Raw genomic sequence first — 72,089 nt, 5'->3', positions numbered from 1 at the left:
TATGCAGTGTACAAGGTATTTATGTTCTACTGGGATTTATTGCTCTGCAATGTGATAAGATCTTGAAGTTCATTTCAGTATTCAATTCAATTCAATTCAAATTCAGTAAGAATTTGAATTTTCTAATTTTGAATGTAAGATAAGGAGAGAGGCTGAATAGCTTTCCATCCATCCAAATACTTTTTTCTGAGTTGCTTATATTTAAAAGAAGCAATAGATAAATTTCTTTGTGCTTCCTCCAGTCTTTACATAGCCCCAGTTCATGAAAGTATCTTAGTGACTCAGAAAAAGCTAAGCTGAAGAAATAGAATCCAAATCTCATCAGGCAACATCTCAGTATCCAAGAGAAAGATCCTCCCACCTGCAGCTGGAGGAAGAGGAGTGAGTGAAGGGCAAGAATGTGTCTTTGGTTGTTCTCTGTTCTCTCTGGAGTTCAAATTTAGCAGGCTGCTGTTCCAGTATGAGATATGACAATGACGGGCATTATTCCATACATGATCTAAATGAAGAAAAGACATCATAATAAATCATAGTAACTGCATATAACACTTGTGCCCTGTGGTTTGAGTGGTTGCTTTGAACTCCCTGAATGTGTATTATTCTGATCCTGTAAATGTAACTTTTGGGGAGAAAATACTGCAAGGCATTTACAGCTGCAAGGCATTTACATTTATATTTGTTTACTGGATCCTCTATTTAGCATTCCTGCTTATATATATACAACTTAACCTTCTCTCAGTTACCTAAATGTTAGCTAAGTATTTTTGTGTATCCATATTTTGGTAAGATTGCTTAAGCATGGTGTGAAAAAAAAAAGAGCTATAAGAAAGCATAATTAACCATTTTATGTTCACATCAATGACCGCATGAAAACTTTTTATTAAATCCAGGGGGGAGGATTTAGGATGTTCCAGATCAAAACTTTATAGGTCACTGAGCTACCCTTTCTGATGAAAGCAAACATTGAGGGATTTGACTTCCAGTAAACTGTTTTTAGGGAAATGATTTCCTCTGGAGTCATGATTCATAAATCATCTTCAAGGCAAATCAGCGTGACTTGTCTGTGATGGCAGTTTCAGCATCATAAACCATACATCATTCTAAAACAAATGGCAGCTTGCAATGCTGTTGTTAATGCAGGACTAATACTAGATTTTTTTCTCAGATAATGAATTTTCAGCTTATTCAAACTTACGGCATCAGATTGCAGCAAATCCTTGTTATTATGTTTCACTTGCCCAAGTCAACAGTGTTTTTAAAAATCTTTTAAAATGTCAATTTATGCACTGGAATAAGAGATGATTCACTACCTGTCACAGAAGGTCACTGGATATATTTGGATCCATTAATAAATTCACAGGTTGCAAATGAGTGGAGTGAGCCACCACTGTAACAGAAGGACCTGACCCAAGTCTTTGCCTTGTCTCTGGGCCAAACTCATAAAGTTCACTCTGATTCACATAGAATGCACAAGGATGGAAAAGATAAGTTAGTCACTCTGTCTGTAAAACAATCCACAAGGATGTGTCGTCGTCGCGTTCCAGGTCTGGCAGAAACCTGCCAAGAAAGCATGAATAACACCTGACTTCAGTCTGTAAAGTGTATCATGAATTTCAGAAGCACAGCAGATTTTAAAACCCTCTGAGGACCACTGTGTGCATCTCTTTGCTTTCTAAGTTTTAAGCCTTGGCTAAAAGGTTCAAAGATAATAGCAGTTCCAATCTTTAGCAAGGAATAGAGACCACTTATGCCTCTCCCTGCTATTACTTGATTGCGTAGTTGCCAARTTCCGTTTCCTCTGTGATTTCTAATCAGTTTACCTAGTGGAGATACTTGCACTGAAGGGAACTGCTTTTCAGCCTGGCATTGTCTGGGCAGTACAAGATGTCTCAGAGATTGCATTAGTATTTTTTAATCATCAACCCTCTTGGTGCTTTCTACAGTATTTCTAAGGGTTGAAGAATAGAGGTAATCTGGAGACAACAGAAGCTGCAGAACCTTATAAGGCTTTCACAGCTAAAAGCCTTATCAGTTCCCCTCAAGGAGGAAATTGTCATAGATAAAACTCTTGTTGGGGAAAGTTAAAGACAAATTTTTGGTAGTCTACATTTGCATTTTAGTTTATATCAGAAGTACATTTTTGAAGCAAATCTCCAGATTCCTCTCACTTAACCACTGAGAACCCTCTAGTTCATATCTCAAAGTAGACTTAAAATACAGAAGCTAAACTTCTTTCAGATGAAATTAAATTGAGTGATGAGCTCCATGAGTGCAGAAAATGTACTTTAGCTAGTAAAGGATGGTCAGTCCACATATCTAGACTATTGCTAGCCTGATGTGAAGTCCCTGGTATACAAACAGTTTGGACTTGGGTCCTTTAAAGGCCTGGTCCTAAAGGCTACACAGTCTTCTAACATAGACCCAGAGGAAGAGTATGCATATTCCTCACAGCCAGAAGCAATGAATGCAAGTGAGCTCTGTACTGCCTCTATCCATGAACCGTAAGGAAAGTGTTGCCAGAAGGAGCTTCATCCGCAGAAGTTGCCTTACCAAGTCGCTAGGATGATGCTTAAGAAACACAACTACAGAAATACTACTTTTAGGAGTTATGAGACTCTCCTACATGGAGGAAGAGATTTTATTACTGAAAGAGCTCCTTTTCAAACARACTCTGTTCAAGATTTCTAAAGACTCCCATTTCAGCCTGGCCCCRGGTCTGTCGGTTCCTGCCCTGCGATGCCATAGCAGTGCCAGGCTCCAGCCCTTCCTCTGGCCCYGCCTCCTGGATGGATCCTGGACCCAAGCTGCAGCCAGGTCTCCAGCTCTGCCTCTGGTCCTGTCTCTTCTCATTCATGGAGGGGCCTAGGCCCTGGTTCATGGCTGCTGTGCCTGGGGCTGCCGATGGGCCCCGCTAGCAGCCCCAGCTCTGCCCACCATGCTGAGCTTTGTGGGGCTGTGCCCCATGGGTAAGAGCCAGTGCTGGGTCACCTCCGGCTCCTAGCTTGTCTTCCCTTTGGGAGCAGCTGGCCCTCACTGCTCCCTGACACCCACAGGACAGAACAGAAAACATCATCAGTTTATGTATCTATTTATTCTTTTCATATAAATTTTTGCTTTTCTGTTTTTAGTTACTGTAYAGGAATAGGTTGACAAAGCAAGGCCTTAATAGAGGTGTAATTCGATCTGAGAAGGACTTGATATACTGAATGGAGCACAAAAACACAAAAGAGGACTTATATTTCAAATTTTAAAATAATGGTTTTTTTTCCTTTTGAAACAGAAAATTCACAATTCAGTGTAATCAGAAATAGATCCKCAGCTTTGGAGTTGTGTATTATTTGGAAGGAATCGTGCTCCAGAGCTCAGGAGTCTGGGAGACAGAGTCCATCAGGGAACCACCTCATTGTGCCAGGCAAGCCAACTGGCAAAAAACTTTGGCAAATTTCCAGCTAAAAGCTATCTATCAAGAAGAATTTATTAGGTCTATACTTCAGTTTCAACAGAACTTCAACAAAAAAAAAGTATTTCTGAGAAAAAATTTACATTTCACAAAATCAAGATGTATTGTCAAAACAATATCCATCTGGTCCATATCTTAAATCAACTCTTTTTTTTTTCCTACTGTTTACCACAAAGAGAAGAGGCCAGCATCACTGTAAAACCATCATCTAACAATAAAGCACAGTTTTTGGATCCGAATTGGAAAGAAGAGAGACTGAGTTAGATGCCAAAGAGGAATGAGCTAATTGGTTGAGGGACAAATAAAGGAAGAAAACAGAGAAAGGAGGATAATKCTAACATTCAAAACATCATGAACTAAGCTTGAACGGAAGATGTTAAATGCATTTTTCTGGTTTATATTAAATTACTACATTATGAAGCCTATAAAACTTGACTTTTCTGCCCCTGAAGTCACAGATACTCATCTGTTTAAACATCTGGAAAGCTGTTTTCAAAAAGCTTAAACAGAATCCAGATGAAGGCATACAACTTGAGATGAATATATTTGGAATAACGATTCATCTCACTACTCGCAATACATCTTCCTCTGATCATGAATGGCAAATCAAATTTGCTTCTTCAAAGATAATTTCTCATGGCTGGATGTAGATTATAAAATCATGATCTTTAGTTCATGCCATGCTTGACACTACAGTGAGAATATCACTAGAATATATTATTAAATATCTACCTTACTACTGCATTGAATTTAGTGTTATTAGCAATGACAAATTCAATAAAAGACAAACTGAAAATTTGCAAAACATCAAACACTTTAGCTTCAAAGAGAATGAGACAACATGGTCCTTGTTGCTGCTAATCATCATTTGGCCTTGTCAGTCTTAAATGGCAATCTGCCACTGGCAATATTTGGCATAGAAAAAYGCACCACACATTTGCATGCAAGTCTGACTGTGTATATGCATATATCAGCATGCAGGCATGTGCCCCATCCCTCCATCCCAACACAGACACACACACATACATACACAGCAAATCTGAAGAGGTCTGAGGAAATCRTAAATAGAGAAAATAGCATTTTATCTTTCTTCTCAGGAAAAAAAGAAAGAGAGTAAATCTCAACAGACTCTCTCACGATATTTTGCTTTTGCTGTGAAAATCTAYCAGAAAATGAGGGGAATTATACTTTCATATACCTCTCATTTGCCTTTATCTCAGAACATGCTTTGAAACTTGGACAAATTCATCCTCAGATTTCTCCTCTTTAGGCAGGTACTATCAGTTTCTTTCTCTCAAACTTATCCTGTTAATCATTACATTGCTATTAGGATTATGCTAGTCCTAACCATCGCCTCTAAGAGTGGCTTTTCCTTTGAACCAAGATATATCCATTTTTAGTTTGGTTTTCTGAGGAAAAGAGACATACGTGATCTTGTGTATGTGTTTGTACCTATATATTTGCGTTCCTTTATATGTCTGTCTTTGAAAGTATTAGAAGTCAGAGGCCCTGTTCTACCAAACTTGATATAAAGGTAAAAGCTTAAAGATAGTCACTTTTGACATGATGAGGAGGTTCAGGGGAGAAGTCAGGTAGAGGACACATCTCCCATTTGTGTCTCCACTGCAGTGTTCTCATCTTATTAGACATCAAAAGATCCTCATGAATTCATAAGAAATAGGAATAGGAAATCATGATTCTGCTCCCATCAGCRATGCTTCTGTCAGTAGCAGAACAGAATGAATTTTATTCTCAACAGAGCAGGGGCCGAGARAATTTAGCATCGAGTTCATAACAAAAGGGATGTGAGAGGTTRTATTCTTTCTCTTCGTTGTAATAAAACCTTTGTTTGCATTTGCCAATCTGTGCAACAGGAGCCTCTTGTGTCACAGAACATGTATTCTGCAAAACACGAGGGCCCTRCAATAAAATTCAAGTCCAGATTGCTGCAGAGTAGTGAAGGGTTTGCTTTGTGAAGGCATAGAAGACAAAACAAAGCAGCTAGAAGATTTACAAGTGAGGGCACTGCTGATGCCTTTGAGAGTTCATGTTTCCTGGCTACCTGTTAGTACTAGTTAAACAATGCAATAAACATAGCTGTGAGTAATATATTTGACAAAATAGCAATAAAATTATATTTTGTGTTGTATTGCAGCTTGATTTTGTACACAGACAAGGTCAAGGTCAGCTGGATACAGAAAGGTCAGAGGCAGATGGAGAAATATGAGACCTATTTCATTCTCTGTACCTGAGTCTATAATGACAGTTTGTAAGAAATGCTATGACTGGCTTTATATCATGTGTCAACTTCCCTGTCTGCTCAGTCTTTACCAGTGGCAAAATCTTATTGTTCAGACTGACATACAACTRAACTTGACTTTAAAGTGTTAGGGCACTGTGTTTGAGGGCAGTTCCAGCCAATTTAAGTCAGTGAGTTGCAGTATCCCTAATTCCCTCAACCCTGTTGTTTCCCCCACCCTTACACGGGCATTTATGAAACCAAGCCACCAGATTAGAGAACAGATCTGTCTAGGAACTCAGGCTATATTTATTTGTGTATGTTTTGTTGAGTCAAACCAGCTATACAGTCAGTTTTCTACACAGCTCCCCAAGCACAAGCGGCACAGGAGGGAGAAGCAGGATCTACATGACTAGGGGAAGATGGGTCTCCAGCATCCCTATTATAGCTGGTTTAAACCATAGTGGCAGCACAYCCTGAGAGCATGTTCTAGTATAGCAAAACTGAACAGAAGAAAAGAATTTAGCACACAAGCGCAATATTCAGGTACAAAAGAAAGTATGCTAAATAATGTTCATGTCCACTGACGATGCTTGGAGAATAGTTGTTTTCCATCACAGACTTCTTTGAAGTTCTGAAACTCCTTTGCATCATTCACATCAGCCATGCTTTTGGTTGTATTACTGAGGTCTTTCCCTAAAAAGACTGCACATGCAATAGACATGCTTGTTATTTTGTGCTTTCTTTGCATGGTCAAAAAGTCTGGAAAAGAGAAAAGAGTGGTGCTCTTCGAGAGCCAGTCACACTCAGAATCTCAGTAAATTTTTTTTCTTATGTTTAAATAAAATTTCTTGTATTTTAGCTTGTGCTCATTGCCTTTTGTCCCATCACTGAGCACCACTGAGAAGAGTCTGTTCTGTCCTCTTTATATGCCCACGCATTAGGTATTTATAAACTAATAAATATGTCCCCCTGAGCCTTTTTTTCTCCAGGCTAAACAGTCCCAGCTTCCTCAGCCTCTCCTATTAYGAGAGATGCTCTAATCTTTTAATCTTCCTGATGCTTTACTGGAGTCACTCCAGTATGTCCCTCTCTCTCTTGTACTGGAACATCCAGAACTAGACCCACAACTCCAGAAGTGGCCTCACCAGTGCTGAGTAGAGGGGAAGGATCATCTCCCTCTACCTCCCAGCAATGCTCTGCCTAATTCTGTGCACTATTGGCCTTCTTAGCCACAAGGGCATGGTCAAGTTGTCTATCAAGAACACARATCCTTTTCTGCCAACCTGCTTTCCAGATGGTTGGCCACCAGCATACACTGGTGCATGGGGTTACTCCTCCTCAGGTGCAAAATTTTGCATTTCCCTTCAAGACATTAACACATAAAAGAATATTAGACATGAAAGTCACTCATAAAGCTGCATCATATACCTCAGAGTCATAGATACTTGAGAAGGTACAAGCTGTCTGACTGTATGGATAGAGTTTTCTGACTRTAAATAAGCATGGAGTTAAGTCTCTTTATGTGTCAGGACTTAGTTGGCAAGCGYAAAGAATTGGCAGACTCTGCAAATATTGTCTCTCCTCTTGTCTTGCATAAAGGGAACAAACTTTGGGACTATAAAAGGGAAGGAACTATGAGTTTCTAAGTAATACCAGGAAGGAGAAGAAATCAGAAGAAAGTGGTAMAGAAAGTGGTAAAATATTGTCTGTCCAGACTGTAAACAAAGTCAAAGTTCTATTGCTACCTTAATGTAAACTTGAAGTGGGAAAAAATAAGAAAAATGTGTTTTGTGCCCCAGTTTAATTCCACAGAGAAAAAATGTAAGAATATTTGATTTTAAAAAAAAAAAAAAAAAAACAGATTCTATTGATTGAGAATTTCAGTTTCCAAAGCGTCCCTTTTAATAGAGCTAAATGAAAGGATGAAATAATTTTCCTATTTCATTTTCCTGAGGGAAAATGCAGAAGCAGAGCCAAACACCTATTCACTGAGATGGTACATGCTCTCAGCTCTCTCTAAAATGAGCTTCTTACTACATAGCATCCTAATTGTTTTACACAAAATACCAGAGAGGGAAGCTTAATGCACCTTTCTGTCCATATGGGAAGGCACAGATGGGACATCAGAAGAATATGATATACAAGAATTCATGTATTTTTGTCAGAAAAAGGATATGATCTCTCACTCTTTGTGGCTAAGATCTGCAGATAGTTGTATTCTCCGGAGGAGGATTTTAATTTCATCTCTGTTTGCATTTGTGGTGCCTGATACAGAAATGATATACCCACAGCTCAACTCCATAAAGAYGTGTGGTACATAAAGACAATAGATAAGAGAAGATAGATGGGATAAAACACCTTGAAGGCTTTTCACCTTCATGTTGATGCTTGGTGCAGGCACAGGAAGCGCCTGAGACTCTAGTTGCTGAGCAACCATCATCCTCTCAGGCAGCTGGCATAAAAGAAATCAGCTGATGCCAAACAGACCTTCAYCTCCCTTTTTACAGTAAAAATTCAAGTGAGATACCCAGAAGAGGTTAAAAGTCACTGAGCTTAWTCAGTCTTTTAAAGTGCCAAGCATAGAACATTTTTTACCATTCTGTAAAGGGCCCCCATGATGATAAAAAAAAAAAAGGATATTGCTTCGGAATGCGAAAGGGGAAAGAGGAATGAGTCATCGCAGCATCCCGAGGTAATATCCAGTCACAGGCCAGTGACACTGGGAAATGCTTCCTGCCTCTCTGCTCAGCTCTGCAGAAGCTTGCGGTGGAAAAGAAACTAGGATAACTTTGTACATCAAGTTTCTGGTTATGTCCTGGGAGTCCAAGTCTGAGGTTTCCTGAGCAGTCTGTTACCTAGCTCTTTCCATATGATGGACCTATCTAAAGGCAGAATAACTATTTCTCAGTAAGGTAGAGGTTATGGCACCTGCTTTCCTGGGACTTTGTGCCCTGTTCTTGGATGAGCTAACATTTATTGAAAATGTGAATTTTGGTTAAAGCTTTTCCTGCAGTTAATTCCTACTTCCTTGTCTCCTGCAGATCCTCTAGTGTCTTTAATATAGTTCCTCTCTGGCCTCAACCTTTCCTTCAGTGGAGAACTACTCCAGTTCAGTTTCTTCTTAGCTTTCTATTTCATGATATGTATAGCAAATGAATATCTTGCAGACCTTTACGTATCTGTCAAATTTAATTAAAATTGGCCACAGGAATTACAAATCTCTTTTTTTTTTTTTTGGAGGGGGGGGAGGATGTGGGAGAGTAAGAGCAGCTGACAAATAAGCATTTGTTGCATAGAATCTGGATAAAAACTTTTTAAAAATACACAGTGCTCTCAGGAACTCTGAAGTATTACAGTGTTACATAAGCAAGATGACAGAATCAACTAATTTCTGATATTTTAAATGACATAAGGAAAAAGTTTTACTTCAATTTCCATAAGAAAATATCATTTCATTTATCTGACGCCTGAAACTTTGGAGTGAAACCATAATGGCAGGTTCATTTTTTCCCTTTCTTAACCCAAATTATAGAAAACCACCATTGTCAGAACCTTTATCCTTCTAATTTTATGGCCTGACTAGCAGTCAAAACTGTAAATTGCAGTCTAGGTGGGAAAAAAAATGTAGACTGTGCATTTTCTGATGCATGTGTTAAGCATTTTAATCTCTGCAGTACACTGTTCTCACTCATGTTATTTACCATTAAACAGGAGTTGGTAATGTTATTTGTTGACAGCAATAGTTATCACTATTTGACAGTCATTATCCTGCAGGAAAGCTCCTCAGACCTTTTTTGGACCCTTTCCCTGTGATTATGCTGTACKAAGGACCCTTTCCCTGTGATTATGCTGTACTAAATTCTTTTCTAGTACAGCAGCTGCTTTATCATTTCAGTCAGGAGTTACCACAGAGGCCCAATTTCCCATTAAGAGTTATTGGTTAGGAAGCAAAAGAGAAGCAGCAGCTCAAATGGGAAAAATATGATAGTCTCTATGCAGGCTGGTAATTTCTCTTAACAGTGTTTCAACTTTGGCTGCATTGCTTTCAAGGTGTACCAACAAAATGTTTTTGGGCATGGGTGGAGAAGGAAAGAAAGACATGACTCCTGACATCTGCAAAATTCATCACCCGAGTGGTAGGGTGAAGACATTAGAAATGCTTTATTGGGATGATGGAGAAGGAGGGAATAAGATGATCTAAGAATCTGTGAGTCAGGCTACCCTTTCAGTAGGATTTTATAGCCCTTAGAGTATCACATTATACTGCCAAAATACTGTGAGAATTTCTAATCCATGGCAATGCATCTTTTCATTCCAAATCAATGTCACAATATTGAGGCTTTTGCTCATCAGAAAGTTCAGAAAAACTCTGATTCAGAAATAGCTAAATATTTTGTTATGAGTCAGTTTGACATTAAATTGGATTATCTGCCATCCCACATGGTCTCTCAGGAGCTGTAGCATCACCAGCTCATAATCTACTTCTTCATAAGCAGTGCTCAGTGTCAGAACTTCATCTATCACAATGCACTGATGAATCTTCACATACTTCAATCAAATGGCTACTCTATGGTATCATGAGACTTATAGTCCAGCTGGGGAACATAGATTATAGCAGACTAGAGGCAGGAAGTACCTAATCTACAGATGTGATGAGACTCCTCAGTCACAGAAGGAGATTCAGGTTAATCCTGAAGTGAAGCTAGCATTTCTAGCAAGCTAGCAAGTTTGGAAAAAGAAGTATTTACATATTTCTTCCTAAGGGAAAGAAAAAAAAAAAAGAAATAAAAAATGCCTTTACAGAAAATTTCTATCATTTAGAAGTTGATCTTCTCTATCAAAAACACACAAAACTAAAATTTCCTGTCCAGCTCTTGGTGTAACACAAGTTGATTATTTTACAATATGCAGGAAAATGGGTGATAGTTATGAAGTATCAGAGAACTTTATTCCCTTTGATTCTGGCAGGAATTTTCTACAGTCTCTATTTGAGGCTCTGCTTCAGAAGGGTAATACAAAGACAAGGTTAATAGCTGGAGAAATTGAAAAAAGTCAGAAAGCAAGATGTAAAGCAGCRTGGCTGAAGTATTTTGATATTTGGTAACTCTGGGTAACTGGAATTACCAATTTCATGTTGAATTATTGATTGACTTAAAGCAGTCTATCTCAGCCATTTTATTTGAGCTACATTGAATCATATCAAGCAAAGAATTTTATGCATCAAAGCACAATAAAATTGAGCGTATGTTGAGAATCAAGGGTCACTGAGGTGTTGATTTACACTTTGTCCCTCTTTAGAAAAAAAAAAGGCTAGGAAAGATAATCTTCTAACCAGTCCAACATGAAAATGAAAATTGTGCATGAGAGGTCTTATGCTCTTTGATATATTTCTTATGTATTTTCTTTTTCAATAGAGTTCACTCTCAAAATCAAGATGACTCCTGGAAAACTTTCACCAGAATCACGGAATGGTTGAGGTTGGAAGGGACCTCTAGAGATCATCTAGTCCAACCCCCCTGCTCAGCAGGGTCACCTAGAGCATGGTAGACAGGKTTGCATCCAGGCGGGCCTTGAAGATCTCCAGAGAAGGAGACTCCACAACCTCTCTGGGCAACCTGGTCCAGTGCTCCGTCACTCTCACAGGGAAGAAATTCCCCCTCATATTCAGGTGGAACTTCCTCTAGTTCAGTTTGTACTTGTTGCCTCTTGTCCTGTCACTTGGCATCACTGAAAGAGTCTGGCCCCATCCCCTTGACACCATCCCTTAAGGTATTTGTAGACACTGATAAGATCCCGCCTCAGCCTTCTCTTCCTCAGGCTAATGAGGCCCTGCTCTCGCAGCCGTTCCTCATAAGAGAGATGCTCCAGTTCCCTAATGATCTTGGTAGCCCTATGCTGGACTCTCTCCAGTAGCTCCATGTCTCTCTTGTACTGGGGGAGCCCACAACTGGACACAAGACTCGAGATGAGGCCTCCCCAGGGCTGAGTAGAGGGGCAGGATCACCTTCCTTGACCTGCTGGCAACACTCYTCCTAATGCACCCCAGGAGACCATTGGCCTTCCTTGCCACAAGGGCACATTGCTGGCTCATGGTCAACTCATCATCCACCAGCACTCCCAGGTCCTTCTCTGCACAGCTGCTCTCCAGAAGGTCAACCCACAGCTTGTACTGGTGCTGAGGGTTATTTCTCCCTGGGTGCAGGACTCTGCACTTGCCCTTGTTGAACCTCATGAGGTTCCTCTCTGCCCAACTCTCCAGCCTGGCCAGATCTCTCTGAATGGCAGCACAGCCCTCAGGTGTATCAACCACTCCTCCCAGTTTGGGATCATCAGCAAACTTGCTGAGGAGGCACTCTGGCCCTTTCTSCAGGTCACTGATGAATAAGTTGAACAAGACTGGCCCCAGTACTGACCCCGGGGGACACTGCTAGCTACAGGTCTCCARCTGGACTCCACGCCACTGATCACAATTCTCTGAGCTCTGCCTTTCAGCCAGTTCTCAATCCACCTCACTGTCCTGAACCCACACTTCCTGAGCTTACCTGTGAGGATGTTATGGGAAACAGTGTGGAAAGCCTTGCTGAAGTCAAGGTACACAACGGCCACTGCTCTGTCCTCATCTAMCCAGCCAGTCATTCCATCAGAGAAGGCTATCAGGTTAGTTAAGCATGATTTCCCCTTGGTGAATCCATGCTGACTACTCCTGACCACCTTCTTTTCCTCCACATGCTTAGAGATGACATCCAGGATGAGCTGTTCCATCACCTCTCCAGGGATGGAGAATTCATCAATGTTCTGATTACAAAAAGGTATACTTAATAGAATAATTTTCTTGCTTTTTTTTTTGTTTGTTTGTGGTTTGGAAAATATGTGGAAGACAGAACATGAAAGGGTTGTGTCTCTTTTGYGACAGTACATTCTCTTCTAAAGAATTTCATCCTCTCCTGTATCATGTTTCCAAACTGATGCAAAAACGTAGTTTAGCATTTCTTAATTATCACCTTTGCCTCTGCTGTTGAAAGGCTGGAACAAGATACAGCTAATAAGGAATTAAAGGATAAGAATACAACTGAATTAAAGAATAAGAGTATAATTAACACCAGTTGGTATGGTTTAAAGGAAAATAGGTCTCGTCAAACACACAAATTTTCATTTTGTCTGAGATTATAGGTTCAGTTGATAAAGGTAATGGCACAGGTATAGCAGAATTTTGGTAAGTATTGACTAGTAAAATTCTRTTTAAAAATTAAGAACCCGTGTGATCAATGAGTTAAGAACCTACCAAGTGTTAGACCCCAGAAAGTCTTCATTAGCGGAGTCATCACTTAATGTTTCCATGAGAACACCATAAAAATGAGCTTCCTGACCCTCAAAATTAAGATGTAAAAATGTTCTCATTCTGAATCAGAAAGTATTACAAAAGTAGAGAGAACTTCCCAATAGAGAGGACTTTCTCCTTCTCACCTAATGAATATTTAACCAGATATATAAAGCAAAGCAAAGGTATTTAAACCCATCAAAGAATAACCAAAGTATGGTAACAGATTTCACTTTGGATGTAGGCAATCTAAATTTAAGTCTAGTCCTTAGGCTGAATGAAGAAAAACAGTGAACTTGGACTTTCAAAATTCCTAAGAAATAGAATTTTCATTATTCTAGAAGAGAATACTGTTGTCTTTACTTTTCACTAGACCATTCCTGAATTTGAGAAATCTCTCCTGGTAAAATTCTCATCCCATTGGTTTTTTTCCATAGAAAAGTAATGTTGAACATAAAATGTTTACTTTTAACTTGTTTACATCCTCTAAAAGAAAGCCCCAGTTATTTTAACACAACTAATACTCAAAATTTTTGAAGAATTTTGTTTTGAGATATCAGAATTATCTACTGGAAAATTTTTGAATAAAAAGTTTTTTCCAACCTCTAGTAGATTTTTTATATGAGCTTCGTATTGATATCTTTATCTGTCCATGGCATGATGTTTATAAATAGCAACAACACATCATCATATTTTTCCAAGCTGACAATACCACTTGTYATTATTGCTGAGATGATGTTACAGCTGGCTGAACCACCTGAAAAATCTAACTGGTCACTGCACTTAYGGTACAGTCTTAAATATGTCAGTAGAATTGCTGGCAGCAAAGACTGTGCACTGAGAATCTATAGATCTGCTAGACACACACGTCTGTTTATAATAAAGCTCTGCATTTTCAGTTAGTGTACACAGCTACTTATTTATCCTCCAGCTACCTGCAGTTTGGGATCGAACTTGGATTTGCTTGCTACATCCCCTRTATGATAACCCAAAGGCTAGTCCTTTTTCTTCCTAAATTTTGTTGTTCTTTCCAGTCCAGTAGCCTACAAGGCTTATTTTCTCTGTTATTCTTTCTTGGTCTTATTTTCTGTCTTCCTTTAGCCTGATACACTTGTTCTACTTTAATAGAGTCCCTGAAAAATTCAATAGGAGACATCTTTATAGAGATAAAACTGTTCCTCTCATAAATCTCCCTAGTAAGCTGGATTTACACTCCGCAAAAGATTCAGCCTTTGATTAGGGATTTCTTTCTCCAAAATGGTATGAGAATGGAAAACTTAACTATGTAAGTTCTCAGAAGGTTTTTTTGATCTGCAGTYTTTGTTTGGAGTCATAGAAATTCATCAGATTACTCTCTCCTGTGTTCAGACACTGTTTCTATCAATAGGATCCCATTTATTTGTTTTCTTTTCCTTCCATCAAAATAGTTAAAAGGTACATTTCTACATTTTTTTAATCTATATTTCTCATGAGGAGCTCTGTATGCAGACCGATCTCTTGCATCCATTTCTTTCATTCACAGGTCTTTGGTGGTTCACCCTGAAACTGTTTGATTTGCTTCTCAGGACTGTAGCATTCATTTGTTAATCACAGTCATTTCCTCGATGTGAGTCTCACCAAACTAACTATTGCTACTGTGTTTCTTGCATCATATGTTTAGCAATATATAAGAAGATTCCTTTTTTTTTTTTCTTGTGGCTCACTGTCTATTTATTAGGACTTAGGCCCTACAGCTGTAGCCAGTAATCTAGCCCCAGGCTGGCTTCTTAGTCTCCCTTTCAACAGCTTGCTTCTACTAGCTGGCTTATTTCTTTCTCTAAGAACATTCCCGGCTAGTACTTTTTCATTCATGCAAAGTTTACCACAGGGTAAAAGCAAAGAATAAATAAATTGGAAAATTTTTTTCAAACAGTTTTCAAGGTTTTCTCAGTATTGAGCACTGCTGGCAACTTTTACTGGCTTTGGTTCCCCCTATGGACCAATAATTTAGTAATCCCCTACATAACTGGTACATGATCTTCCTTCTGCAGTAGCAATTGAATAACAGCTGAAAGGGAAAATTTCTGTTGAGCCTTCCTAGGAATGCTACAAACCTRCCTGGAACTGTGAATCACTGTGGTAAGACATCCATAAAATTTATGAATGTGAAAGCCTACCAAAAAAAACTAATCAGTCTCTCATTGCCAATTACTGGAATTACATCTTCTTTTACTCTCTCTGCATTTGGGGCACACATATTATGGAATAAATGACTGATCTCATAAAACAATGCTACATTGTGGAACTAGAAGAAGACATGAGAGTACAAGGATTTCTGATTATAGCAAACACTTTTGAGATAGCTATGCGCCAGTTATTTATTGTATGAGTGTTTGAAACTGCCAGCACTTTTGAAAGTTCACTATTTGTAGTATTAACTAATAATTTTAAAACACTTCAAGGCACTACAGATAAGTGMAAAGCCTCTTCACTACTTTCTCAGTCCCTGTCTCAAACTGACAAAACAGAACATATCTCAGATTCTTGAAGAACATAAATAGTAAGCATACATGATTATTAGTATAAAAATCTAACAATACCACAGTGGAGTGAGAAACTCCACTGGGCACCTAAAAAATACCTAGGAAKAGTGTTATTTTTTTTTTTTTTTTTGCAAAAGTAGGATCTAAACTAAGCTGAGCAAGTTGTGCTCACAGTTAGAAGGAATGTGAAGATACTGTTGGCAAAAGATGCTTCAAGGAACGAAACATGCAGTCAAACTTGCAAATCACTGCTTTAGCACGTCACCATCCCTTCTCAAGCTGATAATACCCATTTGGGTGTACAGTTCCAAGATATGCACATTTCTTGTAAAATATACATCTTTAAATCACTTACCAAACAAACAGTAATGTAGAAAGTCAGTGCCTCAGCTGGCATGACCTCCTTCTCTAAGAAGCTGGTTTCAAACTAGTGTCTGGAAGCCCTGAAACTCCTTCATGTCCAGAAGCTGCAAAATATTGTGCTTCTTTTCCATCCTTCAACTTTATACGCTTTTTTTGTTTAAAGGTAGGGAGAGCTGAGCTGGTAAAACCTTGCCCTACCTCTTTTCTTCTGACTCTGTTCTCTCTTGTTTTGCTGGACAATGATTTTTTTTGTTCTATAAGTGAAACCACAATGACCACCAAACTCATTAGCATTATCAACAGAAATAAAGCTAGAGATACAGGCTTTAGAAAACAATCAAGATGTATATTTGTTCTGTTTCTTTTAACTTTGTTTTTTACCATAAAATTGTCACTTCATATGTCTTTCCTTAAAGATATTGCTTTTCGCCTCTAGCAACCTACAAATCACAAACACAGATTGCTAATGATAATTGTCTTCCTTTCTTCCTCTCAGAAATAAACTTTTTAYGTCTGATATCCTCTCTCCAAGAGAAATGGCCTTTTAACAGCCATTTAATCTCATAATTCCAAGATAGTCTTGAAATGACTGATTCTCCATTTTGTTGATTTTGCTTTTTCTGTCTTTTAGGATATCAGAAAGCTTATTGTAGGCAGCAGGACTCGCATGAGCACAGCAGCTTCAGATGGCACAAACTGCGTTTAAGTCCTCGAGCCGAGCATTTCCTGTTCCCTGCTGCTAGGTCTTCACAGCTGAGTGGCTAATAGGAAGCGCTGTGCAATAAGACTGAAATGGAATTCAGGTTGCCAGAACCTGCATCATTATCTTTACAAACTTGAAATCTCAAGGAGGCTCTTTCTTCTGCCAGAAATGAGATGTATTATATTGATATACAATAGCTAGCACCCTTCATCTCTACAGTTAGTGTCAGTAATCTTTATTAGACTGTTCTCCTTTCCAGGTTTCTCAGGGCAAATTAGCAAGGAGTAGTGTGCGATATCAGTATTGCTTGACTGCCTTCTGTTTATCTTAATTAACTCATTAAAGGCCAGTACCCTTCCCACCACCTAATTCTGTGTGCAGCATGATGAACTCAGAACTCTCAAGTCTTGTTATCAARCAGACATTTTGCATGCATTCATTCAGCAATGTAAAATGTAAATGTAGTGCAAGTAAACTAGGAGTAAGACTATTTGTTTAGCGAATTTGTGCTCCTGATTTGTGCGATTCAGATTATGAATTCAGCCACATTTTTGGTTATYAAATCATCCCTAGTACAACTCATTTTCTGCAAAGGCTCTCAGCAAACTAGTTTCACTTTTAAACAGGATTTAAAGGATATTAGACTCACTCTAGCTGTTAGACTCTGATCTGGATGGACTTTACAGCTCAGGAAGCTTCCAACACTAGTGGGTGATAGAAGGCAGGAAGAAGGAACAGTTTCTGAAAATTTTTTATTCATAGCCCACCACATAAAGGAAACAGGACCCCCAGCTGTCTAGTCCTTTGGTTTGGCCCGTATTTCCATTCTTACTGCGAGCTATGTCTCCACTTGGGTTTTGTTTCAGCTCCTCAAAGCTTTCAAAATACRAACAATGATAAAGATATCCTGGTATAAAAAAGTTTAGTCAGGTTACTGACTATTATACGTATTAGCTAGGAAGGGTTAAGAAAGAAGGAAGGGGCAAATCTTGATAGAAGAGCGACATGTCTATTAGCTGGAAGTGGTTACAGAGTAGGTGATTGAATTTGTTCTTAATAGAAAGCAGATGACTTTGCTGGTGAAACAGAAGAAAGTAAACATAAGATGTTCAATTAATGACAATTAAGACTTTTCACATAAACTGGACAATCCTAGTTTTTTGCAAATATTTAACCTGCAAAGCCATACTTAACACATTATTCTTTGAAGTATCTGTGACCTTATTTCATTTACTAATAGATGTGGTAGTAGTCATTTTTAATATTTTAGAAAGCTGTATTATACTGATGACATTTTTGAATTCTAGGAGTTCAGTTTTCCTTCAAATATCAGAGGCGCCACAGCCACATACCCTGTTCTATTAGAGGAATTCTAGCATGTACATTTGTCATTTCCAGGTAGAAATCTGTTCTAGCTCTCCTGAAGCTCCATCCTCAGCAATGCCACTCTAGCTTAATGCCCATACCGAATAATACAAGGAGTGAATAAAGTCTTTATGTTTTCTCCATGGAATATAAACTGTTAGGCACTTAAATCTTCTTATAAATAAGGACGCACCAAGGAAAAACAGCTCATCAGTGGTCGTTACAAGTGAATTAATCTTTTTTATTATCATCCATAAATATTGTTAATGCATTATGTTTCACACATTGAACTCAGAGATGAGAAAACATAAATCATGAATACATCCTGCATTTTCCAGCCAACTCATAACACAGGAGTCTGGTTTATCTGTACAGTACCCTGGAAAAACTGTGAAATACTGCATATTCTATARGACTGAGATCAATTTAAGGTTATTTGGAGACAGGCAGCTGGTTATGGGAAGACCTCCTAGTAAACTAAGCTCTCAAAAGGACATACTCCTCAGTGTTCATTAGCAAGCTGGCATGAAAAGTAGGCCTGTTTGCTCCTCTGTAGCTGGTATGAATCCAAGAAGTATTCTCAGGTATGGTATCATACAGGTGTGAAGAGTAGTTGTACTGTACTTAACGGGGCCACATTTCTCAGCCCTCGAGCAATGCCGTACAGCCATATGGTTTTTACTTCCATCCAAGGTCTCATTCTGCTTTTGCTTATTGCAACCCTTTGATTTTCATCCTTTTCCCTTCTGTATAGCTTTCCATAAAATATGTCCTAATGGAGAACTTCTCTATCCCTGGGAATTCTCTACTGCTCCTTTTGAGTGGCTTTCTGCTGGCTTTTGCAGCTGATGGATGAGATAGATTCAGCAGTCAAAGATCTGGCTCTTTGTTTTCACTATAAATAATATGCCAAAGGTCTGGAATTTAAAGAAATTAAAATTTAACTAGAAATGACTGCATGTATTTCGTATATATCCATAGTAACAGAGCTCACAGCAGACTTTTTCACTTGGTCAGACACCCTGACAGTTGTTGCTATGGATGTTTTGATGGTTTCTCTCTGACTACTTGGCAATTAAAAGGTTTTGTAGAAACTGATTTCTTTGACAATATATAATTTCCCTGAGGTGAATTTACCATTTGACTACATGCTATTCTGGCATTCCTATAAGCACTACAGCAATCATTACACAAACACACATTCCTAGGCAGAAATCAAATAGCAGAAGATGCTTACTTCAGTCAGGATGTTTCCAGCAAGTAGCTAATGAAAACACTCCATGTGCAGATAATAACTGAAAGTGAATATGGGCAGCCTAGTTCAATGCAATTGCCTCCCATCTTCACTATAATCACCGTCTGCATGGCAACAAGGCATCACATAGCCCTGCAGCAGGTCAGCACCAAAACCATGTCTCTAGAAATGAAAAAAATAAAAAAAATATGAAAACATTTATAGCGTCTGATATCATTTTCACATTTTTGTATAGCACAGTGGGACATTTTGTGGTGTTTCATTCCAGCACAGGAATTAAATTGGAGAAAGTACCAATTGATGTGTTGCAGATTTGGGCACATACAGATGAAAAATATCCTATATAGCTTTTGGATAAAATGAATAAGTCCTAAGTTGCAGAAGACCATCATGAAAAGGTTGGTACACTACCAGATTAATTAAAATCTGACTTTACAGGGTAGATAATTTTTATTAGTTGAAATCTCACCTGACTTAATTCATCTCTTTCTATGTGTCTAATTAAAATAATATGAGCAATTAATATTAATCAGATAAAAGATTTGAATAATTCAATCAAATAAGTCTTCCACCGTTTTTCTCCTCCTAATAAGTTCTTTACATTGTAGATGTTCCATCTGAAGAGCACAATAAGCATTCTGCATTCAACTTTTGTTTCATTTAAATGTCAGGGAAAAATGATTTTTTTAATAATAAATTAAAAAATCATTAGCATTCACAGATATCCAAAAAACAACAATCAGTCATTCATGTTATTATGCAAATCAGATTACTTCCTTCCCATTTTTATTATAATCATCCAGAAATAACTATAGACATATAACATAATGAATACTCTGGCCACAGAAGAGACTGGGGTGCAGCAAAAAATATCAATTTCATCATCATTTATGGTCATAAACTAAAAATGAAGATAATACATTCATGACTGATAACTGCTATTGTTTGCTTCTATTATTTCCACTCATTTTACTTGCTGGCTAGAGTGCAAATAGGTATTTGTAAACTAGCTACAGAAGCCAGATCATATATAAATCCCTCAGTGATGAAAATGAAATGTAGTCTATACTGTCCACAGCTCATATTAGAAGACTGATTTAGAGGCATGATGCTGATTTCAGCAGACAGGTGTGGAAGGGCTGGCTTCATGCGTACTTGGAAATGAACAGGAATACGGGAAAAAGAGTTAAACTGAAATTGCTTTGGGAAATCATTCTAATGGGATAGAATAGAAATGGCTATTGGGTGGGTTAACAGAGTCGAAACAGATGCAGAAGGAAATAGTCTACKGATTGGCTTTGGAGCTCAGTAAGCTCTGGTTTCAGGTAGCTCTTCAGGGATGATCAGGTAGATAGAGTGAACAGGACAGTAACTTGAAAATGGTCTCATTGAATGGAGCTGTGAAAACCAATGAGTTAGATGACGTGACACAGAGAGACCTACAGAGATTAGAAACCTGAGTCGAAAGGATCAAAATGAGTTTCCTCTTCACAAAAATGCAACCCAATATATCTGGGGAAATCCAATTAAAAACACGGACAAAAATGTTCAGTCTGGTGGAGAGGTCTGGACAGGATTAATGATATAGAAGGCCCAAAGGTGAAAGCTAAAAATGAACGAGAAGGGGCTGGCAATGTGATATGGCTGCAAAATAGATTTATACAATTAGGGTTGTATTCATGAATGCAGCACATCATGGAACACGAAGGCATGGGACTGCTGATCTGCTTTAACAGCAAGTTGTATGTCCCATGCGCATCTCCCAAGACATTACTAAAAAAGGAGATATTGACAAATTTGAAAGAGTTTGTAGAAAAGCAAGAGTATTTCCAAGTAAATTAAAGATTTCAAAAGCAAAAGGTATGTTGCTGCAAAAACATAAAACTGCAAAGACCCTTTATAGGCCTGAGTTTAGAGGGAAACTGGTAATTCTTTCATATTAAACAAGTAGTAACTTAACCTAGGAGAATTACATGCAGAACTTAGCACCATTAGGCAACAATGTGAATAGCACAGGTCCTTTTTTTGACAGCTCTGGAGTCAGCTTTAGTAACATAAGTAATTCATGAACTTTTCCTGAGAAATAACTTGATAAGTAACAGAGAACATTATCATTGCTCAGATGTATGTATGTCTAWATATGTACCTCATACAAACATGCAATACATACTTCTTGTGTAAAAGAAGATAAACAATGTCTTGTGACAAAAAAATCTCTGCACACATTCTTTGCAAATATAGCCTGTGAAGGGGCAGTTTATTTTTAATGGATATGTAGGTTTTGTTGTACATCTAGTATTTGAAACCATTTAAGAATTCAAGTCATATTACCTCTGAATTGTAATGCTACTAACAAGATCCAATTAATATTTCATGCCACGAGAAACTAAAATCACATTATATGTTACTATATGAGCATAATTAGTGCAATAATTATTCCTCATATTTAAATTAAGAATTTACATCAATTTTGATTACTAAGCCCTTTATATTGACAGATTATAGGTAATTCAAYTGTATAAGGTTATATTTATCTTTGGGTAAAGTCTAGGATCAAAATTGAATGTAGAAAAGTCAGGAAATCATTTTTACCATTTTTCTTATAGTATAATCTATGCAAAAATCATTTTACAAACATTGYCCAATAAATTAAAATAAAGAAAACAACTTTTCTGGATGCAATCATTGCTAATAAAAAGCACCTTAAGTTTTATTCCCCAGTTCATGTAATACATATTGTAAATCTTTGCTATCAAGTGAATAAATGTGCCACAATGATATTGAATATTAATAAAACTGTTGAAACATTTTATAAGCTGAAACAAAATACAGTTGTAGTTTGCTTCCAAGAATGATGATTCAACACATAGCCAATTTTCACTGTTTTGTGATGAAATCACAACTAGCATTTAAAGTATCATTTCAAAAAAGCTATGGAAGCTTCAGATTGTCTTACTTGTTTCTCAAGTGGTTGATCCAGCTTATAAATAAACAAAAGTTTTGAGAGAAGCCAGGACASAGATATCTGGTAAGTCAGCTTTCATTTTCATTTGAGAAACCTTTAATAGGATGATTTGGAAATTTAGAGGAAAGATATTAAGCATTCCCAGTTTCTAATGACAATAGTCCAGGTTTCTCTTGTCAGCCTGAACTAGTTTTCTTCAGGTAAATGATGAAGTATTTTTCTTTCTTTTCCTGTATCTGCCAGCAAGGAAAAATCAATTCTGTCTCATCATAGGTGAGAATTTACACACCGTATATTGTATCTGCAAGGGCTTATGTATTTCAGAAAACCCTACTTGCTCAAAATAATAACCTCTGCAGGAAGTTAACACCTCCTCTGAGGAATAACATGCCTGAAGGTATGCAGGCATCTGAACAAGTTACGCAAGCTCAAGCATGGGTGAAACGACAATGAATATACCATTTAGAAGGAACYTCACTGTGGCTGAAACACTGACTTAAGATTCTGGCAGTGGTCTACTGCACCTGCAGATAAGATTATATTTTAAAGAAATCTGAATGGATGGGGAAAGGGAGGCAGGAAAAGGAATATTCTTTGTTTTAGTTGTCTCTATTCTCACAAAAATTTTGAACAAAAAACCCACTGATACTACTAAGGTGTTCTGCTTACGCCTATCCAAATATCCAGATAGATCCACAGAGTCAAATATTCYCATGGGCAAACCAATCCTCCCTCASCTGATAGAGTTAGTCTTTCTTAATCTCCCTGCATGTTCAGGTTGTATTTCTCCCTTTACACTGGTAAAATCTTCAGGCAACTATCGCAGAGCARTTGCAACACAGTCTTGCCTGTGCCCACCAGGTGAGAACAAGAAAGCGCAAAGGTCCTTCCTATCTGGGAAGGGGCTAGAAACGAGTGTGTCCACTCTGTCAGCTTCCTCCTTGTACCACTTGCTGCAGAGAAGGAGTGGCACAAAGCAAACTCCTTTCGCGGGCTTTACTCAATTCTTGGTACCCCAAATCTCCACAGCTCCTGCTGTGGCACACCTGGCCTGCCCTGAGCTGGACCTGACTTTACAACACACAGCTGATATTAGGTTAAGTCTTCCCTCTAAGTTCCCCTTCCCCTGGGAAGACCAATTTTTACAGATGCTTAACCTTGCCATTTTATTAACCTGGTTTCAGCAGAGAATATTTCTATTTAGTTTTGTTCTAATGTATGTGTATCATTCATAGGTCTCATTTTGTAACTTTCCTTCACACTTTGGGATCTCATGAAATTCCATGTGAGTGAGTTAATAGTTTCTAACACAAATAACCCAAAACTCTTCCTTCAGTAAAATTTTAACAGAATGTTTTCCCTGCCATTGATTTTATCTAATGGTTGACAGAGAAAGATTATTTAAATATGCCATATAGCACTGCCAACAGCCACTGTCTAACTCATAATTCTCTCATAAGCTTCATAATACTCAAGACACTYAAACAAAATATGACATTCTAGTTAGTTATGTAGCAAAAGAATAAAAAATTAATGTGAATTCTATTAAATATATTGCTTAAACACAGCAAAATACTTTGTACAACATTAGTTCTATGAAATTCAGAAGGAAAGAAAATATTTGTGTCATTCTTACTYCATCAAAAACTCATCCCCTCAAGTCAAATTGAAAATATCATAGATTCAAATTTACAAATACTTAAACTGGTTCTGTACTAAGAGCCCTAGAGGTTTGGGCTTTCCTAGAGATGTGAAGCTATTGAATTTAACTTTCTGGGAGTTAAATAAGAAGTGCCATTAAATATTAATTTGGCAATGGAAAATCATTCATAAGAAGATAATGAAACAAAAAGGAATGAACAGGTGTTTTATTGTAAGAAAAAATATTCTACATACTTCTCTATCCATATATCAAAGAGTAAGAAGTATTTATATTATTCAAAAATCTATCACTTTCAACATCTCAGATGTTGATGTGTTAGAGTGCACACATTGGCTAGGTGGTAGAATAGGTTAACAAACAGGTACATGTGAAAATAAAGGTGAAACACAGAGCTCCAACTGAACGGGTCTGGAAAGAGGCTACCAACAGAAAGTGTGATCTCCGAAGAAATCTCTATACAGAGAAATTTTTGTCTGGGCAAGAGTTGGACTTCCCTGCCACAAGATTCATCTATTTTTAGGATTATGGTTRAGGTTGAGACAAAGAGAAAACTCAGGGCTACATTTGTAAAAAAATGATCTTCCAAAGGAAGATCTGAGGCTGAATGGACAGAACAGTCCTCAGATGAATACAGCGCCTGTGATGGGACTGGTATCCTTCRCCATAAAAGCAAGCCTTAGCTATAAGCTGAGGCCTAGACCACAGTGAAGGGTTAGGGTAATAGGAAAGGAACAAAGCCTACAAATGGAGTTAGAGAGGGGGTGCAAAAGGACTAGAAAAGGAAGGTTTGGTTCCAAAAAACTGTAKTCCCCTGGAAACTTCTTCATCTGGATTGTGGAACTGGGACTTAAGCTAAGGCTCAGCTTAGCACAAGATGTAAACTTAGGTTAGGTTTAGGGTTAGGAAACGGAGAAAGCCTAGTGTTTCAATTGGAATAGGGAAGCAAGGAGACTGCTAAAGCCAGGTGAAGGTTGCCAGAAGAATTCTCCCTGGAAAACTTGCTCATCTTTGCCATGGCCTGGGGGATGTTGAGCCAAGGCTTAGCTGAAGCTAGGGTTAGGGTTAGGTTTGGAAAGAAAGCAATCCAAGAACAGCAATTGAAGTGGAGCTGCAAAGGAACTGCTAAAGCAAGGTGTAGGCTGAAAAAGAATTGTCTCCTGTGGACTTGTTCACCTGGACAAAGGCTCAGCAGATGCTGTGGTTACTATTAGGAAAGCGACAAACCCTAACACGAACTTTGGCATCAGATGAACCTTCATCCAAGTTCCCCCAGGCTGTGGCCCACATTAACCTGTTCTCTGGGGACAATTCTTTTAGGAGCCCAAACCTTGGTTTGGCAGCCCTTCTGCAGCCCCTGTGTTTCTCTGTGTTGTTTTTTTTTTTTTTTTAACCCTAAGAAACACTAATGATAGGCTGACTTCCCTGGCCATGGTTCCTCCTTAAATCAATATTCCAGAGAGGAAAATTCAAGTTTCAGCTCTTCCTTTTCTTAGAGGGTTTTCCAGACTCCTAACCATAGCCATCCAATACTTTCTCTATGTTTCTCTCTTAATCGTRAATTTATTCATAAAGGTAATCCTAACCATAAACCTAGACCTCCTCCCTACCCAGAAAAGGGAGAAATCTAGCCTACATTTTTTCAACAATCCCTTTCCTGCACCATTCAAACTGTAGCTCTAGGCTGTTTTTCTCAATCATTAAAGAGCTGTTAAAGGAAACTGAGTGGTAAAAAAAATAATTGTTTCCTTATGAATTTTTCATCTTCACTAGCATTTTTTTTTCTTAGGTTCATTTTAGGGTTTGGGTTAGGATTATTTTTGACTGAAAGAGAAAGCCCAGAGCTAAAGTGTGATTGCATCTGGACAGCAGCTGACAAAGAAACCCAAGGGCTGACTCTAATATTCTCTTCTGAAGAATACTGAATCCTTGGATAGAGCACTGTCTTTGGCATATATGTCAAACATTTGGGTTAGAGTTTGAGTAGGCTTAGAGACAGAGCCCAGAGATTAATTTATAGTGGGGCTGCAACATATCCTCCCCTGTTAAGAGCTGATGCTACAACTGCAGAATTGCATCATATTTCTGAAAGAATATTTAATGGATGGGTAGGGTTTCCTTTCCTATAGGTCAGCTTAGGTTTAGGGTGTGGGGTTAGGGTTAGATTTACTGAAGAAAGTAAGYCCAAAGCCTCAGGTGCAATGGGGCTTGAAAAAGGCTGCCAAAGTTGCAGAAAGAATTTTATCCTGAGGAATTTTCAGTATGGATAAAGTCTGTCTGGCCTTTTGTGATGCTCATCCCAGGATTAGGATTTKGTGTTAGTATTTTGGCTACTGTTATAAGAAAGATATCCTAGAACAATATTTTGGAGGCATATTTTATAGTTAAGTAGAGACATTAACATTATTTTCTTAGGAATATTGATTCCTTTGTTGAAATATGGTCCCTGTCCTAGGGCTTTGTCCAGRGTTAGGGCTAGGAGAAAGAAATCTCTTCCTCTTTTCAGGAAACTAAAAATTCCCCTATGAGGAGCTTTCTGTCACGATTGGGCTGGAATGCTTTTTCTGAGGCTCTCCTTCACATTAGGATTTGGGTTGAAAGAAGCAAAACAATTTGCTTGAACACGTTTCCATACATGCATTTTTTTACTAGCCCTAATGCATTCCTGTGCCTGTACAGTAACCACCAGTAAGGATTACTTGTGCTACCCACAAACTTGCAGAGCAAGCAGGCATTAACTTAGGCTAAGTACAAAAGCAGACGTGGAACAGAAAGTTACAAGGTCTTCTACAAAAGAATGGAGCTTTTGCTTTATTTCCCAATTTACAGCAAATAATTGTTTTCCTCTTTTCAGAATTATTCTGGCAATGTAAAAATATACTGCTCTTGGTTTGTATGATATTCTTTTCTTAATCCTCTGTATGCCTGTTCATACACACACATGCACACAAGTCTACTCCARAATTTTGTGCTGAGATCTCTACCATCTAGAAAGGACTAGAACTGCCACTGGTGGTATCTACCACAATCCCAAATTTCACCCTAATAGTGTTTCTACTAAATCTAGGACAGGAATAATGGTTGACAATGGACCAAGTCTCCAGCTGGACTGAAAACTGTGCCTAAGACTGAAGGTAATAAAGTTACAGCAGCTGAAAGTACAGCCCCACATATTGGCAATTTTGTGAACAGTAAGGGTTGAATGGGTCTAGAAAACGAGAAAAACAAACAATTAAAAAAAATCTGAACTGCATTTGGCTTTTGTCCTCACTACAAGCATGTTACAATAGGCATCAGAAATCATTGAAAGTGTTTTCAGTGACTTCCAAGGAAATATAATATTCTATATAAATCTATGTAATTATTACATAATTATTTCAAACTATAGTTTCTCTCATGCACATCAACCCAGCATCTGTGWGTTTATGTGTGCTATATGCTACAGCAAATTATCAAATTAGCAGCTTCAGGACTGTAAATCTAACAGACACATAGCACAGCTTATATTTGAGAGAATATAATTTTTTTGTTCCTCTTGGATAATTTTTCATAAACAAACTGAAGATGATTGAGCAATGTAAACCTGAGTATATCCCTTTAGCAGGTCTTTAGTATAAAAYGTCTTCTTTCAGGAAAAGAAAGGCTTATGTCTTTCGCTCTTCTCAGTAAGAACCAGAATCAAATTTTCATAACTTGAGGGAGTTCAGATTCTGGTTTTTAGTTTAGTTCATTAACTAAAAACTCACATCCAAATGTCACCAAAGGGTTAGTGCACTCATACTGGAACTTGATTGGGACSTATCTCACCTTCTTGTCTAGGAGCAAGCAAATTAGTGTATGTGAAATAAGGAGCCTCTCTGTAAGGCTCTGACAGAAATAAGGATGTTTATAGGAATAATGGTTATGGGAATAATCTTAACAGTATTTCACTGACAGCTCACATTTAGTTTGCTTCTTTGGACTAGCCTCTTCCCAAGAAGCTGACCCAGTTTATGCCTACCCTGCTTACTGCTTCCTTGAGCGTGACATCCATTTATCAAGTCAGACTTCAGACCACTATTTTGCATTTTGCTGATCAGGCATCAGTAGAAATCCTCTTCTAGCTTGTACATGTCAATTTTTAKAGTTTGAAAGCAAAAAATATATGAGCCTATTTCTTCCCAAGAAATAGCTGTTACCTTTCCCATTTAATCAGTTTTTCTATTATTTAAATATATATAGATGTGTATATGAAATATTTTACATCCTTATATTAAGCACTGAATATATTCAAGTGACAGTATAGACTGTGCTAACAAAATGAATAATAGACAATCCAAATATTTCATATGTACTGGGCATGTCACTAATGTTTACAAAGAAGATATAACAGAACTAGAAAACATAATTCTGCAGCATTCTGCTAGATGATACTGAAGAGTTTTTCTGGTTGTTTTATACAAGTTTTAGACAAGCAACACATCCAGACGTGTAAGTCAGTTCTAGATTGTTAATTGCCCACAGCAGAAGACTAAAACAAAAATAGGAATATGCTACCTTTTGTTGCTTTTCCTGCTTAGGAATAGCGAAGATTCTAGTCTGTAAATCTACAAATACCAGCCACGTGCTAATGACTGAAGCATAAGGGAAAGCCCTGTAAGGGAAAAGCCTAAATAGAGGTTACCGGCTGGGAAAAAAAGCACCTCTGCCACCTCCAAATCCTTGCCTGTTTGGTAGTAATAAGAAGCCTTTCTCTTCCTGAAAAAAAAACAGTTTTTAAGGACAAATGTGAATTTTAGCATATTCTRTATTTCATATTTTATAGGTATCACAGAGTAACTTTCTGTTCTTATAGCTGTAGAGGTAGGTGAGCAGGAATGTTAGCTGGAGATAATCAAAGTTTAACAGATTTTGTTCACATATCAAGCTCATTCCTCTCTCAGTGTCCACTCTGGAACATCAGGCAAGGAAACTTAATAATTTGTTTTATTTTAAGTTACTGTGCACATATGTGTGGCTAGAGGTTTGGACWGGTATCTCTATCCACATAATTTTTTCCTGAGTTTTTTTCTGAGTGCCAGTAGGCCTGCTACTGCTGCTGCATAGCACTGTAAAATCAAACTGTTACAGCAAAACTGCTCTGGGGCTGTGCTCATTGCCCCCGTGGATCCAATTGTCCAAGCATAAGGGAATAAAATTCAAATCCCTACAAATGCTCTAAGGAAGCAATTTRATCACTGAAAGATATCACTGGAGCTAATAGTCCAAAAGAGATAYACCTGGGCAGTGGAAGTGGTCATGTCTATACTGTGCCAGGGCACATGTATTTGCCCTACAGCAACAGCCACAGCGGCTGGAATCAGATAYGCTGTTTACATTCAAACTCTTATTATGGGCAAAAGGGAACATACCATATAAATGGAGCTAAGAATTTATCATTATTCCAATTAAATATTTTAATATCTCAGGCCTCCTTAAGTGGGACTGGGGTATATTGTGACATTTTCAGCATCCTGAGCCCTTTGCTGGGAGGAGAGTGATGTTTATGGCTGGGGCAGGAGAATCTTCTTCCTCAGTTTTAGGTATGTGTAGGTTTATTTTTAAACACTTTCTTAACAGTCTACTTACTTCTTTTAAGTTCCCAGCTGTAGTTCAATGCATTAGCCTAGGACACTGCTAGGTTTTATAGGATAAAAATACAGAGCAGAAAGAGCAAAAAGGGAGTGCTTTTAAGCAAGACTAGTCTACAGTGACTATCAATCCAGACACGTTTGAAATTAGTAGTTTAGCACAAACATCTAATATTCACTCACATATGCTGCCACCTAGAGTCCAGCATTGTGGCATTAGGTAAACAAGGGTAACAGGCTGTCTTTCAAACAGAATTATTGTATTTGTTGGTTATTTTAAGAAGGGAAGTGGAAGTGTTGATATGTGTCAGGAAAAAGTGAAAGAGAAAACAAGCAAGCAGCTTACAAAATTTTCAATGGACAAACAAATTCAGATTTTACATTTAAAGGTGGAACTGAGTATAGGAAAGAAAGTCAGAGATACTATTCCATACATTTTAAAAATATATGCATTTCAGTTCAATTTCTAGGTCTGCAAAATAATGGTCAGCAGACTAAGAGATGTTCTACTTTAGCAGCCTTGCCTTCATTTTCGACAAAAAAGCCTGCCAATTTTCAAAAAAGCCTTAAAGAAAGCATATTTAAGCTTCTTTGCACCACTAGAATATTGCCAAAGACAAAATATCCCCATGAGTTAGCCTAGCYGGAAATCCAAGGCAGCCTGGAAAATGAGCTATCCTGCTATGCTTTAGAGATTGCAAACAGCAGCAGCACGRTTTCTCAGCTAACCTGAAGAGGCTGGCAGCATTTGCTCCAAGGTGCCTTGCGCAGTGCCTGGACTTTCACACTGTGTGTAATTTGTTTAGAAATGAGACATGAACTTGGATCTCAATTGGCACAACAAGATATGGTTTGATTAAGTGTGTCTGGATGCATCTGTAGTRGGATTACAGATTTCAATTAGGAGTAAGCAACAATCATTACAAAATAATACTTTTTCATGCATGTCTTAACAGGCTAATTTGGGGCAAGAAATAGGAATGAAGTGGAAAAGTGTTTTGTCTCTTTCTCCCCTCTACATCTTTCTTACCGTTTCCTCACCTCAAGCACTTTTTTTCCAACCTAAGCTTACAGGCCTTTCCTTTCCTTTCCGTTTGCTGGACTTTTGTCRAAGAAATGGTTTCTAGTTCCACTGAGGTCTGAATGCTGCTGTGACCTCAGTAACAGTCTGATGTGCAATTCTTCTGCCTATTAATGAATGACAGTGACTAGATCTTTGSTATATTTGATTGCTGAGCCAAGAGGATTAAGCCAACGTGTTCATACCATCAGTAGGGGTAGTATTTTGGTGGTATTAGCCACTCCTTTACCTGGGCTTGTGTCCATACTGAAAAATAGACAGCAGACTTGAGAATAAAATTTACATKCACTGAGCCCCACAACATTGGTGCTTTCAATCCTCACAGACAGTGGTAGCTCAAGAAGAGCTAATTCCAAACACCTCCTGCTCAGTGAGTGATTATRCCTCACTTGTACCTATTCTGTCCCAACCATACGTAAAAAAGTATGGATCATATTGCTGAATCATGCTTACTCATGTTCTCTTTTCACCAGGAAACKCTAGAGCTTGGACTTCTTAATGTACAGCTGAGGCTTTACAGTAGGGTAATCTGTCTTCTGGAGAAGGGACTCAAACCTCTGTTGCCTGCACTAGAGAGAGAATACACACCCTGTTACAGAAGGCATGTGCCAAAGTACGACTTGCAACTGTGCAGCTAAATTTGTTTTACACCAGAAAAGAGATGGCCATACTCAAAATGCTTACTGGAAACACTCCCGGGCCTGTGCTTTTCTCCAAATCGTGCCCAAGAAGTCTGAAAAGATGTTATCTAACAACATGGGCCAAAATCATGCCAGAAAGCATGTTAACAATGCTAGMTGTTGCCTGGATTCGTGCCCTGCTCCTATGTAGTTGTGCCCTCGAAGAGCACTAACTTAAGACAGTGGTGAAAGTAGAAGTACAACTTTTCCTGACTAGGATGCTGGTCCTTTGGGTAAGAAATACTGTTTGTTAATTGTGCTTTAAGTGTCCTGATTCTTTCTAAGGAAAAATAGGAATCATGGATGGAAGCAGTAAGGACAGGGCAAAGTGGATTATTCTGCACGTTTCCTTCTAGGGGCTTTATAAACAACCATTACTATAATAACCTCTTGTGACAAGGCAAAAGAGTAAGTTGCTAGCATATGTTTAAAAGCCATGCTGTCAGGAAACCCATTCAGTCCTATCTAATATCCTCCAGGGGGTTGCTAGGAATGAGACAAGGAGAGTAGGTATATATGTTAATAAACTGTCAACATCTTTCCTAAYGCATTCCTTATGGGAACTATGTGAAGATGGGATGTCACAGATAGCAGTTGTTCCTTTACCCTTCTTCATCCCATCTAATAGCTTAAAACAGTAACCTCCATAAAACTACTAGATRTACTAGATCATTAAGCCTCATATAAAAACTTACACTCCTGACAAAACCTATATTGCCACTACTTATTTCAGGCTGTACCACCTCACTTTGAGAGGTGCAAAACCCTGAGSTGGCACAAACAGGTCTGCTCAGTTATGTCACATACCTGAACAACTCTTCTCCTTACTATCTGATGGTGAGCAGCACTGTAGCACACACTGCAGCACACACTTTGCTTCCTCATGAAGTGTGTAAATGCACACAAGGAACTTTACAGAACATGGCAAAGTCCTCCTTTAGCAGACTTTTCATTTTAAATAATAGCTACCCAAGAAAATGGAGAAGAGACAAAGTTTGACAGTGCAATGATTAATGCAYATATCTGGGTAGGGTTATCTTTTTTCCTCATTGCAGTGGTTGAGGTGGTTGATGGTTGTCTACAGACATCTGGCCTGGTCATAGCAGAATCAGTGAATGGATTGCACATGCTCAGACTCTATTCCAACCTAAAGAACCAGTTTGCATCAGCCTGCACTGTATTGAAAAACTTAGTTTGTGTACACTGTCAATACACTGGCTCAGTCAATTTGGAAATGACTCACAGGCAATGCACTAAAGTTATATTTTTGCCAAAGGGGGCAATGGATCTACAATTCTGTTGAATTCTACTATAATATTCAAGCCAGTTTTCTTTTCTGCGAGGAAAGYATACAGTCTTCCAGACCAGTGGAATTTAAAAGGAAATATGGCAAATTCCGCCCATTCATTCCATTCTTATATTTCTATTCACTAGTTACAGTATGTTCATCACTAATTTATTTATATCCTGCAGAGTCAAAGGAATAAGGGAAAATCTGGTGCATCCTTGCACCAGCGTTCTGAATAGCTATTACTAGCACATAGAATTAAGCAGACTATTAAGATCAAACTCTTTTTCTACAAGAATAGCATCAAAATATGTGATAACTCTGAGCTGATCACCTAGTCACTTGCTAATCCCTTATTTGATGGAGTCTCAGCCTGAGTATGCCTTTCACTCTTTGAAATATACAGAAAAATATTGGAAATAAGTTGGAGTTTAGAGCTCAGATAGAGATACGAAAAGCCAAGGGAGCAAAGAGAACAAGAGAGAATGAGAATACAAGTGTGGCATTTCCAAAGTCTTCTAGTAGATTCATGTGGAATTATCTTTAACTGTAGTATGAAGGAATTGACCGTATCCAAAAGACATGTCTGATTATTTCAGTAAATGAAAAGGAGAGATGACAAAGGGCTRAAGGGTTGAGGTGACAAGAGTGGGGCAAGGTGAACTTTGTCTGAAAACCAGCCCACAAAGGAAAGATATTTTAAAAGACACAGTGTGTACTTCTGAAAAGCATCTATATCCCATCTTCCAGAATCACAAAGCACATAAAGTCAGTGGTATTMTAGCCATGATTGTCAGGGGACATAAGCAAAAAAAATGTTATATAAATCTTTGGGTTATTAGACCAGATGGTATCATTGAAGAAAAGGTATCACTGCTGGTTATTTCCCTTATGTCTGAAACTGAGATGTGACCTACAGATCCTCCATTCTACCCAGCCTCCTAACCCTCACTCTATYACTCTCTGCTTCCCATTGACTATTCATGGAAACCTTCCAGGAGAAGGATGTCAAAGACCCAAAGACTGGATGCAAGCTTGAGTGTTTCAAATGTAATGTGGCCAGTAAGTTCAGAGGAATTCCAGCAACCAGCAGATTGACAAGGAATATCTTAAATGGCCTGTGTGATTCTTCCACTCAGTTCATGTTTGACTCAGCACTGACACACAATCAGGGAGATATGAGAGGCAGCAGAGCCAATGAGACAGTTTTGACAAAGACGGCTCTTAGCCTCCCCTTCCTCTTCTTCCACATGCCAACCATCCAAACTRACAGTTCCAACCTAGCGTTTTCCTAAGACTTCAATTTATGTTGTAATAGTTTATAACAGATGTTCCGTGCTCAATGCTTTTCTTCACTGAGTTAAAACTAAGAGACAAGGAAGTATGAATACAATGGGATTCATGCAGTGATGGGATTAATRTGTAATATCCAAAAGATAGCTGCCTGGGAGAATTAAACGTCAGCTGTCAAGAGCAGCCGTAGGTTTTTATCACAATACATAGAAAAGCTTTTTTTAATGTTTTAATTTGGAGTATGTTCAAATTTAAGAAGTAAWACTTTTTAGTTTAGAGAAAACAGAATGAGTTTAGAAGGTCACACTGTAAAAGAAATATTCATTTTGCTTCCTCTTACTTGATCAGAGAAGAGAATATTGAATCTGCATTCCCAATAACCCTTRTCTGCTACTACTGAGCAATTCCAGTACTGCTGTATTCCATGTGACAGTGCAAAGAAATGAAGTTCTTCAGAAACTCAGATGGCCCACACTGACTTCAGTGCACATTTCCTAGTGCTGTTCTAGATAACAGTGTTGACCTACAATTCCCTGTGGTTAAAACCAGTTGCTGTTTTTGTGTCTTACTCCATCAGTTGAAATCATCTAAAGAAGCAACCATTTAGGTGCATTGCCTGGAACCATGGCTGGGGTTTTTCAGCAATCAGCYTCTGGAATTTACCCTTGATTCCACGAAGCTGAAAGAGGTTTGATTTTCAGTTAATAGGGTGAGGCAGAGAGCATTTTTTATGGGATTGGAAGGCAATTTCAGAGGGACTGCAGACAGAGCAAACACTGCTGGGTTCTCTTGGGAAAGATAATTAACACATACATATGAGTGAGGACATTTCAGGCACATACATTCCCTCTGCACTTCACCTCAAGGAAAGGGCTCAGCAGCTATATGGCTAGCAGAGCAGAGGCAAATCTTAGTGTGGGTTTATAGAGCCATTAGCTCCCCAGCAAGTCTACATCCATAAGATTGTGCTTAATGTGTCCATGCATGGGTATATTTAAACTRTGTTCAAAAGGGCACAAAGTTAATAGCTATTTTCTAATCTTGCACTTAATAAAGCCTCTGAATTGCTCTTTGCCTTGCATGCTAGCTACTTCCAATGGTTAAAAGAATTTAGCACACTTATTTTYCATAAGCATATTCTTCATATTCATCTTTGTTTTGATTCTTTATTCAGAAGAGGAATTGGAGTACAGCAGAGCATTGTTAGCACACTTTGGGCCTGCTTTAAGGAAAATTGAGATATCAGTTTAATATTCCTGATAAGCACTCTATCAAGAACCGAAATAAATAGAAAATGACCAACYTTCTACTCCAAGCCAACTGTGCCTGTTCAACACTCACATTTTTATGGTTACTGACAAAGCTGTGCTAACAGGAAACACACAACGCTTACATGAGGAATATSTCTTATGGATCTTAGGTAACTTGAGACTGTATGATCCAAATCATTTCTCTCCCAGTGGGAACCATGGACAAAATACACTGCTGCTGGACTTAGGGATTCTGGCTTCTGAGGCACAGAAACTTGGTTTACTCTACGACAYATTTTACAAGATTTAAGAAAATTCCTATCTGTTCTCTGGGGATGCAAATCATTCCATCGTATTAAGGTATGATTTTGCCCAATGTCTTTGGTCTCAGATTTCACTTTCTATTCCTCTTATAAAATATCAGTCTCCTGCACTGGCAGTCTTACTATCCACRCCTTACATGATTCTACTAAAGTAGCAAACTGGTCTTGTAAAACATAAAATATGTATGTGTGTGTGTATATATATATATATACAAATATATATATACATATAAAAGGAATATTCCCTACCTCAGGGATCTTTCATTCTAAATAAATAGGCAATGCAATTTAGATTCACAGAATGTAAAAATCCAAGCATTTGGCTTCAATTTAGAGAGATTACTTCATCCACAAAAGTGAATGTGCTTAAGTGGTAACTCCTTTGATTACAGAATTAACTGCACACACAACTCATAAATTTAAATAGCATCATTTTTCTCTACTTTTAAACAGTTTTCCCTCTTGTGATATAATATGTATAAAATTGTATATATATATAATATATATATGAGTTTATTAACAATTTGGGGATGAAAAGTCGCAATATAAGTGTTAAACTGTAGTTACTCAAAATCTTTGGCATTTAAACTAACACTTTCTTCYGTGCAAAATCCAAGGGTAAAATAGTGGAACTTAATGTGTATTCCTCCTATCACTTGGATGGGTATAAATCACGCCTTTGATTCCTGTGTATTTTGCTTTCTAGTCTAGTAAACGACTATTGCCTCAGCTACCTGCAAACTGCATTCTTGTCATGTAACCTATAGATCTCATAGCCCATTTCAGAATAATCAGAGTTTTATTAAAGCATATTGAACCCACTGGCACACATATTTTGCTTCATTAGATATTTCATACYTCATGCTATGAGGGTTTTTTATTATATGGAACTAAATGGCTAGTCATCTTAATAAATATCCAGGTCCCTGRATTCATTAAATAATCTTTGTTACATGGAAGAGAAAAAAGGTTTGAAGAACTGACAGTTGGTTTCGGAAATTTCAGACAAGCAGCACACAAAGAATGGTGCACACAAATCTTGGTTTGCTGGATACATATAAACTGAAATATCAGATTTTGTCTCTACAAGTAGTCTTCTGAGAAATCCACTTCACTTTTTTCTCCATTTTTAAAATTCTTTTCCCTAAGACTCCTACTCAGGATAATTTTTCCCCCGCATATATTTCCTTTCCCTACAGTAAAAGCGGCTACCAAAATTACAGGTATAGAAATAAATCTTAGGAATTTTCAACAGACTTTTCCCTGTTACTAGAGGGTGAAGTGACTGGGGATACAGTGGGAATGAGGACCTGGCTCCTTGGTTCCCTGTCTTCACCTAATCTGTCCCAGATTTGACTTATGTAAGAGAAAAACACAGCCACCAAGTTAAAACTCACAGTTCTGGGGGCTAAGYTCAGATTTTGCTGAACATTAGATTCATTGCTGCCCACTTCGTTGTCAAGGATGCTGACTGCCAAGTCCTTCTTTGCAGCTCCTGTTACCAGGGCTCCAGGTCACAGCAATTCTGCAGTAGTAAGCAGTAATTAGCAAATAGAAGGCAGGTACATGCACTTTTGCGTGAGACTTCCCCCTTGGTGGTCCCCCTGGATGCATCCTGACCACAGTTCACTTAGCTCTTGAACATCACTACCACCACATACTCCATGCTGCCTTCACACTATTCTTGAGTAAAATAATAAGGAATTTCAAAAGGACAGAGATGTTGTTTACACATTAAACAGACACTTCCTATTTTCACCTGACGTGATACAGTCTCGGTGAATGCCAAATAATACTCAAAAACAATAAAAGATCTTTTTTCTTTTTTTTCCAGAAGATATTTAACTTGTTCTAAGTAGTTGGTTATGGATTCTTATGGCTGAGTAATGGACAAACTTGAATCATTTCCTGTGATACTTTGGAGAAAATACCGGAAGACAAAATCTTCTTTTAGAAGATCTACCATCTGGAAGCTAAATCTGAACATTCAGTGTCAATGCAGCTTTGATGAAAAGCCTTAGATCTTGTTAGCACATCTCAGTTGCACACATTCCAATTASAAAAGGGATGATTAATATCATCAAATTCAGTCACCTGAAAGTTAGTTGACTACTTCAAAATGAGTAACCTTAAGCTCTCCATATATCAAGGGAATGAATGAGGCATCTCCAGAGGGTAATTCATCTCACCCTAAAACTGGTGTTTTAGACAAGATGAATCTCTTTCTGCAGACACTTGATTCATTTCACTGACTACAAAGCTCAGAGTTTGAACTTAGACAACTTCCAAGATTCTAAGTAAAGTAGGATAAAGTCTGAACAAAATAACTGTTATATCAGACTTCTACACTGGCATTTTCTTTGGGAATGTATGGAAAAGTAGGTTCCTTAGTGATAGATAGTTCCTGGGTGTAAATCTCAGAATGCAGCACGGTTAGTATACAGCCAGTAGTTACTGATCCCTGAAGACATTATATAATGCAAAACAGTACATATAAGCCTTCAGGAAACAAATCCAATTTTGCAGAACTCTGCTCATGGACTTTTCAAATATCCTGTGTCAGAYATTGCAAAATGACCAAACAGAAATTTGCAGGAGAGGAACTGTTGATAAGATTGCAATAGTTAGAGGAACTAAACAAAGTATAAACTCAAAATTTTAAGTGCCCAATTTATTTGTGCTTTTTCTATTTAAAATGTATTTTTTTTTTAATCACCATAGCAATGCTTGGAATTTTGCAACTACAAGGTTAAACATGGTAACTTCTCCAGTTTCCTTATGCAGCAAATACTGAGACTACTGACTCTGTAAGTGTGCCATGAGAAAGGGAAAACATATAAACAAAATAAAGAACATAGAGGTCTTATGGAAATAGTTTGAGAGTTGGCTCAAGTACACTTCAGACTTGAGTTTAACTTGCCATGTTAAATTAATTGATGTTATGCTTCATGCCCAAGGCTGAATCCTCCTTTTTTCTGTCACTGCACAGTGACAGGAATTGGAAATTTGATTTATGATCACAACACTTTTTGGCCATCTTAGGCAGCATTTGGGCCATGTTAGGCAGCATTTGTCTTTCTTTCCCGGGGTATAAAATGGAGATAGTGGATAGGATTCAGTTGGAGATTAAGACAGCTGCACGGTAACTCATTTGCCCAAGCACAGACATTTACCATATATAAGATGCTTTAGGCTGTTTAAAACATGTGCATGGAGTTGGTAAAGACGACACAGTGCTTGTGGAAGATGCACAGTTTTCTAGAGCAGCACGTGGAGACCTGAGGAAATATCCTACAGAGCCTAAAGACACGAGGGGTGCAACTGAATCCTTCCAATARGTAGGTGTCTACAGGCATGCTGCTTGTTTAAGCTTTCATTTTAACACATACAAGTCTAATCAGTGTTATCAAAGGAGCCTAGCAAACAACAGCTCACTGAGTAGCTAGAGCTTTATTTGGCTACCCATGTGTAAATACCTAGTATTATTTGAGATGCTGAGAGTTTTCAAGAAACATGGCTGACAAACTTGACATGAGGAAGACCCGTGCCCTTCTGAAGTGGTGGCTGGTGGCTCTTTAGCAGCTCAGGTAACACCCATCGTGGCTGATCGGCTATATCYGATCTGTGAAACCACTTTGGTCTCCACTAGTTATATTGACTATAGTCTCAATTTAGTTTCCTAAGCATCTCATGCCATTTAAGATGCCTAAAGGTATTTCACATGACTTCCACATGTCAGTCTGATCGTGTTAAGGCCTCCCTTAGRCCTTTTGTCATACCTACTGGACCATGCAAACATTCTGGATACTTTATAGCATCTCAGATGGCTATTGGATCCCCTAGAAACAGCTTAGATATCTGCTATGCCTGTAGCTCCCTACATATTGATTGCAAATTTAGGTATATTAATTTCAGACCAAATCCCATGCAAGGTTCCTTACCTAATACTTAAAATTAAGGATTTCAAAGGCTGTTATGAAGAAAAAATAAGTGATTTTCAGTTGGAGGCCATTTTCCAAGAACACTATATTGTTATAGAAAGAGGAGGAAAATTTGGACTTCAGTTATGAGATACAATGTAATACACAGAGCTACACTTGCACACCTGTGTGTCTTTTGGGTCCTTCTCAGATAATAGTGCAGCCTTTCATTTCTAAAAAGCAAATAATATTATCACTTTGCATCATCAAAACTATTAGGTACCCTTTTTCCAAACTGAGTCTCCATGTTGCTATGCAATATATATCGTTAACAAAAGCATAAATCTCTGCCCAAGGAGCTTGCAATCTAATTATAARACAAGACATAGCAGATAGATTGAATGGCAAACAAAGAAAACACACTGAAACCACAGCATCAAGTGCTCTTACCATACCAGCAGTCTAACTACTAAGTTACTCTAAGAAAACATAATCTGAGAAGGCTATTAGTTCCTAAATGCATTTGAAAGCTTTTTCCTTAAAGGAAATTTTAAAAGCCTACCTCAGAAACAAAGACATGGAGTTAAACAGATTAACTAATTTTAAACCCTGGGCTGGCACCAGAAAACACACAACTCTTGATATGATTCCTTACTCCAGAATAGCAGAATAGGGACATGAATTCATGAATTCTAAGACTTTTTTTTTTCTTTTAGCTTTTAATCCTCCTATCACCCTCCAGCAGTAGTTTCCCCTGTGCTCTTTCATTAGTCTGATACTATATTAAACCAAATGATTGCCATAACAAAAGAGTGAATTATGTAATATCCACCATACTGTGAGGATATGACATGCAGAGAAAACAGAAGAGGAAAATCTTTTTGATTTTCAAAGATTTAAAATTTACAACAAGATAATAGATATAATACCACATAGAAGGCCAAAATCTAAGAGATATTCTTCCTACCTAAATATGTGATTCAATAGCTTGATTAGTTAGCACTTCAGCACTTGAGAAATTTTTTTTCCCAAATTGATATTTGCAGATGCAAATTTAGGAGAAGAAGGTTTGAATGTATTTTTATTTTCTTTTCTGCTGTGTTTGTTTCTAACAGAAGGACATATTTACTTCTCAGTATGCACTGGCATTTCATACAGATCCATCTGAAAAACAGTGAAGTTTTTTTTTTATTCTAGCACATCTGTGCTATCTGCAGTGCATGCAACATGAAGGCACTCTTTAACAAAATGGAGTGGATTAAAATGTTGAGCTAAAATAGAATGCAGTTTTTCTGCTTCAGCATTCCTGCAATTTCAGAGAATTGGTGCAGAACTGAAATGAAACAAACAAACAAAAAAATTCACGTTAACCCTTTCAAATGCTGCCTCCACAAACACTTTTCTTTGTGTCCGTTTAACTAGTGACCTAGAAAGATGTTAAGATTAACTTTTAAAAAGACACTGTTCAGTTCATAAAATAAAAGTAATCCTACATTTTGRGTTATTTAGATTACAAACATAAAGGAAATTTTGTTAGCAGCCGTCGCGAATGGCTTAGCAAACTGCATGTAAGAATACAGTCAGAGGCATTTGGGCTACTGCAGCTTGGCAAGTTACCACGCATTAGCTGAAATGTGATGATTAACCATCACAAGCTTTTAGCCTGTCCTATTTGTATCATAAAATGTAATTGTTCAAACTGTGAGTTTATTTCACAGATGGACAGGGTCAGAGGACACCTATCCATAGATATTACCACGTTTTTTGACTGTGTCTCCATTCACAGAATCTGACTAAATAAAAAATGAAACCATGTAACATATTAATGTCTTTAGATTGATTTACTAGAGAATTCAGACTGGTAATACTTTTCAAATAATCCTATTAGATTGTATCTTGAAATGTGCTGATAATCYTCAAATCAGGTTTACAAAATAATTAGATCTCTGAATCATATGAACTTTGAATCAGATCATTTTTCCTCCAAAAACATCTAACCACATACAAGACTGAGAAAGATCTCCTATGGTGATTCAGACCCTGGATATTTTAGACAGCTGAATCTCATAATTCACTATTAGAAAATCTCAATATAAWACCAGTTCAGCTGTTTGCCACATAACTCCCATTCTGAAGTAGTTCTAGAACTTCATTGTTCTGGTTTTAGAAAAAAAAAATTCTCTAGCTTCAGACTAAATATATTCATACCTAGTTTATATGAATTCATTTTAGGGCCAAATTTGTCTATAATTACAGCTTTTCCCTATATATTAGTTGTTTACTTTCTCATATAAGGATCAACTATATTTCAGTCTTAAAAAAAAAGACGGATGCTTTTCATAAAACAGACTCTCTATTCTCCATTCTTCATAAATCATCCCTACAGCTCTTATCAGTTTTTTTCTTTTTAACTTGGACACTTAGAATTGTACCCAATTCTGATAAAGTCTAACCAGTGTCTTTTACAGAAGTACTAACACTACCCTGTGTGTATATCAGAAATAGTTTACCCTTATATCATATTGGTCTTTTTCACTAATATTACACATTTCTAGGTCATACTTACTCTGTGATTGACTAACAAACTCTTTYTTGAATAGAGAGTGGTAAAATAATTCAATTAAAGCACAAAGATGACATAAACACAAGTGCTCATGAATTAATTCAGGCTGGAAATCAAGTATTTCTAATCATCTAGATGATAGACTGACTCCAGCGCAGTTTTTCAGATGTAAGAGAGCACAAGGGAACAAGCCAATTATTATTCATGTTTTGCAATGAGAAATGTGTGACAGGGYCACCTGTGATATGAGACAAGTAGAACTTACGATCCAGAAGTCCCTGTTCTGGTTCAGAGCTGAAAGCAGCCCAAGGAGGATGGGAGAGAAAGAGAGAAACAGAAGTCTGCTCCCTGGTAAGGTGGTGGAAATCACATGGGGTCCAGAGGGGCAACTGAGATGGGAGGAGGCGAGAGGCCTACCAGCCTTCTGGATAAGTCTTGGCTCTTTCTTTCCTATTAAAATTCTTCTCTTTATGAAATACTGAATGCTGCATACTTAGGTTTTATCTTTTGCAAATCACAACACACACACACRCAYGCACACATACACACACAAACACASAGATGATCTTATATGATAAACATTGGATTTATAGTTGGGTGCCTAATTCCCTAACACTGGGTAGCAATGATCCATTTCATCCATTCTTCCATTTTAAGGTGACGAGTCTCCGGCATCTTTAATGCTTAAACTTCCACCATGCCTTGAGCTAACACCTCTCCTAATAATTCAGTGCATGTCAAGACTATGCAAAACCTCAGTTCGCTACTGCTCTAAGACAGGGTCAATGACATTTCAACTGCAACATAAACTTAATACAGAARAAACAATATGAAAAACTGTATGAAAATATATTACTGTGGGAGAAGTATTCTAGGGATAAAAATATCTCTAGCTTTCTTAGTATTTGCATATTTGTTAATATAATTGTATTTTGAAATTATATCAGAAATAAATACGCAACTTCATTCTATCTTTAAGTGCTTTCATTTTACTTCTCTGGGCTCAAATGCTGCTCAAGTCTTTGTTCAGCTTTGGATATTCAGAATTTTGTTAACAACCAATTAAAAATTTGTTTTTTGCCTTCAATAGTATAAATGTGTGTTTATGCAATAGCATGTATTTTACAGTTTGCAATATTTTACAAGTGCTTCTGGTTTATTATGAATAAAAATTATACTACTTCAATGATGTGTTTCATGACAGTTCAGTATATCAGAGTAAGATGTATTTGATGTTTGCAGCATCTGATTATAATGACATGTTATGCCATAAATAATAGACTGGTCTTCTATTTAGCATTAGTCAAGATATTCAGTTGAATGGCAAAATATGGGTGGTTAAGGCAGCTTTCGTTTTTTCAATTTCTTCTGGAAACACAGCAATACATTTGATTTTGAACGGGGCATGTGCCAAAAACCTGCATAAATATGTTTCTCTTCTCCTAAACAGTCTGTATTGTGTTCAAAGAACAGATGAAACAAATGATTATTGTAAATTCTGTATATTATGTTAAACCATTCCTCAAAAAGGACCAGAGAAAATTTGCTTGTTTATATTCTTCTGTACATTTAGTCTTCTAATTCAAGTAGAGAGAATAACCTTGTCAAACAAGGATATAAATTGAGTTAGTATTCTGAAGCAGTGAAGAATTCACTAGCTCTGTTACATACAGCAACAAACATAGATGAGTTACTTAAAAGAATAAAAATGATATCTATGCAAATATAATTTGCTGAATACATCTGAATCATATGCAAAGAACATATGAACAATGCAGCTGCTCATACATTTAATATTCATTTTTACTTGTAAAATTAGCCACATGACTGTACTGTTTCATGCGCTGTATATTTATTAGTATTTTACTCAGGGAAGGCTTTGTTATTGATATGAACATTTACTGCAAAGAAAGAACCAGATAAATAACAAATATTTAGTAAAATTCTAATTTATGCTTCAATTCATCAACTTCACATACTATTTATAGACCRAGTATGTTTTTATGTCCCACGTCCTGTTGGTAAGTATTTACTCATTTCTACTTGCATCATTTCTACTTCCTTATCATTACAAACAAATGGTTACCACTGTTATTTCCTGACTCTGCAGATAACTTAACAAAATGTCCCTATCAAAAACATACAGTTTGCACATGGTTCAGTCTAGCAAATAATCGTGTCTTTATGCGTTATTTCCTTGTTAATATCAGATCAATTTATATTCCCAAGTGACCGCTACTCTTTCTGGGTAAAAGAAAAATATACTGTGCATATCATAATACCTCTAATTCATTTTTTGTGCTAAAAGGATGTCTAATAAACCATGCCTCTTAGAAATGTTACTCTTCACCACTTTGTATTACTCATGCTTTTTATGTATTTTCCATATATTGCTAAAAGTCCTTTATATGCTCAGAAAAATACCCTATACTATTATCAGCATAGTTTGTTTACACACACAGCACTTATCATACTCTTTACACATTAATTTGACATTATAGCATTKTCCTCTTGTCTTGTGGACTGTCCTCCACCAATAGATTCATTTCCTAATCAATCTTAAGATGAACAATGGCTACACAAAGGGACACAGAACTCATTTAACATATATTCCCCAGCTATTCAAATTTCAATKACATTAATAACACTTTTTTCTGTGGCACGTTCAACCTGTGAGGCGTGACTACATCTTTATATTCTCTTCTTATCTGAATAATTACTCGTAATTTCAGAAAAGAATGGCAGGGCAGACTGGTGGGTCTGCAACTGAGTTTGTATGATTTACTTATCATGTGTAGGACAGGAATTGTTATCAACACTGTCTTCAGAGTACACATTCTGCAAAACACAGTAAATACATTCTTGGTCTTTCCAGCAAGATTCAAAATCTTGCTTCTTCAATATTTGATGAATCTGATCTGCAGTAAAGAAGGATACACCAGGTAGCATTCTTGCTAGACTAACTACCTCAAGCAGGCATTAAATCAATGGCTTATTTCAATTAAGTTATTAATTAAACCCTATTCCAGGATAATGGTATAAAGCAACAAACAAATACCATAAAACATCCACTAGAATATGTCTGAACACAGGAAAATAGAAGAACACAGATTTCTTAGGAAGAACAGAGATTTCTTAGAGCTCCGCTTCCTTCCAGAAAGGCTACCAGGGTTGTGATAGGTGAATTCTCAAAAATTATATTACACTCTTACTTGGCCTTATGAGCCAGTCTGCCAGAGTGTGGAAACACAGGTGYCCTGGAAGCACCTGTGAAACTCTGAAGCAGAAGTAGGTGTTTCTGTACCAAGAAACCAAGTGTGTGTACCTGAGTGTCGTATTTCACTGTCCCTGTCACTTGCTCTAAATGTTGTAATGACCATACATTCTTATCTTTTAGCTAAAACACAGTATCTTCATCTGACTGGGACAGGGGACAACTAGTTATAACGTTCTGCAATATATAGCAACCAACAGTGACTCCATTCAGTTCTTCAAGTTTTGGTCTTTTWGTGGCTAATCCATTGCATCCACAAGTAGGAGTAACTCCAGAATTGCCAACCTGCTCCTTTAATTCTTGCGCTTTCAATGCACTGGGAGAAATTCCAGGTCCCCTGAGAATTCAGAATAGTGTATGAATGTATCTGGGTATACAATATGAACTTTTAAAATGCACTTCATGCCATGCATACAGCATTGATTCACTTTGACAGGATTAATATCATCAGTATTTTCTTTCATTGTCCCTAATTAAGACAGGAGAAATGATATCCTCAGATTGTATCAATGCAATATTGTGCATSGCCTTCATAAGACATTATAGCATTTGTTTTGCATCAGCGAAATGTGACCATCAATCTGTACTATCATCTTTATGTAAAGATTTATTTAATCATTTGCTACATTAAAGCAATAKAAATCTTCACATCTAGTTTATATATATGAAATGATGAGACAAGAACATTTCTTTAACCATCATGGCTCTAGAATCAGCCAAATTGAAAGCCTTCTAGTAAAATAAACCCTATGAATTTTACTTTTAAGGAATATAGCTATTGTAAAAAACCCTTATCTCAAACAGCTGCTGATAATGTTAAAGATTAGATCACTGCAAGATATGTGCATATACAGTAAAAATTAATGTTATTGTATTTTTAACAAGATTAAACTTAATTTATAAACTGTCTAAATAAAACCTTGATTTCTACRGCAAAAAAAATATCTGAGTTGTTACCTGAGTAACAAATAGGTATAGAAAATCTTCAGGGACATGTTATGCACATGTGCACAAATCCACGAAGAGAAGGTGTTTATAGTTTCTTTGATTGCAGACTCAAAGTTAAACATACAGTTTTGAAGTACCAAAACACTTATAACTGTTTTGTGTTTATTCATCTCCCCTCCTTTGCACACTGGAAAAATGCAAGAACTCTAAACTTGACTAGCAAACAAAAAACAGATTTATTTACAGATTACTACTTCCAGAGATTTTGCAGTTGTGGCTTGAATTCAACTCACATATACACAACTGAAGATCCAAATCATTGCATTTAACTTTAGGATCTTAACTATGATGCTTAATTTGGCAAACCCAGAGAGAGATTCTGATTTTAGCCAGGATTCTCCATAGACTGTAGACCTTGCTGGCAAGTAAAGTACTTCAGATGTGTGTAAGCAGTTAGGTAGGAATAGTTGTGTAGTTAGTAGTTAGGTAGGAGGCATCCAGTTCCAAGTTCCCATTTCTTTTTCCAGATGCTCCTTATGAGCATCTGTCTATGTTTCTATGTAATTGTCATAAAAGTCCCCCCAACAATTACCACTTTTTTCCTACCCTCCCAATATAGGTAACAGTAGTTAACTCCACCTAAATATGGATGTCTAAATCAAGGATCTGGTCCTAAAGAAATTTCCTGCTGATTTATTTTGCAATGGAGAAAAGCAGGCATTGTGAGAGAGTAATTAATCTAACTTGTATTAAATGCATATTTTAATGAAGAGCTGAATGACCCTGTGAGGTGCCTGTCTCACTATCTATGAAGGCCTCGTAGCCTACCTAGACTTCAACTGCTAAGTTTGATGCCTACGCTGAATGAAACCTGCCCCCAGTTTCTCACCAAAATGAGCCATAGAACTGAAACCCATGCTTATCCTGCTATAAACAGGATTCACTGCCTCAGCACCGCACACCATGTTCCCCTTGCAGGGAAGCTCACAGTCTCCTCTTCCTGTTTCACGCCAAAAACTCCCGTGTTCGGTATCCTYGGCCATTACCACAGACAAGCCAGTCTTGGGTAACAGCAGAAAAGGCCGTTAACACGGTGGCACGACCAAAATCTACACCCCTGTGCTCGAGGAGCAGAAATTTCTGACTTTGAAAAGGCCGTGATCTGAGGGGCCTGAACTCACGACGCCCTCAGCGTTTGGATTAGCAGGGACGGGACCTCCCCACAACACCGCCGCCACCTCCCGCGGCCGCCCCAACCGCCGCCCCGCGCCTGCGGGGGCCCTGCCGGGCGTTGCCTAGCGACAGGCCCCGCCGAGCCCCGCCCACGGGGGGCGTGGCCTCGGTGAGCGAGCCGCGGCTCCTGGCCTGCAGGCGGCGCTGTGGGGCGGCGGCGGCGGCGGCGGCGGCGAGGAGGTTTGTCCCCGCTCGCCGCCCGTCGCTGGCCCGGCGGGGTTGACGCGTAGCGCGCGTGCGCGCGGCGGCGATGGCGGCCGCCTGGGAGGAGATCCGGCGCCTGGCGGCCGATTTCCAGCGGGCGCAGTTTGCCGAGGTGGCCCAGAGGTGAGCGGGGCGGCGCCGCGCACCCCCGCCGCGGGCTGCCGGCAGCCTCCCCTCCCCGCGCCGCGCCCGCCGCCCGGCACAGCCCCCCGCGGCGCGGGGCCCGGCCGGGGCTGCGGCTGCTTCTCAGCCTGGTASTGCCCCCTCCCCGTCCCCGGAAGGGCGGTTGAGGCCCCACAAGAGTTTGAGGGTCCACAAGAGTACGTGTATTTGCCGTTAAATTCAGTAGTGCCCAAGCTGCCAAGTGTTTTCGAGGCTTTGCTGCTCTGTTTCTTTATTCGGGGTGCTGAGYGGTGGAGGTTGGTGCCTGGACTGCCTGTTTATTAAACTTAAATAAGAAAGCATAGTAGGAGCAGAGGCTGCAAATATGTGAGCACAGCCATTCTCAGGTGGACAGGGGGGTGAAGTCGTGCTGCAGGATGGGCTGACAGCTGTTCAGGAAAAGAGTAGAAATTGTTTTAGAGGATGACTCACATCAGCGGTGGTATATGGGTCATGTTTTYTGGAATGAGAAAAGTAGGATCTTGAAATTAGTTTTTTTGTCGTTAAAAGCAATTTGCACACAGTGGCAAGTAAACTTCATTGAATTTCCTGTGTTTAGTGTTTTTTAAAGCATCAATTTTAAGATGAAGTTAGCAAGCCCTTATATACTGTAACAGATTATTCTTTATATTACTGATAGATTGTCAGAACGGAACTGTATAGAGATTGTCACTAAACTGATTGCTGAAAAGCAGYTGGAAGTAGTGCACACGCTTGATGGAAAAGAGTATGTCACTCCAGCACAAATTAGTAGGGAGATCCGGGATGAGCTTCATGTTTGTGGTGGTAAGTATGGCGTTTGCTTTCTTTTAGATTCAGAAATCAATTCCAAAGGCTACAGAAAGAATTTGAAAGTTATACTCAAGAACCTTAATGTTCCAAAAAGTGTCCGTACTCCTTTATCTGTCTACTACAAATTTATTTTAACTTTATATCTATATTTGATTTTTAGGTAAACATATCAGGATATGTTATCTGGCTCATTTTCACCTGTATAGAGTTTCTGACATAGAGATGGCAGAAGAAACTTTTGAAGGCAATTTGATATTTAAGTGTTTTTGAAAATCTGGGCCCAGATGTTCAGCCTTGACTCAGAATTTCAAATTTGTTCTCTTTTCATTAGTAGTAATAATAATGTTTTAAAATTGCCATTGATGGATTCTGACGTCTTCTATTGTACCACAGAGCTGACTGCTTTGTCAGCTACAACTTAAATATATAACAAAGCAAATATGCTTTAAATTACCATGTTAATGGTTTAAGTTAGAAGACAATATAATGTACTTTAAGTTACAATGCTGTGAAGTTCACCTGTAAATGTATGTTTTGGAAAGCAAATTCCCTGACTKTGTTTTCTCTCTATGGTGTTTCTCACCGCCCCAAGTATACCTCAGTTTGTGTCAGTCATTTTATATCACGTCATTGTGATAACTTGAATTGAATTTAATGTTGTTGGTATTTGATAGTAGCTTCACGCTAGGGTAGAAAGCTTTATCAGTCTCTTGTTTTGATACTCACAGACTAGTGGTCAAATCTTGATTAGCAGCAAGGTGAGGGCCAGTTGGAAGGGAGTTTAAGTAGTGATTTTTACTGCCAGAATTTCTGTATTGGGTTATCAACAAGGACACAGTTCAGGTTGATATGGGATATCTCACACTGACTGCTTCTGTGCTTTTACTATCTTTTGACAATAGTAAAAGTGAATTGGTTTAGTTTAAGGTATCTATGAAAAAATAATGAAAAAGTATTTAAGTATTTCATACACAATGGACTGTGCTGTATTCTAAATCTGTTCAAACATACTTTAGTATACTAAAAGTATATACTTTCTGTTTTTTGAAGGTCGAGTAAACATTGTTGACTTACAACAGGTAGGTTTGGGGGAATAAAAAAGTTTTTGTTTATTTTTCTTTACTATGTATACCATAAATATGGAGCTCATCAGTTAGACTCCAGCTAAGTTATTTTTAAAAAAGAGAGTATATGAAAAACGGGTAGCTCTTGTGAGAATAACACAGATTACTTGAGCCATCYATTTATTACTTTGATTTCAGAAATGTTGGATATATTAATAATTGCTATGATTTAGAGATAAATAGAACTTATTTGAACTTATTTGAGCTTATTGAACGCTCTTCTATGCTTAACAATATTCTGAGATCTCTGAAATCACCACTAAAAAACACAATTTTTCTTGATGGTTTTTTCCATTGTTAGCTAAGGAGGGCAGATGGATAAGAAATATATAGTTCCCGTTTAAGTTTAAAGCTGCAGGAGCATGCATAATTAACTCTGCATGCCTCTTTGGGTCTTCCCTCGTTCTTCATTAATCTCTTGACTGCAATAACCTTTATCCTCCAGTAATGTTCTTCTATTACTTATTTCCCTTCTGGCTTTAGCAAAATTACTTGGAATCAGAAAACCTTTCTATAAGACAATTTAATATTTTCTGTTCATAGCTTTCTTGAAATTCTTATTTTATAGGTTTCTTCTAACCGTGCCACAATTTCAGAAACTTTCTCTTTTTCCACTAAAGCACTGATGTTTTATTCCAAATCACAGATTTATTTTATATATATATGTAATCATAGGAAAAAAATTTCCTTGAGAGATATGAATATGCAAATATAGTATCTCAATGTTTGGGAATTAATTTCAATTTTAAATTGTGATAAGATTGAGTTTTTTCTTTCTTTTTCCTACATGCGTGGTTTTTTTTCCTTTTTTGTTTGTCTTTTAGGTAATAAATGTGGACCTCTTGCACATTGAAAACAGAGCTAACGACATTGTTAAATCAGACAAAACAGTTCAGCTTGTGCTGGGACAGCTTATAGATGAGTAAGTACRTTTGGAAGCAACATGTAAAATCCACATCTCTTCTATTTTTTAAAAATGCAGGCAAACAGTGATTGCCACCCTTGTGGYTTCTGGGGCAAAATACATTTTTCCTGATTGGCACGAGGGCTGCTTGGCAATCAGTGCCGCTTTTCTGTGAGGCCGGTTAGGCTTATCTCAGCAAAACACCGAGGGATCCCTGGAACAAAGGCATTATTGAGTGTCTCTSTCTGGTGTCCTGCACTTAAGACACTTCCTGTTCTTACCCAGTATCTTTGTGTGCAGCACCTTGATGTCATCTGCTCTGTAGCCTCACTGTCTTAGCTGTAGGCAAATTCTCTCATTTTTACCTACCTCTTGCTTCACCTCACAAGCCTAAAATGTATGAGTAACTTATTTCATGACAGTCAGTGCACTGACAACCACAGAAATAATAGTTTTGTGGGGTTGCCTCTGTTACCAACAGTGTTGCAGAATTTATTCTTGGAAAAGAAAGTAAAATTCTTKACTCTTCTAAGATAACACCTTCTGTGCTTACTAAAGCCTTTTTCTAAGTCTCATTGGTATATTTTCCTGTTCTTCTTTTTTGACACTTTCATAAAAGCAAGTAGATAACCATTTTTAATATTAGCTACCTGTTTGCAAACTTTTAAAGCACACATTTCCACTGACATTGTTTTCCTTTATTCATTTAAAATAACTTTTTGTATATTACTGAAAATATACAATAGGAACAAGTATAGTACCAGATCAATTAATAATGCTGCATGTTAAGTACTTGTGGATGAATGCAGGGTGATTTTGAGTTTCATGCTTAATCTCTCCCCCCTCTCCCCCCCCCCGTTTCAAATAAGGAGTTACCTAGATCAATTAGGAGAAGAAGTAAATGATAAACTACAGGAAACTGGCCAGGTGACAATATCGGAACTCTGTAAGGCGTATGACCTTCCAGGAGACTTCTTGATACAGGTAATGCAAATCACCAACCTAGAAAATGTAGAATTGATTGTGAAGAAATATTCACCTTTTTTGACATCTTTGTGACATCTGCRGCTTCAATTATGATGGATTAGTTGTCCTTCTAAGCAGAACAGTATTAGAAACACAAAGATTGTGGTGTAACAGCAATTACCAGATTTAGATTGATATTTACCTTTTAAGTATTGGGTAAAATTTCTTCAGCCTCTTTATGACTACTGGGAAAAGAGRAGGCATAAGATGAGTAGAAGATCCAAAGATTTCTCTGTTTGATGTATAAGAAAGRTTATATAGGTTTAACTTCATCAGACTATTGTTAGCTATCTAGGAAGTAGAAATACAATGATAGAGACTCTTTCAGATTATCCAGAAAAGGAAAAATAAATTTAGTTTCYAGAAGCTGGAGCCAGATATTCAGAATAGAAACATAAAACTACTTAGCTCTTTGAGTAACGAGTGTAAGTGTTTAAAAGGGTTGTGGAGATGTCTCATGCTTTTGGTGACTTTCAGTCAAAGTTGGATGTTTCTTTGGAAGATAACATTTTTCAAATGGAAATCCTGTGGTTTGTTTTAGGTGAGCAGTCATACTTGGTATCACAACCATCCCCCTTGGCTCTCTTGATTTATGAACAGAACTACTCTATTTGTTGCATGATCAGTTTCTAGAAAACCTCTTCTAGAATATAAAATTTATTGTACAGTTTCTTTTTCTTTCCTAGGTAGCCTTGGTGTTTTAGTTCATTTTCCTAGGATGCACATTTGTAAACTATTTGCACTTTTTTCTTTCATGTTTATCATTTCATAATTTTCATCTTGATTGTTTTAAAAAAAAAAAATGGGCAGTGAATTTCCCTGCCACTGGTTCATACAAAATTAATACAAAGGTTACCTAGTTTTGATTATGCATCTCCAAACCATACAGATTTCTCTCAAAATTTTGTTTCTTCATTAGACATACATATTGCAATCCGTTTAAGACTGATAGAAGAGAGCATTATTAAGGAAGCCGAATCCCTGGAGTTTGGAGTGTGCCATGCGTGCACATGTAGTAAGACACATTCTCAGTATACCTAACTAATAGTTTCAGATTTAATCATCATTTCTGAGTATAGTGTCTTTTTTTTAGGAGAACTAATTTTCTGATCAGTCAATATGTATTTTTTAGCTTTTTTTTTTTTTTTTTTTTTTTTAATAATACAATTTTAGCTACCATGACGGCTTTTATTTACAGGCATTATCCAGGCGTCTAGGTAAAATTATTCATGGACAACTAGACCAGGAAAACCGTGGGGTGATTTATACAGAAGCCTTTGTATCCCGGCATCGAGCGCGCATTCGTGGTCTCTTCTCTGCAATTACTCGGTAAATTGCAACACCTATGACTACATATTAAAATACTTTTCCCATAGGCCTTTATGGATGAAATTCAATTGTGATTAGAAATAAAAGAAAACAAAGACTTATGGATAGAATTTCTTCAAGTATRGTTCAGTTTTTGGGGGAAAAGAATTGTATGCACATTTGAATATGCTCACAAAAATACTGAAGTTACATTAGACTCACCTTTTTTTTTAATGGGAACCAAGTGAACCAGGAAAATATAACTRATACATATTAAAGTTTTTTTGGCTGAGGAAGGTGATAGTCAGTAGTTCTTTAATTTGTTTGGAGAGTATGTATCCTAACCATCACTCCGCTGCTCCTCAATCAATTATATATTGGCATCTATCCACCACATTTGATTATAAAGAAATCTTAGTTGCCAGCTAAAAACCTTCTTTGTCAGCAAAAGTTGATGTATGATAATTATAGTAGCTGTGTTTTAAAAAATGTATAACTTCATCATGACTTAAAACCTTGTAGATTGTATTAAAGTTCAGTGTAGTACCTTGGGGCTAAAATATGATATAGTTTTGTCCATCAGGAGCAGTGTCTCATGTCTAGATTGTCCATATCAGTTCTAGTTTATTAACTTACATCATTTYGTTTTTCTTTTTTCAAAGGCCTACCCCTGTAAGTAACTTGATCACTCGTTACGGATTTCAGGAACATTTACTATACTGTGAGTTTCATTCAGACTGTTTTGTATTTTTGCTAATTAATTAATGGATTCTTCATCACTGGAAGTACGCTTTCAAAGAAGCGTTTTAGTATATAGCACCAGTTCTGAAATGAAGAGCAGTGTATTTCTCTCTAGCTTGAAGAATTAGACCTTTTGTGCTATCCGTTGCTGAAGAGATGCTGCTGTGTATCTAAAGCAATGGAAACATGCATTGATGAAATGCCTGTGGGGGCAGAATGATCCAAGGAGCATAGTACTTGTTTTTGCCATTTGTTTTCTTATTTGCCCTTAGCTACTGACAGTTTTATCAGTGAAGTACAGAAAAGGGGACAGATTTCATGTAGTCAAATGACATTAGCTGCTCTRGATTTTGTTTATTTGCTTTGCTCTGTGATAGCAGAGGCAGAGGTTTTGTTATGCTCTTAGTTAAACGTCTTTATAGGCTGAGAGATAAGGCATACTCTTAAACTGTTTACTTTTCTGCAACTCTCTTTTAAATAGAAATCCATAAYAATTTCCTACCCAACTGCTGAAACTTCAGGCAAGACTTAATTGTTTCTCACTTCTAATATTGCAGCTTTTCTTTGATTACCAGGAATCTTCTCYTGTCTGTTCAAACTGCTGCTTCAAGCATCATTAATTTTGTGTTGTGGCTGACCAAGTACTGCTGCTCTTCAGAATCCTTTAATGGCTTTGCATCTCTTCTCATGAAAGTTTCATTAATTTCAAAGAGCTTTTTGTTCTCTTCCATAGCATTTTTTTTACTTTATTCTGTCCATTTTCTGCAATACCTTTTTAGAAACATAAAAATAACATAATGAGAAATATATTTTTCTAAGTCTTCACTTTTTATGCTCATCATTATTAGCAGTGTTTATCAGTTTTGTACCTCTTCCAGAAAAAAATCTGAGAATATTTTATTTGTAAGTTGAGCATATTGCTTATATGATTTATGAACAGTTAATTACTTAATCAACACCTAGTGTTAGACTAGTGTTTGGGTCTATCACATAGCCATGCTGTTGTTCATATTAAGATGACCTCAAGTTTTGATAGACACTAGCTAATTTTAGAAAGGAGAAACCATTTAAGTTAAAACACTAATTATTAAGCCTAATAAAAGCACAAATTTTCCTCATTCCCAAGTATCTGACCTAGAACAGGCTTAGCAGGATACTTACTGTCTTTTTCAGACTTTGAAGGAGAACTAACAGGATGCTACAAACTACTCTGTCACTTTAAATATAAATGTGATATTACTGTAGTTCTGCAAATGTTCTATTGCTTTATTTTAAAACCAAAGACTATCTAGACATGATCGCAGAAGAGGCTGTGAAATTTCCTGTGAAAGCGCTTTCTCTGTGCTGGGATTTTAGAATTGATACTTAAAATGATTTTTTAAAAAAAGCATCTTTGTTTCTTCACTTTTGAATTTTGAATTCAATTCGATTTTGAATTAAAAGCAAGCTGTCATTGCCAACAGAGAGCCAACCTGTATTATCTGGTATAGTTTAAGAAAGATAGATGTGTTTTCCAGTGTGATTAAACTATTAGTAAGTATAAAAATCTAGTTTTATTTTCAAAAGTGGCTTTATAAGCTATATTTTATACTAGGTAACTGAAACATGGCAGAATATGATTTCCAGCACTAGTCTTAGATTAGGTAAAACTGTGTCTTGTTTAAGTTGGTTCTTTCTCTTACATTTTTTGAGTGTAACTGCTACTCAGCTCCTTTAGTTGCAGTCGTGTCCAATAGCTGTTAAAACACAGAGACATATTTATACAGGGCATGTCTGAAAAAAATGTCATGATATAGAATACAGTATTTGTTCCGGAATCAGATTTTCAGGAAAATTTTCCTGAGTTGGTGAGCTTAACCTTCGTGTACGGTACAAACCACGTTGAAATGTTGATTGCTACCTGTATGTTACAAGTAAGGAACAGTACATTTGATGTCATTTTGTGTTTGGTTACAGGGTTACAGTATCAACATGTTCCACACAATTTAACTGAGGGCAAATAGCCACTAACAAAACTGTAGGAAGCATCGGAGCTTGACAGTGGATGTCACTGTTTTTTTGTTTGGTTGATTGGTTTGTTGGTTTGTTATTTGGGGGTGGTGGTTTTGGATTATATCTGATGGTATATAAAAGGGCAGAAACATAGGAGGCAAATCARACATTCCTGTGCACCTTAAGCAGATTTAAAATATCTTATTTAGCATCAAGATAGCCTTAGTTCTTTGGTACTAAGTTAGTCATGTTCTTTGCCAGCAATATTTGTGCATTATCAGAAGGTTATTATTGGTAACAGTGTGACTGTTGGAAACCATGAAGAGTGACCATTATGTTATGTGCTCATATTTATGTGAATTAAGTAGCAGTTTTTCATATCTTCGAGTGTGTTCARATCTGTTTTTCATCATGTTAACATCCATCCAGGGAACTGAAAGAAAACATTATTAATAAAATGCTCACATATTTTATTATCTGGCCAGAGAAAAATACTTTTATGGTTACATTTTATAAATTAAAAGCTAAAACTTTCTAGGTAAGTGTTAAATAAAAAATGGTTTGATCCTGCCTATGTGTTTGCTCTTTTGGAACATGTACAATTTCCAGGGCTTTTAKCAAAACATTCTCAGAAGTGTTAAAATAATTGTTAGAACTCATAAATATTTTACTGGAAAAAACACTTGYAGTTTGACTTTTAGTTTTCTTCAATTAATAATAAAAAGAGAAACAGCTAGTGAAGGAAAACAGAAGGAACAAAAAGGGGAAGATAATTGCTATGTTTTGAATGATGATTACATCTAAGTGAAAAATGTTTCTTCATGTATTTTTTTTTTCTTTTAGCTGTGCTAGAAGAACTTGTTAACAGTGGTCGTCTAAAAGGCACTGTGGTTGGTGGGAGACAGGATAAGGCTGTGTTTGTTCCAGATATCTATGCCAGAACACAGAGCAACTGGGTGGATTCCTTTTTCAAGCAGAATGGTTACTTAGGTAATTGATTTTGATTGTTACAGATAAAATATCTTTAAAACTGCGTTAGGTAATTAGTCTTACCGTAATATAGCTCCTGTCTAGAGTGAAGTCTCTCAGAAATAAGTGAAAATCAATATAGTAGTTGATTCTTCTGTGCTAAAATACTGTCTCGCTTTAGTCATGTGCGTTATTTCAGCACAAAGAACTGTATTTCAGCAAGAGGAACCACATAGCTAAACAGTAACATTGTTTTTCTCAGAAAGAGAGTTAAAATGCTACTTGTATTTTGCTGAAAACATTTCTTAAGTAGACTGCTCATTGTGGACTTTTCAGATGGTGTGTTTGAACCAGGTAGTTAGTTTCAGATGAGGCATCCAGATTACAACCAGAACTGTTAATAGTCCCATTAGCCAAAGCATACAGTGCACAAGAAGAACCTTTTCCAAAATCTAGACCCAAGTCATGTCCATAAATTCATCTTCATGTTTCTATTAACTATGTCTAACTRTACCCCCTCTGTAACTTACAGTGAACCAAGTTTTAGGTCATCATCATCTTGAAGTTGCACGTACTTGTATTGTTTATAAAACTTGTTTATAGTTCTCTTCTTCCTGCTTTCAGGAAAGTTTACCAGTTAAGATTCCATATGTATTTGAAGATACTTAAATTTAACAGACTTCTACCTACGTTACAGAATTTGATGCATTGTACAGACTTGGCATCCCAGATCCGGCAGGCTACATTAAAAAAAGATACAAGTCTACACAACTGTTATTTCTGAGAGCAGCTTGTGTTGGTCAAGAAATTGTGGATCAAGTAGAAGCTTCGGTAGAGGAAGCCATCAGCTCTGGAAACTGGATAGATGTAGCAGTAAGCTCTGTTACTTATTTTGCCAAATTTTTGTGTCAAATGATATCTTATTGGAGTTACACATATATGTAACATAATTCCCATGTTGTTAAAGAATATTCAGCTTAAATAAGGTATCATAAAAACAAATAAAGACTGTTTTTGCTGTTTTTGAAGTGGTCTGAAGAAAAACAGGTTAAGGCCATGTCAGTATTTGACTGACAAGACACCTGAGACAAATCTTTGTTTTAAAATTGGTGCTAATGTGTTCTACTAGCAAACAATGTATTTTTATGGCATTTTTCAGAAAAAAAAATATCTGAACACTTAGGATAGTTTCAGTGAGTAGAAGGATATTAGCCTTTTCATCCTGGATAAATCCTAATTTTAGGCTTTGAAGGCCTTCCATTCTTTTACAGAATTTCTGTATCTGTTGAGTTGTATTTTGAAAGTGTTCCTATGCTTTGTTCCAGAAATAGTCTTAATATTCCTGAGCAGAGTTGATCACTTTGCATGAACCCATTTGGGATGTTAGAAGATAAAAAATAGTGTTTAGTTTTAAGTTATTAAATTAATTTTAGAAGTGTAATGTATTTTGAATAGTTAACAGGTATTGACTGGGATATCTGTGGATCCTATTTATGCACGTTACAAGTATGTCTCTCCATTCTAGAATAGTTACCATATGTAAATGATTTTGGTTTTCTTTACCTTAGACTCTTCTGCCCAGTTCATTATCAGTTGAAGATGCTGGTATTTTGCTTCAGCAAGTGATGAGATTTTTCAACAAGCATTCTTCAGGTTTAGTCTTCGGTGACACCATTGTGGTCAGTGAGAAATTTCTAAGCAGCTGCATTGATCTGTTTTCTGATCTGATGCAACAGAAAGCTGAAAAGGTACTTCTTTGTTGTTGAACTATATGTGATATATGTTGAGTGTTGGAGTACAGTTTATCAGGTTTTGTTTGCTSTTACAAACTCTTGACACATCATCTGAAATGAAGCCCCAGAAGATGGACAAAAATGAAAAAGGGAATATGTGTATATAATATATGAAATTTAATGTATATTAGATTTGTTGCTGATGTGTATCTTTTTGCTATTAAGTGAATGATCTTCATTTTAGGAAATGAAAAATAACCCTGTTAATTTAATCACTGAAGAAGATTTAAAACAGGCATCTGTTTTAGAAAATTCATATGCTAATAAAAAAGACAAAAAGGATGAAAGAAGAAAGAAAGCAACAGGTAAGGTACCCATTGGTACCCATTGGGTTGGGGGAAATGGAAATAGAGTAACTTTGTTTAGCCTTGGAAATATTTTAAACATAATCTATTTTAATGTCCATGAGTTTCCTCTAGTCCGTTGCAGAAGCAGAAAATAATCAAACWGCTTCTCATCATTATATTGTAGGTATGGATATATCTGAGCTATGTCCATGAGAACTAACTTCAGATCTAGAAGTGCAAGTAGGTRGGACAAGGATATCTTGAATTAGTCCAGCACAAGCTAACTGGTTGTAGAAGCAGAGAATCTATCTTCATTTATTAGTGTGAGCGCAGCAGCCATATTTATATGGTCTTAGTGTGTCTGGAATTGGTGTGGTATGTTCACATTCCATTGAGGTGTGCTGCATGGACTGACTGAGGCAGTGTTAGCTCAGGCACTTCTTCACCTCTGCACCATTTTTATTACACACTTTAGATCTATTATTCTCTCCACTTTTCAAAGGTCCAGGAAAATTAAAAGACTTCATAATAGTCTTAAAATTGTTTTCAAAGTCATTCAGTCTGAATTGAAAAGTAAACTATGATGATAATTTTCTTTTTCTGATAACATTGTAGCTTTCTTCTGAGAATCTCATGCCAGACAATTTTCTGTGGTTTGTGTGCATAACAGTAATATGGAGTTTCATACAGTTTTCTTTTAAGTATGTTTTCGGTAAAATTCATCCTATGCCTTGTTCCRCTTGCATAGTGGCTATTTGGAATAGTCTTTAATTTGAGATGGAATATAAATTTGTATTTTTAACTCTTTCAAATCTTTCCATTTTTTAAAATATTGTTCAGCCTCAGTATTATTAAGACAAAATATTTTCAGTKCCAACGAAGACTTTATATGGCTGTTGCGTTGCTACAGCACAGCTGAGCTATCTTTGTTGAACCCACATAGAGTTATATGTACTATTGAAAGTAACAGAATTAGAGCACTGTTACATCTAGCTTAATTGAATATACTCATCAGAAAAAGAAAACATTAGATTCTGCTCTTTAAAAGGCCCTGACTGAGTTGGCATGGAAACTGAACTTGTTCTTGCCACAAGAGATAGCAGACTTTTCTAGGCCATAGCTGAAGCAGAGAAGCTTGAACTTTAATTGAACTGTCAGAAATAGAATGACTTCAGTTTCTAGCCTTCTGCAGAGTAAGACTCTATTTAGCATATACCATATGTGTATAGATACATTCACATCCAAAGATAATGTATGCTGTACCATCAGCAAATGCTATCCTCATGTATTTTCTGTATTGGTTGTTAGATATACTACCTCAAAATGATCTACATCATGGTTTAAAGATTGAGTGTTGTTATTGCCTAATGGCAAAAGTGGTGGATGTCATGCTGCCCATCTTAAGATATGTGTGTGGCTGTGCAAGTATCTTCTGTTTAAGTGTATSTTGACATCAGAAAGTGTTAATGCTATTGATTTATTAAGAAATCTTAGAATCAAGTATATGCAGAGCATAATTCCTGAAATGATCCWTCTATGTATCCTTTTGTCCGAAATCAAGACTTTTTTGAAAGCAGTCTCTCTTGCTTGATCTCTATGTGGATAAGATCTTGACTGCAGACTGCGGTTTGTTCTGGAGGCTATTCCAGTGAAGTACAGAATAAAAAGACCTTGTTTTCAAGTTAACTGATGTACTGCACAGTTAACAAACAGCTCGTATCTGCTCAACTGAATGCAGTCATGTTTCAAGTAACCTTGTGAAGAATATCAGCTTTTTTTCTGGAGAGATCACAAACTCAAGTCTCACAAATACACAGTCTGCTGCTAACTGCAGCCAAAGTTTGCTGTTGCTGCAGAGTAGTGCTTAGAAGTCCATCTCTAGCAYATGGCAGATACAGTCAGCTTCGTGAGTAGTAGCACCTTGCCTTCGTTTACTTTTCTTAAATAATGACAGTAGCGTTGCACAAGATAGTTACTTAAAACCTTGAGCCTTGTATTTATTTGAATGTAAAAATAATTATTTTTTCAAGACTTAGTGTATGTGTAGATCCAGTTATTCTGGARTTCATATTTCTTCCAAATCAAAAAAGAAGGGAACAAAAGCAGCAGAGCAGCTACCCTGTGGAGAGTAACTGTATTGAAAATTTAAGGTGCTGTTGACAGTGTTAATACATTGTACATGGATTACTGCATCTAGGGACTAAATAATTTGTTATGTTTGTCAACTGGATCATATCATTGATTTACAGTCATCTAGAAGTAGCTGAACARGAATTAGCATTCTAGTTAATTGAGTGCAAACTTGCAGGAATATTTTTTGATAAATGTTTACTATGTAGGATTATTTCCCTTAACCTTTATGCTGCACCAAATTATGTTATCCAAAATATTTTTGAGTAGCTCAATTATTCAGCATCATTGAACTATCTTATTAAAACAYTATTTTCAGCCAATAGAAAAATCTCCATTTATGGTGTGGATACTGGTCATGTACCCCCCCCCCCAGCTGAGAAAAGATTTTACTTTTTTCTTTTTTTCTTACTTTTTTTCTCGATGATATGTGCCTTTGATATGATTAGAATTTGTGTTTATTAATGACATTAGCTTAAATGAAGCTTTAACTGGGTGTATGGGTTTTCATAAAATATAAAACTGTCATAATTGTAAGACTCAAATGTGTATTGTAGGTTGAGGGGGTCAAGTCTGCTTTACTATGTACTAAGCAAATAATTCTCCACTAGAGGGCAGTGGAAGCGTGAGAGGAGGAGGAGGTGGTAATGCTAGAGAGATCAAGATTAAGAAAACAAAGAAGAAAGGAAGAAAGGATGCCGACAGTGATGAAGAATTGCAGGCAACAAGCACAAGTTTGTCATTTATTTTCTCAGTTCGCCTCTTCTCAGTGGCATGCTTTTATCAACTGCTTTTGCATATTTCTGATCTCTGAAACATGATCACAATTAAATGTTATTTTTTATTATTTGATGGAATACCAAAAGAGTGTACTTCTGTTTTTATAACTAGACTCTAATAATGCAGAAAAATACTTTTAAATGAGATATTTGAAGTTATGAAGTGTAGTATCTTGATTTTCTGTGATACTGCTCTGAAAGATACATATAATTTGCATTTAAATGAAGTTTTTCTCAAGCTTGCTCGGCTACTGCATAAACTTTTTTTTTYAGTGTAGCCTTACATGATTTACGGTTGTTGTTGTTAATATTCCTGTTGCAATAACCAGACTGAGCTGAATAGTATTTAAAGAATGCTGTTTGATAGACCTCACTTTTGAATTATTTCTTTGGCAGAAAAAATACTCAGTCATCAGATTTAAATACCAAAAATCCTGCAATATATCAGATATAATTATTCAAATATAAATTACAGCCTTCCAAAAACCTGATTTAAGACCCCACCACACCTGCTTGTCTGGTCTTATAGTTCATTAGTACTGTGGCACAACTGGGAACATCACTGATTTCCATTAATTCAGCTACCTTTTGTGCAGAATACTGCTTTCTTGTGCTGCACCTGGAGCGTTGAATGCCTGTCCTTTTATGGTTCCCAGCTATCATCCTGAGCTCATTCCTACATGTAAAAACCTTTTCTGTAGTATCCAGATAAACTTCATACTTTTCCCCAAAACAAAACATAAATACACCAATTTGTATGTGTAATACTGATCTAACTTCTCATGAGGGTCAATATTCTTGGATTATCTCATCTTAAATTTTATATTGTCATCTGAAGTTGACTCTCTTAAGTGACAGTGTACCTCACTGAATGTGATTAAAAAAAATTGTGAAATCCCATAAATAAAATTCTATTCAGTTTGGCATTAAAAAAACCACAGTTTATCATCATCATTTCTGAACTAGYGGATGGGACCAGATAATTTGAAATCTCTCAACAAGGACTAGTATATTTCCTAAGTTGTCTGCAAGACAAATAATTTTTAAATTATCAAAGCAGAAACTATATATAAAATTTAACTCTTGTTACCTTTTAGTCATTCTTTTTTCTTCAGTTGTTCATGCATTTCTTTTATGGAGTTTTAAACTTTGAGGCACTTCAGTACCTCATGCCACAAAGTAATTGTAACAATATTAAATAGAATGTTTCATCAATGAATATTGCTCATGACCACTACAGGCAGGAATAAGCAGCCAGAGTTCCCTTTCCTGTCAGAAGAAGAAATTCAGGATGTTTTAAAGACCCATATAAAGGATTGCCCTGAGGAGCTTATTGCAGAACTTGCTCAACATCTAATAAGGTAATTGCAGCAATTAATCTAGGCTAAGAGAGTCTGTGATTCTTTTCAAATGAATCTTCTCTTACTTTTGTTTTCTTGCATGCATACATACATACATATATATATATATATATATATATACATATATATATATACATATATATATTTCTGATGGAAGTAAACTGTAATACTCTCTGTGCAACTCCGGATTGCATACATCCTTATATGTGAGAAAGCTATGCTGATACAATAATGAGAAATAATACTTCTGTCTGATAGCAGGTGGTTTTGTGTCCTCTGTTAAACGTTTTCGGGTCCATGGGTATATTTCCACTGAAGCTTATGCTGATYCGTGTTGGAGTTTCTGCAGTCTCATTATCTGTACAGTGCCTGGTACATGTTCYGCTGGCACCTGTGTGACTGCGTAGTAAGATAGGCCAGCAAACTGATCTAACCAAAGATTAATAACTTCTTTTAAAAGAAGAAGACATTTCATGCAAGAGACAGGACGGGAGTGTGTGTTTGGGGCTAGCAGGATGTGTGACCCCAGCTTGGATACATTTAGAGTGTAATAGTAACTGAACCTTTAGAAGGACCTGAGTATTTTTTTAATGCATCTTGACTCTTCCTGTCTTACAGCTTTCATTCATCTGAAAATTTGTCCACAAAGCTTTGAAAAAGTTTGTGAATAGCATCACTTCTGGAAATGTTTTATCTTGTTCACATTTAAGAACTGTTATGAAACTAAAACTCTGGCAAACACACCATACATAGTGTAACCAATTATACTTTTGCAGTTGTCAGAAATATATTTTAATTTCCCAGTGGTTTTGTTGTAGTTTTAATTATGTTTTTCATTTATCTCATCAGCCTGTGGCAYTGATGTCCCACTCGTTTATTGTGTAATGAAGGTAGCTTTCTCCAATACTGATGTATTTGGAAAAGCCTTGTGCAGTTTTACACTTCAACATCTCCCCTTTTCTCACTTCTTTCCTTTTCTAAGACCCCTCACAAAAAGTTACCAGGAAGTTGTACGTTCTGTGTTTACATCTTCAACATCATCTTCCTCTGGAGTTAGCAGAAGACAAACTATGAAGGACTTGCAGGAAGAATTTTCAAACTTGTACAATAACATTCGGTTGTTTGAAAAGGGAACAAAACATTTCACAGGTACAATAAATATATACTTTAAAAAAAACTACCCTATCAAGCATGTTGAATTTATTCCAGAATCGACATTCAGAGTCAAAGAAGGGCTTATGAAAGATTAACAACTTAATGTGTTCATATTGCCTAACTCTAACCAGTAGATACTGCTGGAGTGCCTCACTTTGCACCTTTACTGAATTACTTTTTTTTTTATTTAATACCCATAATCTTCATTCTGTCAAGATGATTGTGAGTTCTTGTCCTTTATTGCAAACTGTTTGCCTCTCCTGCCAGTTTTTGTACTGTCTGTAAAATTAAGTAAAGCTTATTTCATTGTCACTTGTCTCACTCATGAGATTATAGAACATTGCCCAACCCTAAGAGGCCCCATTTCTTTCAGTTCGTTCTTTCTTTTGATAGTGAAACATTAGTAATTGCTCTTCGAGGATGGTTTCTCCAATAGGTATAGACTTATTTTGTAGTGGGTTGCTCTATTGGAGGGTTCTCTTCAGCAACATACACTTTGTAATCAAAAAAAGTAGTATTAGGAAAATATTGTAGATATTTCCAAGATTCKCTGCTGTATTCAGCTTTCTTCTAGAATTTTCACCATGGAAAACGTGTAGMAAAAGGAAATGTTAACTAAAAATATGTTCCTGTGTTTTGGAATAAATGGAATTATTTTCCATTAGCCTCTGTTCCTGTACATGTGTTCTGCTACCTCATTTTTTTTCTAAAATGAGATATACCTTTTTTTAACTGCTTGTCCTTTAGACTCCTTTGCTTTAAGTACTTTATRTTTAATGGATGGCAATGTTTATTCGTTAGTAGTTAGTGCAGTGACTGCCTTACTGCTTGTACAGGTACATCTGTGAAATACTGTGCGCTCAAATGCATTTACAGACTTACAGACCAGGGCTTATTTTCACTGAAGAATGCTCTACAAGCAACTGCAAATGACGGATGTTAGCTTCATGCATGCAGATGACTTTCTTGTACTACCCATGGTTTATAGCATGCATCTTGGGAAACACTGTGATGTCCCTTCCTGTGAAATCAGATAGCTGTAAGAAGCTACATTCCTGCTTTTAATCACAATTTATTTTCTCTTTCAACAGATGAGACTCAGGCTAACCTTGCCAAGCATCTGCTGAAGACTGTCTGTACAGACATTACAAATCTTATTTTCAACTTCCTAGCATCTGATTCAATGATGACAACAGAAAATTCTTCTGCCATCACAAGTGAGGTATGCAGATACCAGTTCCTTTTTAATAATCTCAAGTMGATCTATGATGCTCATCAAATATATTTAATTATCTTCTCTTTAAATGTTCATACAGRTAAGTTTTTACACATTATTTCTGTTCTTTCCCCACAATAGGTCAGGACCAAGATTTTGGGTAAATTACCAGAAGACACCAAAGGTCCTTTAACTAAACTCCATACTTCTCTGAATGGCAAGGTAAAGTGTTTCAGAATCTGTGAGTTCACCTTTTCCTTTCTGCCAATACAATATTAATAAAGAGCTGATTTATATAGTATAGTAAGTTGCTGCTGCTGTTGTGAAGGCTGAACCCAAAGTCATTATTTGAATTTATGTAAGTCAGTACAGGTAAGTACATTTTCATATGCACAAATTTTAAAGATAAAAGACTGATCTTGTATTTCATATTGATAGGCACCTAGCTCTGCTTCCAGATGAGTCCAGTGCATCTTTTATGTACAAATGAGAATAAACTGCAGATTCTCAGCTTTTATTAAGTGGCTTGTATTTTCTTGTTGGAACTCCTAATCATTGTTGCGTGTGTTCAGTAGCAGATAAAATCCTAGATATTAAAAAAAAAAGAAAAAGAAGAAAAAAAAAAGCTTCAGACCATAACCATTTAAGTACAAAGGAAGGCAGTTTATTTTTTTATGCAAAAAGTTATATTTATGTTTCATAAGAAAAAATATTTCTAAAGAACTTGTAGAGCATGTATTCCTCCTTTGATATTTTATTTTTAAGACTTAGGGATCAGAGTGTGTTTTAATGTTTCAGTATGTGAGCTATTGAAAGATGAACAAAGATTATTTTTATTAAATACTTTTTTCTCTCTCCTTTTTACTAGTTTATTCCACATGTATTCACTGTCATCTGTTTAGATGATAAATTGTGGACTGTTTTCTGGGGGTTGGGGGGGGGTTGKTTTTGTTTTGTGTTTTTAACCTGCTAACACAGATCAGATATTTATATCCGAGTCTGTTTTATTTATTTATTTTTTTAATAGAGTTTAGAAGATTTTCTTTCCTACCTTGATTCTGCAGCGGATGTTTGTAATATTATGGTGAAAAARGGGGACAAAAAGAAGGAAAGGTACTTTTAATTTTATTTATTCTCTGTATATTATGTGAACTATAGCACTGTTACTGCAYAAATGTCAGGTGGCTTGTTTGGTAGTCATCACACAGAATAGGTAGATGCCTGTGTGTTTGTGAGAAGGGGCTGTCTTTCTTTCCAAAATGGTTATATGGAAAATACGAAGGCAGGTAGTCCTAATATGGTGGGAAAAGGGAGAGGGTTCTTATTTAGCTGATTTGCTTAACTGACTGGATACTACAACATATTGGTTCAAAAATTCCCAAGGGGGATTTCAAAATCTTTGAGCTACATCAGTGCTAGCATTTTTTTAACCTGGAATTTCACATCAAGAAACCAGTCAATCAGGCAGGTTCAAAAATTAACATTAATGAAAACTCAAACACATAAAGATAGAGCCTATTATGAATTATTATAGGATAGAATGAGAAATACATTTTTACATAATACATTCCTTTTCCTTAGGCAAGTCCTATTCCAGCATAGGCAGGCTCTGATTGAACAGCTGAAAGTCACAGAGGATCCAGCTCTTGTTCTGCACCTGACAGCCGTCCTGTTATTTCAGTTTTCAACCCACTGTATGCTTCATGCACCCGGAAGATCCGTACCACAGATCATTAATTTCCTAAGTAGCAAGATCCCAGAGGTATTCCTTTTCGGCTTTCTAAGGGGGGAATAGCTTTTTGTTTGTGTGTGTGTGTAAGAGAGAATATAAGAATGGTGCTTTATATTGACTATTTCTGTTGCGTAAGGCTGGCGTCTTTGTGTTTTTGTAACCATTGCTTTATGTGCAGAATATACAAGTTCTCTGATCTGTATTGTATTTCAAGCCTAGTGTTTCAGGGATGTGTTACCAATATATTTTCAGCTATTTTACATGTGTCATTAATGCTGTAGCTTTTTTCTTTAACCATGGAGCCAACTGTGCATTATCAAATGTTACAAACCATTGAAAATTCTTATACCTCTTTTTTCACATCTAGAATGTGTTTGCATATGAACTTCTATAACTCAATTTTAAAGGCAGATGTACCTCTTCAAAAATAAAAGGCTCAATTTCTATATTCTAGTGAGCTAAAAGTGATATCGTTTATCTTGCTCAGAGTTTAGGTAGTAAAATATTGGGATAAATATGTATTTATGTATCATTAATCTTGTTTAGCAAGAAATGTGAGGGCTTTTTTTAACTTGAAATCTTTAATTTGTCTGCATGGCTTGTCTGCATCCCTTTTCCATAATGTTGACACTTCTTTGCTTTGTTCTGCTTTTTCCCTAGGATCAGCATTCTCTTTTAGTCAAATACCAAGGATTAGTGGTGAAACAACTAATCAGTCAGAGTAAGAAAACTGAACAGGGAGATGGTGACACAACAGATAACCTAGAAGAGGAGGAGCAAACAGATAACATTCGAAAAGAGCTTCAGGAAATCACTACCTCTATCAAAGATCTCGTTCTCAGACCTAGAAAATCTTCTGTAACAGAGGAATAAAGTCATAATTCAATGTACTATGTCTATGTCACAGTCCAGTATTTTGAGGGGGGGGTGGTTTTTTTCTTCTTTTGTTTTTTGTTGAATCTTGAAGGCAAGGATCACAGAAAATGTTTGACAAAAATTTGGCTTGTTACAATTGCAAATTACAGCCAGGGAATGTAGTTATTGGATAATGGTGAAAAATGGAGTTTGGCTAAATACTACTACAGCATATAAAAAGGCATGTTGTAATGCATTAAATGCAAACATGATAGAGCACAGTTGTGAACACATTGGGTATGAAATCAATGTTTTTAAGCGAGCATCTTTATGTGAGGCCTCAAGAAATGATTATTGTTCAAATAACAGCATATTCTTTTACATAGAGGCACAGGCTTATAGTTTTGCTTTTCTAGTGTGGATTTATAAGAACTGCTGCACTGTGTGTAAGCCTGTGTATCCCAATTTCAAAGGCTAGTTTTGAAACTATATTATCTAATAGAGTACAAATGATAAGCCAGCTTTACTTTTCTATATAGGTAGTTGATATTTTCAGCTTTTGTATGAACAGCAGAKAAATTCGAAATTGTTCACTAGACCACAACAGTAAAAACAATGAGTACAAGTAAAAATCTCTAAAGAGACCCAGTATTACTGTGATTTTTCTAAATGTACTGTAACCTTACAAAAATCATCACCTATGCTACAAATATATCATGTTAATGCCTATAATAGCAGCTCGCTTGAAAACTGGTAATGGAAACAGAGGAGAAGATATGCTTTAGCATGGATATTTTGTAAGTGGAGAAATACTGTTACACCTGCCATATTTAACATCCTCTGTTTATTCAGTAGACTGAGTTCTCAGTCCGGTTCCCATAGTGRTTAGAGGCACATGCTTTGCATTCTGTGATCTGCTCTGTTTGAGAYAACTTGTATTATCCTGAGTTTCTTGAAAAGAATTTAAATGCTMATCTTTTTACATAAACTTTATATGCTGAAATCTGTTTGTCTAATCTGAAGAAGCTAAATATAGTTACAGTGTTTCCCTCGAGTTTTTACCAGCCTTATGTATACTTGAGTTATACTGAATGTCTTGGGGAAAGTGGAAGAGGTAAAGTACATCAGAGTTCTRCCAGTGTTAATGGTGTTAATTCTCATGTGTCAATTATTTTTCAGACRTGAACTATATTAGTAATACTTTGTTTTACTTCCATAATGCCCAATGACTTTGTGTGTAATTTCAATTTTTTGGATAAAACTAAGTTTGAGTAGTAAAACAAGAAATATAGCTGTTCACTGAAAACAGTTCACCCATTATGCTAAAATTCTTTGGTAACAAAAGAAAATAGTTTGGATTCTCTGCAAATTGTACTTTGTTTAAATTTGTTTACTCTTTTCCAACAGTATACATATCCTGTATACTTGACCAAAAATATCTTCAAGCCTGAAATTGCAACAAACAGAGTTGACATGACCAAATACAGAAACTTGGTAATAATTCAACCAAGACTGAGTTAATTTAAGGTAAAAAATATATATATATTATATACATATATAAAAATCATTACTGTTTAACAAAGTTTACATCGAAGTGCTAATCTTTACCAATTGGAATGCAAGAGAGTAGTTTAAATTCCTTTCCTTTGGAGGTAGAAGCAAAGGTAGGTGGTACTCTTTCTCTGGCTGGAGCGTATCGTAGCTGACAATAAAGGACATTGAGGAGTAAGAGGTGAAAAACTGTTGCTGTTTAAGAAATACAATTTACATATAGTGCAAAAGTTTGATTTCTTGTTAATTAGAGTAACTATAATGTTCGTATACTGAATGTAGATGACTTTATATGACATTGATCTATTTTTAAAATAATAATATGCCATATGATGTTCTGTATGCAAATATGATTTTAMTAATATTAAATGATGACATATTTAAAATTCCTTCTGTTGACTTAACCAGTGATTGATGGTCTTACACTTGCAGCTTTCAGATGGCACTTGGGGCCGTCTGAAATGCATCATTTGATTTAACATGACACTGAGTGTCCCTTTTGATACAGTGTGRCAGAATAATAATATATAACAGAATCTACTACATAATGCATTAGGCTTTCTATAATGTAGGCAACAATATGAATGATTTAAAAAAGAATACATTCTTCCAAATTGAGAAGGAAGCACTGAGATTCAGAAGTGTCCTTTGGCTGCTGACAGAATTCTGGAAGGCATTGGTTCAGAAACCACCTCTTTTTTTTTTTTTTTTTTTTTTTTTTTTTTTTTTTTTTTTTTTCCTGACTTTCTTACTTTCTTTCCTTTTTTTTTTTTTTTTTTTTTAATCTCTTAGATGTAGAAAATCAGTCTTTATCAAATAAAGTGTTCTGAGAGAGAAAGAAAAAGAATACACATAATTTCCTGAACATTTTGTTAATTGGTGTTTTTTCACTCCCTAGGACGAATATATATGGGAGGAAGAGTGTTCTTACCTTAGAAATTAGGGATTCAGTTCACAAAGTAAAACTGCCTATTGACATATCTAGGAAAATGCAATGCACAATGTGCAAGTCAACACTTTTACCTTGGCTTTAAGTAGTAGTGTCAGCCTCTCCTTCTATCCTTTAGCCTATAATATTTGAAAAACACCTTTTATATTTTTACAGACTTACACTGCTGATACTGAGATACAGATATATATATATATATGTACATATGTATTTATATACACATGAATACTTACAAATGTGATTCCACAACCTTATTTGCTTCTACTCTCAACCTGAAGTTGTCTTAAGCATAGGTAGAAAGATACCTTCCTCAGCAGCAGTCTTTTCTTTGCCTGTTTGTGATTACRAAAGTCTCATTTTGTTAACTTTGGTTATTTACAAGTCTGCTAGAGAAAAGAAAGCTGCAAGTTCTAACAGACCAGCAGTTTTCTTTGTAATTCTCTGCTTTTGCGATTTCTTTAACAATCTTTTAGCAGAAGTTTTCAAGTTTTGGATGGTTTTCCAAGCTTTGGATAATTGTCTGGATAAATTCATTGTATAGCTTGCGTGGTTGCAGCTACRGTGCTTCCACTCTGCATAGACCCTTGAGCAGGCTGCTCATGTAGCTGTTGCTACTTAACAAACCTTTTATAGGTATATAGATAAATATATAAAAGATTTTATATATGTGTGCATGCATGTTTGTACAGTTATGTTTTCCTTAGATCAGGATCTACAAAACAGGGTAGACTACTGGGTTGGGATTTGGGGAGTTTTTGTTTGTTTAATAGGAAGTTTAGTACTCTTGCAGAAAATGTAAGAGTAGCTGTACTGGATATGATGAACAGTCTGTCAAGCCCAGTGTTCTGTCCCCAACAGCGGCCAAAAGTGGACACCTGGGKAGGACTACAGAACAAGGCATGTTGTGATGTTTCCTTTGAGTGCTGTTCAAGCCTTCAAATATGTGCTGCTCAAACTTTAGAAAGATGGTTGTACTTGGAACATAAAAATGGTGGTGATCTGAAGCTTTGGATGCTTGAGAGCAGAATGCCTTCTCTCTGCTCACCCAAATAACTGAGAACGTACTCATCAAATACTGAAGATGTTTTCTCAGGAAAAACATTAAATTCTTTTTTTGGAATTGTTGAGGAATTGCACTTTTTAAAGTGGGATGGCCACTTTGAAAAGTTTAAAGAGGAACACCATGCTGTTTATTTGGTTGAAGAACTCCCAAATCTTCAAGAAGAGGAAACTTAGGTCAAGACAAGTCAGGTTTGGGCACAGATGTGATAGGCAGCTCTCTACTTCAGGAAGTTCAGGAGGTGATGTGAGTCGTATGAGACATCTAACTAGTATTCTGAAGAAACAACAGAATTTATTTTCCTCCTCAGTTGCACTGTAATTTGCATCAATTAGCAAAAATATTAACTTTGTTTTAAATGCACATAAATGTGTCTTATATTAACATAGTTATCTCTAATATACACCAGAAAAAAWTGGGAAAGTCCTTGAAGTTTAAGGAAGATAATATACTAGAGGAGTCATCTGTTTCTTTAGTCCTCTCTCTAGAAAAGCACATGTTGTATTACAACTCTTTCTAAGCGTCACTAGCTCTTGATAGATCCACTTGAATAATGTTTTTGGCTTATTTTCACTTGCAAGCTCCAAAAGATACTTGATTAAGAATTGTACTTTCAGATTTTTCTGTTTTGGAAGTAAAGGCAAGAGGGAGCTATTCCTGATTTTCATTCTGGATTCAAACTCA

The 72,089-nt window shown here is 36.8% G+C and overlaps 1 protein-coding gene across 1 annotated transcript; it reads left to right on the top strand.

Annotated features, from left to right (window-relative positions):
• The first annotated feature begins 47,526 nt into the window (after window positions 1–47,526).
• Window positions 47,527–69,783, top strand: UFL1 (UFM1 specific ligase 1). Its single transcript, XM_085314355.1, has 19 exons — window positions 47,527–47,642; window positions 48,322–48,467; window positions 49,524–49,552; window positions 50,422–50,519; window positions 51,371–51,485; window positions 52,726–52,856; window positions 53,498–53,556; window positions 56,412–56,558; window positions 57,235–57,410; window positions 58,106–58,285; window positions 58,515–58,635; window positions 61,359–61,481; window positions 62,767–62,887; window positions 63,870–64,036; window positions 65,134–65,264; window positions 65,400–65,480; window positions 66,286–66,371; window positions 66,840–67,020; window positions 67,651–69,783. The coding sequence occupies exons 1-19, from the start codon at window positions 47,566–47,568 to the stop codon at window positions 67,861–67,863; spliced, it is 2,382 nt and encodes a 793-aa protein (XP_085170481.1). The 5' UTR covers window positions 47,527–47,565; the 3' UTR covers window positions 67,864–69,783.
• Window positions 69,784–72,089: the final 2,306 nt, after the last annotated feature.

The sequence above is a fragment of the Rhea americana genome, unplaced genomic scaffold (genome assembly GCF_003343005.1).
Source record: "Rhea americana isolate MKP2758 unplaced genomic scaffold, rheAme1 scaffold_400, whole genome shotgun sequence".
Taxonomy (NCBI): Eukaryota; Metazoa; Chordata; class Aves; order Rheiformes; family Rheidae; genus Rhea; species Rhea americana.
Note: the sequence above shows the minus strand (reverse complement) of the source record. Positions and strands in the feature narration are given on the sequence as shown.